We start from the raw sequence: 72,089 nt of genomic DNA on the forward strand, positions 1-72,089 counted from the left end.
TTCTCCATGACTCCCAGGGATTGAACTCAGGCCATCAGAATTGGGCTGCAAAAGGCTTTACTTGCTGATCATCGATCACCTTGCCTATGCAGCTATGGAAACTGAGGTTCTCTGGAGCAAAGCTAAAGATCTTATGTATATCAGAAAAGTGTTAAAAAAAAAGTATTGTCCAAACTGAGGTTTCATAGGGACTTTCCTTTCTTCTCTATCACTGAGACTGACTTTAAAGAACATGTGGATTTTGTTGTGCTGCAACTCAGTTGATTGCCTGAGTAGCTGCTCAGCATCTCTTCCATGTTTGGGCTTGCATTTTGTAGTGAGACACAAAGATGCAGGGATGAGTAAGTGCCTCTCCACTCCTCACTGAGCTGCTATGCATGCAGAGGCTAAGGGTTGACTCCAGGCTGAACAAACAGACCAATTCTCTCTGGTGGGAGGTTACAGCAGCCTGTCATCAAATCCTGGTGGGAGAATGTGCCTCTTTCTCCCTCATCCTTCACACCTACGCCCTGAGGGCAGGACAGACCCCTAGGAATCACATCCTCTGAACAGATAAACAGATTTTGTCTTAAAAGTGATCCTTTGGAAAATATCAGTCCACAGCCAAAGACAACTTGAGAATTTACTTGCATTTGAACAAAACAGAAGAAGGAGCTATTTAAAAATTTGAAAATAGTGTGTTGTTCTTGATATTCCAATATAAAACAGACTGTTTTTTTAATATGACTGTCCTTATGCATATACTATTTTGGAAAGCATGTTTTAAATTAAAATGGCTTCATAAATATAATACATATGTACTGTTTGAAAAAGGATATATAGAACTTCAAATTAAAACTCTCTGATATTTGAACCTTAGACATCATTTCTTTTTTCCTGTTACTAAAATCATTAGAGCATGCCTCAGCTCCCACTCAACTTCACACATGAATCCTATGTTTCTTCGGGAACAGATAATTCTTGCCAAGAAAAAAAAATATTAAACCTCTTATTATGTCACTTGCTTCCTTGCTCAAAATCAAACCGAAAGAGGACAGGAGGGAAGCTGACATAGTTAAGGACTTTTATCTCTAAAAAATGCTTCAGTACACACTGAAGCAATTCCAATATTTCCACTAGCATTCTATTAAGTCATTCAAAAGCAAACACTGAAGAGCAAACAGAGTTTTAACACTCTTGTAACAAAGGACTAGTGTTTGGCTGTATAGGGAATTATAAAAGGGGATTTCCTAAACACAGAAATGTTTTTGGAAGATTATATAGATACTGTATGCATTTCTTTAAGCAACCCACTGAATGAAATATCTTAAAAACCAGCATCACCCAATTACAATTGGACCATTATTTTAACATCTGTACTACAGGTTAGTATTGTGGTAGCTGCTGATTAGGCTTGATACCTTATGCACAGGAGGGAATTTCATGTGTGGTACTGCAATTTTGGCCAATAGTCCATGACGGGTGCAGTCTTAGACCCTAGGGTCGAACCTAGTATCTATACTGTCAAGTTTTTCTCTAAATATCTCTCTAAATATCCACAGACCTGTGTTGTTCTCAACCCCTTTTTAAAAGGAATCTTCTCTTTTGGTGGATGGAAGCTGCAATGGACAGATCACCTTTGGCCAACATGCTAAGAATTGAGACTACAGCTCAACACCAAACAAGATACCTGTCTTAATCCCCCTCCCCCCCCATTGCTGAAGTTGTTCAATGTGCTGACATTAAAACACTAAAGATTCAACTCCGAAAGAGATACTTGTATTACCCCACGCAATCACTAAGACTTAAGGATACTACCAAAGAAGAGGCAGGAAAAATAAAGGAATCAGAGGATGGAGAGGAATGATGGGAAACGCTCTATTCTAGACATGCAATGGTTCTTGCAGCCATGAACTCACAGCAGCCTTGTTTCCTATATAAGAAAAACCGTCTGCAATTCCAGCTGTGATGGGGTGAACTTTCCCTAGGCCTTATCCCATACAGAAAGTACTTGTAGTGGATAAATCCTTGGGAGAAAGTATCAATCTTTACTGAGGGTATAACCACTCTTAAGGTCCCCTTGTTCCTATGGCTGGGCCACACTCACATGCATAGAGAGAGCATTATACTCAGTGGGATATTTTTTAAAAAGGTGTGAAGTTTGGAGGTTTATGCTGGGAAGGTATGGTTGAATTAGTGTGGGTGGGTGGGCACTGGGAAATAGATTTTTTTTCACTGTATACATGTGTGAAAACTTCAAAATTAAACAAAGAAATGCAAAAGAGATATCTGAACCCAAACATCCATAGGTTAAGGGAAATTAAAAATAAAAATAAGAGAAACTGAGAATCCCCTATTCTCAGGAAAGGGGCTGACCAACAATTGAGAGGGACAGTATTGAGCTCCTGAAGGCTTCCCTTTGCCTTTCTCCACTCCACACGCATAATACTTATACAGACCTCTTCCTGCATGGAGAGATGAGCTAGGCAGACATTTAGGAGATCGATCCATTGTTTTCTCAGATTGCCAGCTCTCTGAATAAAGTGCAGCTTAGAGATTTCTTTAAAATATCATCAGAACTCCCTTGCATAATGATTATCTAGAAATGCAGTTGAGACGAAATTGCTACATTTGTACAGTCCGGGTTCTCATCTCTCCCGTGAAATAGCTGTTCAATTGCCTGACTGGGGACCCACACACAAGGTTTTTTTCTAGTCAAATCCATCTTATACACTCTCACACATAGAATAAATGTCTTTAATGTATAAACTATCATACACACGTCTAGTTTAAACAAATAGACATCCATGTCTGTGTATGCCCTGGATATTAATTCTCATTTAAGCAGGGCTTTAAGGCCTTTTGCCACTATTAAGCACATTCGAGTTCATTTTTACTACCTCTCTTTCTTGTTTGTTTGTTTGTTTTGTTTTTTGAGACAAGGTTTCTCTGTAGCTTTGTTGCCTGTCCTGGAACTAGCTCTTGTAGACCAGGATGGCCTCGATCTCACAGAGATCCGCCTGTCTGTGCCTCCCTAGTGCTGAGATTAAAGGTGTGTGCCACCACCGCCCGACATCTCTTATCATTCTTTCACTAGATTTCTGGTATGTAAAATTTGCAATCTCAATGTTTATTATTCACCCGAAATTAGTTCTATATGATTTCAAAACCAATGATGTCTTTCTGTACACCTGGAGTGTTCTTTTAGTGTATATAACAAACCACTATTTCTTTGAGCATATGTTACTAGAAAGCAAGATAGTGAGAAAGGTCACATTGTCAAGTGTCTTTTCAAGTAAGGACATAACTTTATGCTCTATACCTGCAACATCTGTTCATACATCTGTAAGTCATTATAAGGTGCAGTGTAATTAATTTTCAATTGTCTCTTTTATTTCTTAGCAGAGGTTAGAAACAGCCATGGTATATGTACTGCTGTATTTCCAGTTTTGTGTTTATGGAATGTGGCACTGGGCGTACAGTTGGTTCTCAATAACTAATTGCTCAGGGGACAATCAATAAATGAGTCTAATCAGATTAGAAAAGTGCATCTATAATACTAGGCAGTTTACTCTTTTCCAATTCATTAGGAAGAACCTTGTATCTGAAATTATACTTAAAAGTTTTTTTATTTAAAGGCACTACATTTGAAGTTATTAGAAGTTTCTTAAATGTGTTGCTTTTATTTCTCCTTTTAAATGAAAAAGAGTCCTATTAAAATGCTCTCTCCACTTATATCTTATTAAACCATCAATAGGAATTATTATGCTATTACCTAATAAATATATGTAGTTCTCATTCATGTATCTCTTATAGCTATGTACTTTATTTGAGATAATTTATATTAATTTAACCATCAGTATCATGAAATTCCAATATGTTTTACATATAAAGCATACTTTTGAGTCATCACCTTGTAATGACTGCTTTGGAAACCACAAATTGAGCTGAGATTATGAATCTTTAACCTACTATTCTTATGTTGTTTTCATTACCATCTAATTTGAATTTCCTTTGCAAATGCTTGCTGATCTTGTAGTAAAGGGAGATGCTAAATCGTTGGTTCATGACATCACCATGGGTTCCATGAAAAGGAGACCGTCTCTATTTGTTTTCCTCCCTGAACTTTATGATTCACCCACGGGACATAACTTCTGTTTAAATATTCTTGCAAACCCTAAGGCCTCTACTCTTGTTGAAAGTTTTGTTGAAGGTCAACATCACCATGCCTGGCTGGTAAATTCCATTCCTTTTCAAAGTGGGTGGGCAGGTGCAGAACTTGAAAAACAAGTTGAAAGGATACCTTCCTGTCCCCCAGTATTGAAAGGTAGGGGTTCTCTATTAACATGTCACTAGAGATGACATAAGCTACAGTGTTTTATAGACTTGCAATTTAGTTTGTATCATGAATCAGTCCTAAAGTTTGTCAAAAGATGTTTTCCATATCTGCACTGCTACTGCAGGATAAGATGTGACTATGGTTCCTATTCAGTAAGAGATGTCCAGGTCTAAACACTGAGGCAGAGGTTTGGAAAAAGCCAAAACAGCATATACTCTGTTTTCTGTTCTAATTACTCCAAGTCAAATATGTGCCTCAGTTTAAAAAGTCTATATATCATGAGTGCCCTATTTCATCAACCTCACAAAAGATAGGAATCAATTGGAAGCTTTTTCAACTTGAAGACCTAAAAGGTTTGCACTGTAATTCTAAACCAGACTGTCCAAGGAAACTATATAATAGTAACAATAAGAAATATTGTTTGGGCTACCTACAGAATAAGAAATGATCTTCAACAATCCCACATCTGATCTCCAAAATATACAAAGAACTCAAGAAACTAGACACCAAAAAACCAAACAATTCAATTTAAAAATGGGATACAGACCTAAACAGTGAATTCTCAACAGAATGATCTCAAATGGCTAAAAGACATTTAAGGAATTGCTCAACATCCTTATTCATGAGGGAAATACAAATCAAAATAAGACTAAGATACCATCTTACACCACGCAGAATGGCTAAGGTAAAAAACATCGATGACAGATTATGTTGGAGAGGATGTGGAGTAAGTGGAACACTCCTCCATTGCTGGTGGGAGTTCAAATTTGTACAGCTACTTTGGAAATCAGTGTGGTGATTTCTTAGAAAATGGGGAATTAATCAACTCAATACCCAGCATTACTTCTCTTGGGAATATATCTAAAGTGTACAAAATCATACCACAAGGATACTTGCTTGACTATGTTCAGAGCAGCATTATTTTTAATAACCATAACCTGGAAACATCATGGATGCCATTCAATCAAAAAATAGATAAAGAAAACGTGATTCATTTATACAATGAAGTACTACTCAGTGGTTAAAAAAAATGACATCATGAAATTTGCAGGCAAATGGATAGAAAGAGAAAAAAAATATCCTAAGTGGGAAAACTCAGAGCCAGAAAGATAAACATGGTATGTACTAACTCATAAGCAGATATTAGATGTAAAGCAAAGGATAACCAGGTTATAATCAATAGTCCCAGAGAAGCTAGGTAACAAGGAGGACCCTAAGAGGTACACACATGGATCACCCTAGGAAGGGGAAATAGATACTATCTTCTGGGTAAGCTGGAGGCCAGGAAGAGAAGGGAGAGAAAGGGGGGGGTGAGAATATGAGGTGACAGGAGGGTCAAAATGGGGAAGGGACAGAGAAGGAGAACATTGAAGGAAATATCTTGATAGAGGGAGCCATATGGAGTTTATGGAGAAATATGGTGCTAGGGAAACACCCAGAAACCCATAAGGATGACCCCAGCTAAGATTCCTAGCAACAGTGGAGAGGGTGCCTTAACTGGCCTTCCCTGTAGTAATCAGACTGGTGACTACCCTAATTGTCATCATTGAAGCTTCATCCAGCAGCTGATGAAAGCAGAAGCAAAGATCCAAAGCTAGAACTGTGCCAAGCTCCTGGAGTCCAGTAGAAAAGATTGAGGAGTGATAATATGAGGAACGGGCTCAAGACCATCCTGGGGGAACCCACAGAAACAGCTGACCTGAGCTAGTGGGAGCTCACTAACTCCAGACTGAAAGCAGGGGAACCCACATAGGAGCAAACTAGCCCCTCTGAAAGTGGGTGACAGGTGTGTTTGTGGGGTGCCTGGCAGTGGTACTAGGATTTATCCCTGGTGGATGAATTGGCCTTTTGTATCCCTTTCCCCATGGTGGGATTCCTTGCTCAGCCTTGATGCAGAGGTGATGGACATTGTCCTGCCTCAATTTAATATGCCTGACTTTGATGATTCCCTATAGGTTTTACTATCTCTGAGGACAAGATTGAGGAGAGGGAAGTGGGAATGAGATGAGGAGAGAGAGGGGGAACTATGGTTGGTATGCAAAATAAATAAAAAAGCTTAAATCTTAAAATTTATTTATATTAAAAAATATAAATATTGTTTATAAATAGCATTTGTCTTTTGTTCCTGATCCCCTTAAACACACTCCCATGTATACATATATGTATGTCAACTACACATATAAACTAGAATATAATGTATCCATTGAGAGCCCAATGATATTAATATCTGCATGTAGAAATTGTAAATCTATGAGTGCCATTTTACTTGAAAATATTTTTAAAATAATATTTATACTAATCATCTAATTCAGTTGTTCCCTGAAGAAATGTACTATGTGGTTTTTTTATCTTTAAGGACAATGTGGTGATAAAAAGATATGGAAAATATTCTTAACTCAAGAAAACATAGCAAATACATACTCTGTTCTTCCAAGAAGCAGCCGAGCCTCTTATCAGCTTCATACTGATAAAAGTGTGTCACCATTTTAAAACACAATTCCTTATGTCATGATAGACATTGGAAGGAGGATTTTGATGTGGAATCCATTAGTCAACCAATACTCTGTTTTAAAGGGATATAGTCATAACAACATTGTATACATGTTTTGTTTACATTTTGTTACCTGTTATTAACATGATTTGTGTGGTTTTATAATGTCACATTCAGATAAAAAGTTGAATTAAAATTGCCTCGAAACAACCAAGGGAAGGAATTCGGTTCAAAGTAGAATTTAGCTATTAACTTGGTCATGCTACAATTTTAAAGGTGTACTCATTTTTAAAGTGTCTACTTTTTGGCATATTTTGAAAAATAAGGAAATATAAATACTGTGTTTAGAGAGTATGGGTTTCAAATATGCATTTGTTGCTGACTTTCCATCAGTGTGTACCAGTGGTAATAATGGCTCAGAAAAGAAGTTGAGAACTGAAAAGAAAAGGAACTACCTGTTGAGGATTAAACCTTGGTTAGTCTTGAAATATTTGGTGTACTTTGGATTGAAAATATCTTCGTTAATGGACAGACATCTCAGGCTTGTTTCAATAGTAATGCTTTGAACTTGGCAAAATATCAAGTCTCCAGGCAGTACTAACATTATACTAGAGACTGAATTTTTAGAACATTATGCATAATATATTGTTTATTGTTGTTTCTTATATTTAAAATTATATTCTATTGTGAATAGAAACAAATTTTCAGATATAACTATAAGCATATGGATAATGTTTCCTGGTTGAAAACCATTCTAAATTTTTAACAGAATAGTCTTCAAAGATTTCATCAATCAGAAAAAAAGGTGTTATCTGTCGTTCATTATTGGCATGAAGACACCTCTTTAAATTCTTTTAGGTTCCTTTATATTTGTAGGAGAGACAGTTGAAACCAAATGATAGAAACACTACTAAAATACTAATTCTATATGTTATGAAACTGAAGACTAAATGTTAACTAACTTATTTAACAATAGGATAAAATAGGTTTTTAGAGATTTCCAAATTAATCAAAAATACTTTAATTCATATCATTGTTATCAAAATATATACTGTATGCATATAAACCAAATACAAATTATTAAGTACAAAATAAGCTGATATGTATTTATTATACAGAATGATTTATATGAACTGAGGCCAGACGCAATGGAGCCAGCCACCAGGTCAGACATGCTGAATCTTTCGCAGTAAGCTACCACTTCATGGTGCTACACAGATTATTAGAAATGGGTTAGTCAAGATGTGAGAGTTAGCCAAGAAGAGGCTGAAACTAATGGGTCTGGCAGTGTTTAAATAAATACAGTTTGTGTGTTGTTATTTCCGGGGCAAAACTAGTCATGCAGGAGCCAAGCAGGACAAAAAGTAGGCCTGCTCGCCTCATCACTACAATGAACATAAATATTAAATATGTAGTAATTAATTTGCAAATATTACTTAATTACATTATCTTAAGTTTTGATGTGTATACTTTATAATGATTAGAATAACAAGTCTTAATACCTACTATGAGATGGAGCTGTTAAATGACCAGATAATGTAAAGAGAGCCTATAAGGTTTCTAATTTGGCATAAGAATCAGAGATAGTAAAACTCTTCAGAGAAATATCCATTCATGTATTCTGTCTACAATGAAGAAATAATACTTAAATCAATGTTTTCCCTTTTGGAGGAGAAATACACAGATGTTTGAAGATAATACAGTTTTTTAAAGGAGACATTTTAAAAATTGATTCCTAATGCTATTCTTCTATACTCATAGACCTGTTGTCATAGATCAGTTGTCTCAAATGATCCTGTCATCTTCTGAGAGGCTTCCCTGACAGGAGATGAAGTCAGTTGCAGAGACCCATGGCCAGACACACAGAATGAGTGTCTAAATTGGAGGTATCCATTGTTCCCCTCTCTGCAGAGATCAGAAACTCCTACCTACGAGGAGATGGATGGATGTAAAAGTCAGAGGGGATGGAGGACACCAATAGAACATGGTCCTATGAATCAAGGTACATAGAAGTTCACAGAGACTGAAGCAGCAAGGCCAGTATCTATACCATGTCCTCTGTATATTTTATACTAATAGCTTAGTATTTTATTTTTATGGGACTTCAACTGTGAGATTGAGTGGATCTCTGACTCTTGTGCTTACTCTTGGGACTCCTGTTGGGTTACTGTGTCCAAATTCATTATGAAAGATTTGCTTCATCTTATTACATTTAATTTTGTCATGTTTGGTTGTTATCCTTAGAAGTCTGTTCTTTTCTAGTGAGAGACAGAAGGAGTGGATCCTGAGGGGAGAGGAGTTGGGGAGGAACCTGGAGGAGTGGGGGTAGGGGAAACTATAAACAGGATATATTGTATAAGAAAGGAATCTATTTTCAATTAAAGAAAAGCAACCTGAATTATAGGTGAGGAAGGCAGTGTGAAACAGAGGCCATACAGGCGTAGGTTCTAAAGCAAAAGGAAAGACTGCTACAGATAAGCAACAATTTGTTTGCCATTTAGGTCCAAACACATTAGGACTAGAGTCAAGAGTATAATCTACTTGCATATCTTTGCATTTCCGCTGGATGAATTGGACAACTCAGGTTCATGGCAATAACCTCCTGGCTGATTTTGGCCCAGAATCTTTCCAGTTCATTACCTCCCTCAAGATTGCAGTTCTGGGAAAACCAATTGCAATTCTATTAAAGAAATCCTTGCCATTATGCCTCTTTCCCTTTCTCATGCTTGTACTCTTTTTAATTCAAGATTATTCTCTTTCATATTATTCAAATATCTCTTAAAACATCACTGTTATTTCTTTGATATCTTAATAATCTGAAGTTGATTGCATTTATACTGTGATGTTATAAATTAAGTGACAACAAAATTTCTAAAATACGATGCTCTTCACAGTTTAATGCTATTTGCCCCCAAATGTCTTCTGATAATTATTTACATGCACATCTTACAGAAATATTAATGTGACTAGAAATCATTCTTTCCTACAATGGTAAAATTGATTATCTCACATTTTTGTGCCTACATTATAGAGAATCAAAGTCAGGGCATTTGCGAAGCAATGCCCGTCACCCAGTGCTTTCTACATAGCCTGCATTCTTGTCAGTTATTAAATCAGTGTGCTTCATTTTCCCAGTGTAGCCTCCTGCTCCCGCTGAAGTGATGTGCAGAGTATAAGCAGCGCCTTGAATTTTGCCTGAGTTTCTCAAATAATCCAAGCAGAAATAGAAAGTTTGCTTGAAGCACTATTGTTATTCCTCTCTTCACAAGTTGAGTCATCCTCAAGCCTGTCAATCAAATGTCTTCCCTGTTAGGTGGTTCCACTCTCTTAACCACAGTTGCTCAAAATGTCTAGACCTCATGCATTTTCTAATCTTATTCCTGGAAACATTCTTTAGTTATATAGCCCTCATTTCAGATATAGAATAAATATATACCTTGGAAACATACTCTGGCACACACTTCTTTTATAAATAAAATATTTTCTTAAGCCTTTCTGCATAAAATTCTAACCCTTCATCCTAACTATAAAATTGGTCATGAAAATATATACATTATTTGTGTTTATATGGTATTGTGCCTTTCTAAATAAATTTCAGACTATACACATTTAAATATCACTAAACCTGTGAAGTAGTCTCTTTTGAAGGCTGCATGTTTATTCAGAAATGGTACTATATTTCAAGAAATACTGAAGATACCTCTAATAGAATTACTCTGAATGTCTATGATTGGTACCTCAAATTTCTATAATTTTGTCCCCATACTGTGCTTGAATATATGTATATATATGCTTACATATGTATATATGCTTATATATAATATGTATATATATATATATATCAATACTGATTTACTGTTCCATTAAATATTCTGTATTAAGAAAAGAAGCCTGAGCATGCCATCTTTGAACACTTCATGTTCTCCCTCCCTGTTATAATCTTTATGCTTCCAAAATAAGCAATATTCTCAATTTTATGGTCAGAAATGCCCTTGCATATTTTTTAGGATTTTATGGTTCAAGAAGTCATCATCAGTGCTATCTGTCTTGAAGCTTTTTTTAAAAAAAAGTGGTATGTATTTTAAATCTATGAAGACAGTTTCCATTTTTTATTTTCCTAGTTTTTAATTACTGTTAATATATTACACTTCTTCAGTCCGTGTACTGCTCATAAAATATGTGTTGTATAAAGCAGAATGCATTGTCTTCTACATCTCCACAATGTACTGGTTTCATTCAACCAGATGCACATGGAACCATCTTGGCAAGACCAAGGGTAGTGATTAGCATGGGGGATTGTGTTATCTTGTCAGAAGACAGTTCTCATCTGCTTGACAATCGCTTTATTGTTTGCATCTTGCAAATGTAGCTTCTTTCTGTCACTTCAGGTTTCCCTACAAACTGATTTCTTATAAAAGCATAACCTCCTCCTTGGATTTCACTGAACTATAATAGATAAGTCAGGTTACATATTATATTACTTATATAAATTTGCCAAAATATCTAGCCAGTTTGTCTACTGACCTCTTCGTGTACTTAGACTAATTGAGAACTTACATATAGACAACTGCCTAGTGAAGGCTAGCTCAGGAGTTACTTTTCTATTACCATAAGACAGCATAATCAAGGCGTTTCATAAAAAAAGAGTGTTTAATTTTGATTTCACAGTTTCAGAGGGAAAGCATCCATAATCAACATTTCTGGAGAAAAAAAAAAACAGGAAGGTGGCATGATGCTGCAGGAGCTGATGAGCATTTACATCTTGATCCACAAGCACCAGGCAGAGAGACCTATCATGGAATGGCATGGCCTTTGGTAACTTGAAAGCCCATCCCAGTGACACACCTCCTCCAACAATGCCAGGCCTCCCAATTCTTCCCAAACAGTTCTGCTAGTTGGGGGTGAAGCATTCATACATAAGAGCCTATGGTGTTCAGTCTTGTTCAAACCATCATACTTACCCCATGATTAAAACATAGGTGGTATATTACATGTCAGTAGACACTTCTGCATGACAAAAGTAGAATGATCATAATGGCATCTCAAATAAAAAACAGATCCTTGCAGTTATAGTCTTTAATATGTTTATGCTTTTTTGGAGAAGCTTGATTATGATGGAGGCAGAACACATTCATCATTTATTTTATTGCTACAGCAACATATCTAGTAGAAACAACTTAAAGGAGGAGAATTTTGTCTGGCTTGTGATACATATATTTACAAAATAGATGTGTATGCATTTTTATTTGGCTTTTTGAGACATGGTTTCTCTGTAGCTTTGGAGTGTGTCCTGAAACTAGTTCTTGTAGACCAGGCTGACCTTGAATTCACAGAGATCCACTTATTCCTGCCTCCCAATTGTTGGGATTAAAGGCATGTGCCATCACTGCTCAGCATGTATGCATTTTTAAAGAAACAAAAAAATACGTTTTCCAATAATTTTGTAACCATCTGTAGTGTTATTTATTCCCTGCCAGCTCTGTGTTGCCTTCCCTCCCACTCTCAAGTTAAATCACCAACCTTCTTGGTTTCTTTTCCCATTTTCTCCTTCATTGCACATGTGTCCCAGTTTTCCCTCTCTACAGCTCCATCCCCTACACCAATGTGGTAGTACTGGAAGAAAAGTTTTCATGTTTTATAGTCTATATCTTACATTGCATATATTCCTCATGAAAAACAATGGTGGTACGATGCAGCTTAGTGTCAATTGAATTCCCAGTGTAAACCAACTTCTATTGTATATGAATCCATTGTTATTTTCAAAAAGACTTGATGAACTTAATAACTTAATTTTTCAGAGTCTCATTCAGGTTTACAATGTGCATTTATCCTTGGACTAATCAAATAGCCAATAGATTCTTGTTCACTGTCTTTCAAAGTCATCTTTAGTCATTGCAATCTAAAAGAAGGGAAGTTCTTGTGTTTTCTTAAGGAATACTGTTGTAACATAAGAGCCTGCTTGTTGGGGTTTCTGTCCTGCGTAGTTCCCACTGTCATTATGTCCCAAAGAAAAATCACACAGAGTTTTCCATAATTTATAAACTTTTTGGCCCATTAGCTCAGGCTTCTTATTAACTCTTATTACTTATATTAACCCATTTTCCTTATCTATTTTAGCCACATGGCTCAGTACCTTTTTCAGTGGGGCAGGTCACATCCTGCTTCTTCAGTGTCTGTACAGGACTGGGGAAGAGCTTCCTTCTTCCCAGAATACTCCTGTCCTCATTACTCCACCTCTACTTTCTGTCTGGTTGTCCCGCCTATACTTCCTGCCTGGCTACTGGCCAATCAGTGTTTATTTAAAACATAATAGACAGAATACAGAATTGTCCCACACCATACTGTGCAAAATTTTCCTATGACATAAGTTGCTTACAAAATTACAAAATCTTTTTGAACACTTAGTTTGATCTTTGCTCTGTGAGGCTGGACAGTAGTGTTGTTAATAGGCTAAGGCTCACTTTGGTTGGATTTTTTTAAATATTCTTTTATCTGGGGACGTTTTAAGATTAATTTTAATTAATAGCATTTAACTTGTGATAAAATTCTGAAAAACAAAAATGTTTCTGTCCTTAAATGGGTGCTCATCAAACTTCTATAATCCTAAAAATTACTAAAATTAATGTGTGGTATAGATTACATGTGATAATACTGAATAAAGACAAATCAATATTATGTGAAAATTAAGTCTTTACAAATCATGCTCTGATGGAATGTGATTTATTATCACACAGTTTTATGGATACACGGTTTACTTGTGCCATTTGCACTTACTGCTCAAATGGTAAAATACAGAAGTACATATAATGAGCTCAACACTGAAGCTCTATTTTTGATAGAACATAATTAAGACAATTTGGGGTGACTGGTATTTTTAAGGACTTAGAAAATCTGAAACTCTAAGTTGTAGCTTAAAATTGTGTTTTCTAAACAGGAGCTCTGATGGCACACACATGGAAGAATATTCAGCTGTATGTAATGTGTACATATAACTGAAGAAAGTTACCATGCACTGGTTACCATGTTGCCTAAGTTCAGTGAGGCAGAATATACATATGACTGCTTCCACCATGTAAATTCATTATTTTCCGATAGTCAAAGGGGAAAAACAGAAGCCTAGACTTCATTACTAGCTGGTCTCTCAAGGCACTGAATACAATGCAGGAAAGATGAAGTCTTCATAGTGCATCCTTCATTTGTACCATAGACCATGGCTTGTCTTGTATTCTACCCACGGTCATATGACATACAAACTATAACATTAAAAGAAAGCCTGCTTTTTAGGAGGATTATATGGAACCTTAGCTGCTCTAGCTGACTCTTCCTGATCTCAAGATCCTGCAAATCCAAACAACTCCGAGATTCCATCTTACACTTGTAAGAAAGAAGGCATGTTTAAGATTTGGATATATTTTATAACTTAAACTTTAAGGCTATCAACAGAAAGAAAGGAAGGAAGAAAGGAAGGAAGGAAGGAAGGAAGGAAGGAAGGAAGGAAGGAAGGAAGGAAGGAAGGAAGGAAGGAAGGACTATTATATGAAACATTTCTGAACAGTGACAAGAGATAAGGTATGGAGGAAAGACAACTTAGTATCAAAGTCTAGCTTGCTGAACCAGTTTATTGGTGTTACTGACAGGAGTAGAGCTGACTTAGGCAGCTGCATTACTGAGAAGTCCACCCTGTTACAGGTGCTTGCTCTGGAAATATAGAATCCTACAGTTTTTTTTTTCACAATGTGTGGGCAGCTAGACAAGCTAGACAGTATCTTTTCTTTAAATTCTTACTGCTTCTGTTCTAATTCCAGGGACTTCTGGAAACTTGTGTGTTGTTTACATCATAACTCTTCATCAGGCTCCCTCCAGGATCGATTGCTTCAACCTAGAGGGAACTACCTCATGATTGGAATTTCATAGAAATTTAGGACAGCGCTTTTGAGCACATTTTAATGGTTTTAGTATTTTTTTTTTGTATAATTACCTAGAATCTTTAACAAAAATGGCACAAGTTTATCTTCTCTGAGAAGCTTAATAATCATAGACACCTTCATGTTTAGATTTAAGTTTCCAGTTTTGGTGGCGGGGGAGGCTAGAGCGAGAGTCACAAACAGAAGTGGAGGATAATTATAAAAGAAGATGATTGGTGGGTGTTTGGGATGTTTCCTCTTTCAGTTCTAATAGTCAGCCACAGTGACAGTTCTGTTCAGACTTCTTACAGCCTTTAGAAACATCCTGGTATGCATCTTTCCACAATTCAATCACTAAAGACAGGCATGATTTCATGCACAAAACCCAGTTAATTACCTACCAAGTTTAAGATTACAAAGTCATTTATCTCTGCGATTATTCTTCATTTATTCTGTCTGTAGGAATATCAGTGTCCCCTGAGTGTCAAATCAGTTCCCTCTCTATACTGTGCTCCCCAAAATTACTGTGAATGTTTAAATCACCCATTCTATAACCTCAAAACTGTTTGTTCCCTCAAACTTGGGCACAGTACTTGTTGTAGTTTCTTAAGCTCATATTTTTTTTATAATTTCCCCTAATGTTCTATCATTTTATGTAATAGGAAGACAGATCTCTTCTTTAATATACTGCTTCTTTCTAACCCATTTAAACATTGTGCTCTCTTCAAGTTTTGGGAGAACCTACTAGGGTGCAAATCAGGGAGGCCTACAATTAGACCTCATTATAGATCATGAATTATTATGATCTCTTAATTCTCTACTTCTCTGAAGTTCATGTCTTTAAACTATACTGGCTAATAATCTCCCTTGTTGAGTAAAAAACATACCTAAAAGGGTCTAGTTCATCTCTGCTGTACTTAATATGTCATTCTTTTCTATTTTTAGAAGAGTTTCTTTTCTATTTTTTTATTTTGTTTTTATTGAGCTATGTTTTTATCTGCTCCCTCTTCCTTCCCCTTCCCTTCTACCATCTCCCATGACCCCAACGCTCCCAATTTACTAAAGGGATCTTGTCTTTTTTTCCATCCTGTGAATCTAGAAGAGTTTCTAAATGTTTTCAATAGGTTTTAAATATTCTTTTAGAATTGTGGACATCACTTTTTGAATACCACGACTTTAGGCGTTTTCTTCTCAAATGCACTTCAGCCACTCCTTTTTGCAGCATGTACTAGATTATATTTTTAGCAATACATAAAGGTTCTTAGATTTCATTTCTATTATTATTGCAGTTTCCTTAAAGAACTCTCATAGTTTCGCCTCTTGATCTCTGACATGTTTCTTGTTAAACTTTATATCATGTTAAATTCAAATCAACCTACTCCATAATGATCACACACACAAAATAACAGTAGCATATCCTTGGATATATTGAACATTGGTAATTGGAATATGAACTTTAGCATAATTTTACAAGCCTTGTTCATTAATGTAAGCAGTTACTATCTTTCTCCTTTTGCTCTTCTGTTTTGAAATGTGTACAGTCTCTTCTTAATTCTTAATGCTTAAATAAAGTGCTTGTATTTTCCTTACACTGGTGCTGAAAAATAAAACCTTAGGAATGCTTTTCTTCTTGTTTATCACTGAGAAAGAAACTATGAGAATAGAAACTTCTACCAAGGAAGGAATTGATCTTTTACCTGCTTCCTGTACACTGACTGGGATATCTAAGATCTTGACTTTGCTCCCTTGGAATAATACTTGTTGTTCACTTAAGAACATAAGTTACAAAAGTGTTGCATTCATATTTGCCTTAACTTTACTCCTATTGCTTTATTCATTATAATATGATCACTATAATTCCAGTTTTCATAAAGTGAATTTGAAATGATTGTCTTAATTTTCCCCAATACTACATTGGCATGAATTTTATACATTGTTTTATTTGATGACAGTCATGTTACTACTGATTTATGAACAAAACCTATACATGAATCAAATTTTCTTCTTTGCTTAGCTTGATGTATTAATTTTTTTCCTCAGGTCTGTCTATTTACAACAAAACCTCCATTCAACATTTGAACCTCCTACATCACACCTTATTGTGTATCCATTTGGTTCCCATTAGTTCACTAAAATCATTCTTGTCCAATTCTTCAATACTATTCATATTGTCACATTCAATCGTATTTTTTTTCAGAAACCCATTTAATCTTTTTATTGAAAACATTTTAATAACTATTCTCCCACAAAATACTTTAGTTAGTTAAATTTAAAATACTGTTATCACTTGAGTTTTCGGCTAGTAGTCTGACATTATAAAATTTGAAATATTATCTCTAATTCTAATATTGGGGAGACTATTAATGAATCCATGAATCATTGCATCTCATATATACATTTATTTTTCACTTTACCAAATTGAACATTACCTTAAGTCTTTTCTTGAAAACAAACTCAATTTTGTATCCCTCCCTGTAACATAAATGTCACTCAAATACTAAACTCTCTATATGATAATTGAGATATTAATTACTCCTAAGTTAATTTGCTCTAGACAGCTGAGCTTGTATACTCCTATGTCTCAGCTACTATGTATGCATAGGTAGGAGAATAGATCAAACATAGGAATTTGAGGCCAGTCATGTACACGTAGGGCAATCTCATTATTTACTAGTTAATTAAAAGACATAACATGATTTGCTTCTAGAATTTACTCACTCCTGAGGCTTTCTTGACTTACTGTATGTTTGTCTTATAAAGCACAGTGGAAATCAAATATTTGACCATCATTTTTGACTTCTTTCTGTCAAATATCTCTTGGAAATTCAGCATCAAAGGACACCTCTTCACCACTCAAGTTGATATATTTGTTCATCTATGCTACTATAATATTACAATTGCTTCCCAATCATTTTCTAACTTCCAGTTTTGTTCCATTGTGAATGAAGGGAATTTTGCAAATTTAATGAATATCTTGCCATTATAAGCATCCAACTAACAAAATTCACAGTCATTCTCTTGGAATCCCAGCTATGGACCTGGTTACAGACAATGTTTCTGGCCAGTATTTGATACATCTTGCTCCAAATTTGACTCAACAACAACAACAACAACAAAAGAAGTGGAAGTTGCCTGACAAGATTCTCCAAACTGGTAAGCACTTAGGATGGAGGATGATCTCAAGGGGAATTCTTTGCATTATATTTTATTATGATTGAAGTCACACAAACAAATGATTCAGGTGAGTTTTACTGTAAGATGGCAGCCTTAAGGTGAAAAAAAGTAAACAATGCTTTTGACCTTTTGATGCCCAGAATGGAGAAACAAGCCATTTTATATAGAAGCTGTGATATACATAATTTGGACTGCTAAATATAATTTTTTCTAATAATTACTTTTTTCTATTTTTCTTTTATTGAATATAGTCTCTTTTATGTAGTATATTCTAATTATTGTTTCCCTTCTTCAATTCCTCTGAGTTCCTCTCTATATCTTCTCCCATCCAGACCCATAACCTTTCTGTCTCTCTTTAGGAAAAAATCAGGCTAGTATTCATTTATGAGTCAGTATGTACCTCATTTTTCTGGGTCTGGGTTATCTCACTCAGGATTATTTTTTTCTAGTTTCATCCATTTGCATGCAGACTTGTAGATGTCATTATTTTTTTTACCACTTAGTAATACTCCATTGTATAAAAGTATCACATTTCTTTATCTGTTCTTTGGTTGCATGGCATCTAGGTTGTTTCCAGGTTCTGGTTATTAAAAATAATGCTGGTATGAAAGTAGTTGAGCAAATGACCCTATGGTATGATTGAGCATCTAATGGGTATATGTCTAACAGTGGTATTGCTGGGTCCTGAGGTATGTTGATTTCCAACTGTATGAGAAACTGCCATACTGATTTTCACAATGGTTGTACAAGTTTGCATTCCCACCAGCAATTGAAAAGTGTTCCTGTTACTCCACATCCTCTCCAGCATAAGCTATCATTGGTGTTTTTTATTTTAGCCATTCTGACTAGTAAAAAATGGTATCTCAGAGTTGTTTTTATTTGCATTTCCCTGATGGCTAAGGAAGTTGAACATTTCCTTAAGTGTCTTTTGGTTATTGGAAATGCTTCTGTTGAGAATTGCTTGTTTAATTTTATACCCCATTTTTAAATTGGATTATTTGGAATTTTGAGGTCTAATTTCTTGAGTTCTTTATATATTTTGGAGTTCAGTTCTCTGGCTGATGTGTGATTGGTGAAGATCTTTTCCCATTCACTAGGCTGCCTTTTTGTTGTGGATACTAGCTGTAAAACAAAGGATAAAGAGCCTATAGTTCATGAACCTAGGTACTGACTGAGCATTTTGTCTTGCCTGGTTCCCACAGTTGTTACGTCACAAAAAAATCACCCAGAGGTCTATATTAGTTATAAACTGATTAGCCCATTAGCTCATGTCTCTTATTAACTCTTATAACATATTAGTCCATTTATTCTGGTGTATACTAGCCACGTGGCTCTGTACCTTATTAAGCAAGGCAGTCACATCTTACTTCTTCTATGGCTGGGTCACTACTGTAGACAATGAGCTGTCCTCTTCCCAGAATTTTTCCTCCTCGGTGATTGGATGTTAGGGTCCAACAATACCAATTCTAGTATATGTGCTATTTAAGCAGAAAGTCAGTTTTAAATTTAAAAGCATTATAGGCTGTTAGCACTGTGTTGGTTGAGGATAGAGGTATTTAAAGAACCATGTATATTCCCAAGAGAAAGTAGTATGACAAAATCAAGACATGTGTAAGTTTTTTTCATAGTCACTGTGGGATCATTGATAAGTAGAGAAACTGAGCACATATTGTCTGTAATAAGTCTATTTTGTGAAGAACTTGGAAACAGAAAACCATACCTTAGTCATTTAAATGACAAGCCCAGGCAGGAAGAGATGAAAGAATGTTTTATCTCAATGATAATTCAAAAAACCATTAGTCACACAATATGTTGCCATTTAATCACATCTTGTTTGACTTTCTCCTGAATGTTTTTCTTTATACAATTAAAACTGTAATTCTCAAGTAAATATTTACATATCAAACAACTTGAACATGTCTTGACAACTGAAGTCCAAGATTCTTAGAAGTACTCTAGTTCTCATTTTATTAATCTTAATAATCCTGGTGTTTGGCTGAAGTGTTTTATGTCTTCTACAATTACAACCATCTTATTTTAAGTATGGTGTTCTTAAATGAGTTGTTGAGCTTCTTGTACTGAATTTGGCAGTCTCCAAAAAGAAGTCAAACATGTATATGAGAATAAGCTCTATTATTAGATAAAACAAATTGAAATATGTGGCAAATACAATTTCCTGCAACATGTCTTCAGAGGAAACTACTTACAACGTTATGAAATACTCTTCTACAGTGATTTATTCTGTTTTTTTTCTCTATCAATATTTTGGTTTCCATTTATAAATGTAGTTAAAATGTCCAGTGAATCCTGCTGTCTGATTTCCATCATACTAAAGCTATGTTTGACTAATGACTACTTGCATAACTTCTTGTTTTACAATATCCTTCCTAATCCTAAATCACTCGGAAAGCCACTAATAGGTTCTGAGGTATCATGCCGCTCAGCATAAAGCTCCTCATGTATTTTTGATATCGTTCTGACTGCAGCAAGATCATTCCCAACATAAAATTGTTTCTATGAACTTTTAAGAAAGCAGAGATTTATAGCAATAATTTTATAGGAAATACTTTAACCCATGCTGATTTCTGATAAACAATACCAATCCTAACCCCAATAACACCACCATTCAGTAAAGACGGTTTATTACAAGCTCATGCACATCAATTCTAACAATATTTGAGTCTTTGAATTCTCTAACCTCTTTATTCCATGAATATATTTTTATATAATTACATTTAAATAAATTTGGATGCTATCTTTTTAATATAATTAATTATGCTCTGCCCTGTTAGAAAATTAAATATTTTCCGAAGAAAATGCATGCTCTGGTAATTTATTTTCAACTACCTTAGAGGTCTAATATGATCAGTACTTAGTGGACATGGAACATTTGTTGAAATAGGCTTCTTTAGTTGTAAAGTATATAAAATACACTTATCGAACATAGAAAATACCACGATTCAGTAGAATATTCAACAATATCATAAAAATAAAACTTTATAATATCTATTTGTGGATCTACTATGTTCTCAAGAGAGTCAATATGATTTTATTATTATAAGATATATGGCATATATGTTTCTCCAGAATGGACAAATTACTGAACAAGCTCTCCTTTCACTAGGCTTTACATTTACGGCTTAGTTTAGTGATAAGAATTGCTTAGGAATATATAGGCTAATGGAATCATCCCAGTGCCCTATCAAAGGAATGTGACAGTTTTCAAAATCTTTGAATTTGCAGCATTCAGAAATATTCATCTTCAGAAACACACTTCAGGTTTCTCAAGCAACTAAAAACTGTCTGAGTAACTAAATATTGAGCCTTGCATGTTTTAAAGAGTTATTAGAATGAAAATATCCAAGTGTTAAAGTTTCTATAAATTGTTTCTTTAGAAAAGAGTATTACTAAAAGTTCCGGGCTGGAGAGATGGCTCAGAGGTTCAGAGCACTGACTGCTCTTCCAGAGGTCCTGAGTTCAATTCCCAGCACCCACATGGTGGTTCACAACCATCTGTAATGAGATCTGATGCCCTCTTCTGGCCTGCAGGCATATATGCAGGCAGAACACTGTATGTACATAATAATAAATAATAAAAATCTTTCAAAAAAGAAATATAACAAATATGAGATAAGCTGTGGGAGACGACACTGTAGAACTACATCACAACATCACTCTCTTAGGCCGGGCGATGGTGGCGCACGCCTTTAATCCCAGCACTCGGGAGGCAGAGGCAGGTGGATCTCTGTGAGTTCGAGACCAGGCTGGTCTACAGAGGTAGTTCCAGGACAGGCTCCAAAGCCACAGAGAAACCCTGTCTCGAAAAAACAAAACAAAACAAAACAAAAAAAGATTTTAAAAGTTCCAATAACTTAACTATATATTTTTTCTAAATGTATATTTGATAATTACCTAAATGAATACTATGTCTTTAGAACATATCCACTGTTATCCACTTTCCCAACAAACTCCACATGTCTCCACACTCTTCTCCAGCTTTCCATCTTTTTCAATAAAAAAACAGACAAACAAAACAAAACCTACTTTATTCACTTAATTCAATCAAATCATGCCTGTGTTCACAGGTGCTGGGAGTCATCTGCTGAAGCATGAGAAACATATCATTGCACACTGTCTCTTCTCCCAGAACTGCCATCAACCGCCAATAATTCCTCACCTAGCTGTGATGTCCTCTGAGTCTCTTCTTTCTTCACATTGGAGTGTTGACTGTGTTGATTTTGTAACAGTCATCTAACATCAAATCATTGCTTTTGTAATTGCACAGCAATGACTGTCATATATAGAAAATGTTATTATTTAGCAAACATCCCTCACTTCTCCTCCTTACAATCTTTCTTCTTTTTCTTTTGAGTTGTTTCCTGAGCCTTAATAGCAAAAGTATGTGATATAGATGTGTCATTAGGGCTTAGGGCTCCTTACTCAACTTCTAAACACTTTGACCTGTTGTGAATCTCTATATTAGCCGACAAACACTACACAAAGATACCCAAAGGACACTCAAGCCTACCACAAGGACATGTGTTCAACTATGTTCATAGCAGCATTGTTTGTCATAGCCAATACGTGGAAACAACTTAATTCCCCTCTACTGAAGAATAGATAAGGAAAATGTGGTCAATGGAGTAGATTTACTAATGGAGTACTACATAGCAGAAAAAAATAATGACATCTTGAAATTTGCAGGCAAATGGATGGATCTAGAAAACATCATATTGAGTGAGGTAATCCAAACCCAGAAAGACAATTTCATATATACTCAGTCATAAGTGGTTTTTAAACATAAATCAAAGAAAACCAGCCTACAAATTACAATCCCAAGGAATCTAGACCATAACAAGGACCCTAAGAGAGACATACATGGACCTAATCTACATGGGAAGTAGAAAAAGATAAGATCCCCTGTGTAAATTGTTGGCATGGGGACCATGGAAAGGGATGAAGGGGAGGGGAGAGGATGGGGGGTGCAGAGAAAAATGTATAACTCAATAAAATCAATAAAAAAGAAACTTCTCATGAGGGATATGCATTACAGTAGTCTGTGATTATATGAATACATATTCATGAGACTGACATAGTATCTACTGCACTGATAAGGCACACAAAGATTAAGTATTTAAATGTCTCTTTAGTAAAATAATAGTCATCAGACCTATGAACTCCCCGATCTTGTCTTTCTGACCAGGTTTACAATTCTAGGTATGAGTTCACTTCTATATAGTACTCTGAGCAATTCTGAGTAGAAAATCATTGATCACCCCCACAATGTTTATACCACCATTTTACTTATAGTCCAGTTTTTACTGTAGTTTTGGTGTTCCTATTAAAGTGAAAGTTGGCCATGAGAGAGGATACTTCCAAGCCAGTACCGGCTTGATTTCTCCATGTCTTGTTACTAATGCATATAATTTCTTAAGCAATGGTTTACCAAAATCCAGTGGGCCCCTAAGAAAAATGGTAATAGCCTGCATTGTTTTTAAAGTTCTCTGGAATTTCCTTGACCAGCATCTAAACTGAGCTTTTTGTTTGTTTTCCTGTGGCTTCTGGGTGGAGCATTTTCTATATCCCCCATCCACATAGAATAAATCCAATTAAACTTCTGACTATATAATATGTATATATGAATGTGTATATATGTGTATACATCTTTAAATAGTAGTCTTCATGTGACTATTCAAATATTTTAGTTTTATTTATATCTAAATATATTTGATTTACTTAGAATAATTATAAGAATATGATTTCAAAATATAATTTTCAAAATTATATAGGGCAAATTTTATAAAGTCATATGCTTAACTGCATAAAAATAAATAAGCTGTAAAAATAATCTGAATTTTTCTTTTAATTAAACAAAGTAAAAAAAACTAATAAGATGTATTTATTATTAACATTGCAGAGTAAAGTAAGGATGACTCATGAAAATTAAATATTTGTAGGAAGGCATTATTTCAATCTGAAACATTTTTTGTTGATAAGAGGTAAAATTTTGTGTATTTTAAACATATAGTTGGATATATTTATGGGAAACCCTGTCATGTTTTAAACCATGTAAACATCATTGTGGGATATTTGTTTAATTAGCAAAGATGTATTACATTTGTTTACGCTGAATTTGTTTAACTATGTTAAAATGTGTTGATACGCATTAATTAAGTAAAATTATCCTGGGCTCAGAAAGGCAGGGCTAGCAACTATTAGGTAGGAAGTAGCGGAGAGGATCATAGGTGGATTCATAAGTTGGGGCAGGATCAAGAAGAGAGGCTTCCAGGGACACCAGCTAAGGGAGAAAGTTAGTCAGTGGCTACTCTAACTCCCTGAGTTCTCAGGTTTTTCATAAATAAATAAATAAGAAACCAACAACAAAATACAGTTACAGCAAAATACAGATACAGATGCAGCTTTTTAAAAAGGCACCGTTGAAGAGCAAACACCTCAGCAGCTGGCACTTTAAGGAGAAACACAAGCTGAGTAAAAAAACCTGCCACAGTGCATGGGGCAGGGCAGCATTCTGGAGCTGGGGCAGTTAAATGCAGCTCCCAGCCAGGCTTGCTGGCCTAAAGTTTAGTACTCACAGACCCAAGCAGAGCATAGTCAGACAGCAGTTCAAAGTCACACAGTCAGAGAGCACTACAGGTGCACAATAAAACAGGTCCAGACTGGATAGAAGCTCTGAACAGGTTACTGTGTGTTTAAAAATGTACGTCGGCACCTCAGTAAGGAAAGAAAATGGGTATAGACTGTCAGAGGAAAAAAAATGGTTTATAAATAATGTAAAGTCTTTAAGGAGAGAGTAAAGTAATATAAAAAAATAAAAGCCATATAAACATGGGAAACACACAGCAAATCTGGATCCTGTATGGTGTTATATTGACTTTGGACTTTTTCAGATGCTGATGAGTGAAGGACAGCTGCTGTAACACACTCGATCACAAAAGGGGCTACTGAATTCAACCAGCCTAAATGATTTAGGAATTTCCTAACGAAAATGGACTTTAGAAAATGTATCACATTGGAAGAAAGGTTTTGCTTTTGTTTCCACAGGAAAGGCTCTGGATTCCAAGATTAATAGAGACTGGGGCTGAGTGGGGTAGACCTCCTAAAAATCTAGGCATCAAAGAACCTTCTCCTGGAGCTTGCTTTCAATTTGGCAAAGCTATCCATTTGGGCAAGAAACTGTTCATGGATTGACTGCCGACAGTATACCATTGAAACTGGACATACAGGATACAAAGGAAAGAGAGTGCCAAATTTTACCAAAACAAGGCAGGACAGTTGTTCAAAATTCCTGCTTCATAGAAGTCTGTCAGATATTCTAGGAGTATAGGACAAAGATGGATGCCCTAAAAGAGGAATTTTGGGTGACTGTCCAGGTTGCCAGATGTCTCTTTCATTTCTATAGGTTTGGAAATTGCTTGCTCTGCACTTTCTGTTTGTTCAGTAATGTTATATCCTTCTGGGGTGTCTTTGATGAAGCTGAATGATGGAGGACTTACTTTCATTGGTTAATAAAAAAACTGCCTTGGGCCATTTGATAGGACAGCCCTTAGGTGGGTGGAGTAGACAGAACAGAATGCTGGGAAGAAGGGAAGTGAGGTCAGATGCCATGGAGCCAGACGCGATGAAGTTCCAGCCCAAGATGGATGTACACTAGAATATTCCTGGTAAGCCACCACCCCGTGGTGCTACACAGATTATTAGATATGGGTTAAAGCAAGATATGAGAGTTAGCCAGTAAGAGACTAGAGCTAATGGGCCAGGCAGTGTTTAAATGAATACAATTTGTGTGTTGTTATTTCTGGGGCTAAGCTAGCCAAGCGGGAGCCTGGTGGGACAAAAAGCAGGCCTGCCTGCAGCTCCTTCTACAGCTGAAGACTAGATAGTTATAGTTACAGCTTTCCTTAGTAATGATAGGAGGTAAATTAGGAAAAGAGCTTTGGACTCATCAGGATAAGATGGAGAGTAGAGTGATTTCTACAAATTTGCCAAATGCAAAGGGACTGGATATTAAAACTATAATCCTTACTTTATAACTGTTCTTATTGTATATAGTTTTATTATGTTAAAGCTAAAAACTTTCTTCAACATCAATTGCCAATGGAGAGGTTACACACTGTAACTCATTAAGTGAGTTAGCATTGCATTAATTGGAGTGGTTGCCATATCAGTTCTTAGACAAAATCAATGCAGAGACAGAAAAAATCTCTGTATTTCCTGGCTCATTTTATATTAACTTGACAAAAGCTATAGTTATCAGAGAGGAGGGAACTTCAATTTAAAAAAAAATGCTTCTATAAGATGCAGATGTAGGCAAGCCTTTAGGACATTCTTTTAATTACTGAATGATAACAGAGGGCCCTACCCATCCAGAGTGGTGCCATCACTAACTTGATCCCTTTCTATTCCTCTCTGTGTTCTCTATAAAAGCAGGGTGTGCAAACCAACAAAGCAATCCTCTACCATCCTTCCTCCCGGTTCCTGGCCTCTTTGAGTTCCTGCCTTGGTTTCCTGCAATGGACTATGTCTCAGCCAAATAAACCTTTTCCTCCCAAGATGTTTTGGTTTGGTGTCTCATCACAGTGTACTAGCCCTAATAAGATACTTAGTAAGTGGAAAATACTCACCAAAGCAAGTTACCCTTTCAGAATGTCATACATTACAATCAAAAAGCAGCATTTCTTTCTGATCTCTCTGATTAGCTCCATCAGCTTGAAGAATTTAGTTTCTGTGTTTAAAATTCTTCCTTGATCTCTTTTTTCTTATTACATTCTCACGTGCTCACAGCCAGGCTTGCATGCATGATTAGACCTGTGTGCTGTGAAATACTTGTATAGCTCCCCTCTAAACACTCAAATTTCTTCATATCTTCTTCATATAATACATGTAATATTAGATGTGGCCTTCAGGACCTCAGACTAAGCTTCAGATGCCACTGATCAGATAAATTTGGGTTATTTGCCCTGTACTTTTCATTAACCCATGTTATTATTGTTTATAGTTTTAATATTTTAAATCCTTTATAAGAGATTGACTCCAGAAATATCTACGCATGCTCTTTAGCACAATATAAATGTGTACCTATGTGATTCTCACTCAGATTTGTATTATCTATATATCAGCATATAACTTGAACCATCTCAAGATTGTTGGCATATCTAATGCCATATGATTAATGCTGGCCACACTGTTGTTTAGGAAATGACTCCAAGAAAAATAGTTTATATCTGTGCAAAAGTTTTTTAAAATCTCCTCAATCTGTGTTGGTCAAATGCATGAATGCCATGTTAGTGACTATAGAGCACAAAGTATATATGGTATACAAAATGATGTCTGTTGGGTTTTATTCACATTTTAAAAGGTGGAGGGAAAAATGATGGCATTGTCATGTAAACAAGTAAAATAGCACTAAAATCTTTCTAATTCTCTGAAACTCAAACTAAAATAAAATGTTGAGTGATATTTTACTCTTTTGAATTTTTGAGTGGCCCACCACCCAGTTCCCAGATAAATCACACACAGAGGCTTATTCTTAGTTATGAATGTCCAGCCTTAACTTGACTTGTTTCTTGCCAGCTCTTCTCAACTTAAAATATCCAGACTACCTTCTGCCTCCGGACTTTTATCTTTCCCTATTTCTGTATCCCTTTCTTTACTTCTTTCTCTGTGACTTGCCATGGAGCTGGGTGGCTGGCCCCTGATGTCCTCCTTTCCTTGTTCTATCTTGCTCCCCGCTTCTTTGGCTTTCCTTCGATTTATACTCTGCCTGTGAGCCCTGCCTAGCCTTGCTTTTTCCTCACCGTTGATTGTTCATCTCTTTATTAGACCATCAGGTGTTTTAGACAGGCAAGAGTCACAGTTTCACAGAGTTAACAAATGAAGCACAAACAAAAGCAACACACATTAAAATGTTATTCCCCAACAATAAAGTACCATAATTGAAAGAATGATCAATGGAACACAAATATTAGTGGTAGATAAAAAGAGGGAAAATGAGCAATGAAAATAGTGCAATGAGAACAGCTTTCTGAAATGTTTACAAATAGCTGCATACAAATTGTTAATGTAATTTTAATATGTAGCAAGTCTAACCTAATGAAAAAATATGATGGATTTCAAAAAAATATTTTGAAAGGTAAAATGATGCTGATCTTTGAATATCAACTATTTTAAGAGTATCACCAAATAGGCACACAATTAACCTTCTTTGACATTATTGCCAAGCATTTTCTGAGCTCTGAGGCATGAAATCAGAGATTATAATTCAGTATTGACCCTAAGCTAAGTAAATTAGATAGTTTATTTTAATGACATTTAAAAAGAATGGTGCTGTTGTGACATTTTCTTCTCATTACAAAAGATAATACAAGGTGTGGACACGTTTCCTATATTTACATCTAAAATATTGAAAGAAGAATTGTTCTTTGATTCCAATTTATTTGGGAGATTTATTTATTTGTTTATTTATGTATGTATTCTTGCTTTTCAAGACAGGATATTTTTGTAGTCCTTGTTAATCTAGAACTCACCTTCTAGACCTGACTAGCCTCAAACTTAGTGATCTGTCTGCCTCTGTCTCTAAAGTGTTGGGACATTTTTTCAAGAAATCTTACATTCTATTTATTCATGACCAATTAAATGTTCATATATTTTCTTATCTACTTAATGTTTTAAATATTAGTAGGATATACTATTATTATTTTACTATATAGTTTATGCTTTCAATATGTACTTTATTAAATGAAAAAGCTATAGAGTTGAGGTAAAGCAGCATAATACAGTTTGAAAACGCAAAGCAATCTTGATATTCTGAATGACCTTAGTTTTCTAAACAATTGCCTATTAACGTTCCTTAGGAAAGAAATGGTGGCTAAAAAAATATATACAAAATGTGAACATAACCTATTAAACAGCTCACAAATTCTGTTATTTTGTTTGGATAAAACCTAAATTTGATGTTTAGGAAATAAATTTGTGTCAAATCAAAGGAATATTTTCTGTATAATTAGTTAGTATATATTTAATTATTCTTTAAACATATTCTGTTATCTTACTAACCCCACTTCATACTTTGAAATGTGTTGGCAAAGGAAAATTTCATACAACTTGTTCACTATTTCTTTGTCTCATTTTAGAATGCTGTATCCTACCTAATTCAGTGTTAATTTAGAAGATCTGAGAACTGAGAATGTTAAATGAATTTCCCATATGTCCTACACCTAGATTTTGGATGAGTCATGTCTATAATTTGGAGGCACCTAGACTGGCATTTGTTATCAAGTAGACTCCCATAAAATTCTGAGCAGAATTTAAATGAGCAATGAAGTATGAAACTATATAAATACAAATAAAGTTTAGAGTGGTGATCAAATAAAATTTTTAACAAAGGTTATTTAGCACATCCTTAATGATATGTACCATCCATTCTCAGTGCAAGGTAATTGGGTATAAATAGTAAGCAGAGGTCATAAAATGCCCACAATTAGTCTTTTTAATGGACAATTACATTGCTTTAGTCTTTAATTTTTCAGTGCCTAGGCCATTAGGTATTTTTGATTCTTTCTATATAATATATTCAAAAGTACTATTATATCAAAACAAACCCACGAAAAACCAAGAGAATGTATTACATCATGTGGGAAACTTGTCAAGAGTTTATAAAAGTAAACTGTTGTCACTAAGAGCTTGCTTAATGGGTCTTTCCTTAACATTACAATGCTGTTGGAAGTTTACTAAGACATAACCATCTGGGACACCTACACTCGAGGCCTGGCAAAAGTACAATTGTCCAATGCAGTTCTTGCTATGGATTGCCATTCCTTGATGTTCTCCAATGCGTGACTTTAGCACAATAGATGGGAAGCAACAGGAAAACTGCTGTCTAAAATTCTCTGTCCTTTGTTTTACTGGATCCTGAAGGACATCATACTCTGCTGTTTTTATTCAAGGAAACTCAACTTCTTTCTGCGACTGATTCTGTGGGATCCAGATGGATATAAGCAGTAATTTGCCTGGTTGATAGCGTATGCTATTGTTTAAGAAAAAGTTTGTCTCAGTAGAAGAAGAAGCAGAAAAATAAACTATAATTGTATATTTGACATCCAACTATTATGAACTTCACTGAAGAAGAACAGTTTATATTGGCAGCTACTAGCTGTTCAGTAATCAGATCAAAAAGGAGGGGAATTATTGAGGATTACGATAAACATTTCTGCACAATTATTTGAATTTATCAAACTCTATGGCAGTGTTTTTGTGTTTGCAAACTATTAACAAGACACAAAAGTCAATTTAATGGCTTATAATCCGCATTTAAAAGATAGATAAATGGAATAAAATATGATAGAGGCTACCAGTTCATGATTAATAGTAAGATTTGATGGGACTTCTGCTTCAGTTATATGTATGGGTGTCCCAGTTCACTGTTCTATTCCAAATGCTTTGAGGCCCTAACTCCCACTGCTGTCATAAATAGAGCTGAGGCCCTTGAAGAGGAAATAGATTAGATGAGGTTGTGAAGCTGGAGCTTCTGTCACAAGGTTAGTGTCTACAGGAAGAGAAGAGGATACAGTAGAATCTCTCTTCTGTATGTACATGATTGGGTTATGTAATCACAGCACCAGGAAAAGGACAGGCTCAAATGAAGCTGATTGGTACCCTGATTGCAAACACTTGCTTCAGAACACCAAGAAATCACTGTTGCTCTAGCCACAGGGTTATGGAAATTAGATTTAGCAGACTGTGGTAGCTTGAAAGAAAATGACCCTCAATGGAGTAGCATTATTAGGAGGTCCGGCTTTGTTGGAGTAGGTGTGGCCTTGTTGTCACTTTGGGAGCTGCTCAGTCACATCCACTGTCTCAGATCAATTTCTATTGCCTACATGATGGAGAAGTCTCAACTCTCTCTCCACATCCATGTCTGCCTGCATGCTGCTGTGTTCCCAGTTGCCCGGCTTGCCACTATGATGATAAAGGACTAAACTTCTGAAATTGTAAGCTACCACCTCAATTAAATGTTTTCCTTGGTCATGGTGCTTCTTAACAGCAATAAAAATGCAAACTAAAACACAGGCAAACTAATTGGGCATTGGTTATATTTATTTGTTTCTGAGTTAAAGAAAAAAATTGGTTATGAATGTCTCAAAATTTTTTTCCCAGTTGAAAATTTACTACCCCTCTCTTACATGGACCCACTTATTTGTTAACTGGTATGAACGTCAATACAATGTCCCATGAATATACAGTCATCCCAGTGAAGAAGCCACAGTTGTGGAACAAATTCTTCCTTCCCAATTTCACTTTGTTCTGTTTTTCAAAAGCCCCCTTTCTAACTTGATTTATATTTTTATGATCTCTCAAATGAGAAAAAGCACCCACTCATTCAAGCTTACTGAGAGAATCCTACTCTATGTTATGACTGAAAATTCTATTTAGCACATATGCTAACATCTTGGTTTTTTTCCTCATAGTTTTTTTAAATTTGCATGTGCTGTTTTTCTCTGAAATGAGAATCTATTAAACAGAGAGTTGCCCGCCTTTCACACATCTCCTTGTCTTTAGGTATTTTCTAAGTGACTTTTGTATTTTAGTCTAAATATATCTATATCAAGTTCACACACCGTGCACAGAAACAGCAGGAAACTTTGGAAAACCAGTATAATCAAAAGACGTCAGGACCATTCTCCTACCTATTTTTTATTCATATATAAATGGACAAAATAGCAGCATTCCATCTGGTTTATTCCACTGGGCTTAAAATACGCCATCTGGCCTATTTCCTATGGTCCTTCATGTCTTCTAAGTACTCTGCAAAAGATATCCTGAGTCCACCAGATGTCAGAATGACTTGTTGGATGGAGACTCATTAAGAGATTTTTGTTGTTGCTTGTGCTTTTGTTATTTGCAAACTTTTCTCCAGACACAGAAGTATTTTCAGATGTTCTTACCTCTGAGTGTGGCCACATCAGATGAGAATTTCCACTGTTTCACATGAAATCATGGGCTGTCTCCCACTCAGTGTGTGTGTGTGTGTGTGTGTGTGTGTGTGTGTGTGTGTGTGTGTGCGTTAAAAAAAAAGGTTAGTACTCCTGGAGTTTGGAAATTTTTTCAGTAGTTCAAGGGCAATAGTAAGCACAATGCCTAACTAGAGCCACAAAGCTTTTGAAATTAACTCACACCACAAATATTTCTGTAACAGCAATAAAAACGAAAAGTTTTTCCTCTTTTACAATGAAAATTTCTGAAACGCAATAAACAATGGCTTTACAAAGTATGAGCATCAGTTTGGTTAGAGTTATTGAATTCTTTGTGTCCTTGCTTATTGAATAAAAGGCAGACTAAAATTTAGAGCTTTGAGTCAAAATGTTCTACGTCTAAACAACTTAGGGGGCAACAAATTGTGCCATGTAAAGGAAGTGGCCAGTGTTAAAAGTCTAAGAATGTGGCTCAGAGAACTGCAAGCGATTCTGTGTGATGTAGATGGATGTAGGCAATAATGTGGGTTAAGGGGCAGGTACGGTGGCAAAGAGGGCAATAGGTTTGGTTAATGGAATGTCTTTCTCTTCTATTACTAATGAAACATAAGGCTGTTTATCTGCTAGTACAAACTTAACCTCATATGCTTTTTTGTTTCTTTATTCACAGAACTGCAGTTTTCTAGAAAGAGTAAAATTACTAAGACTAACTTTTTTTACTGATATGGAAGGTCCAGTTTGCTTTTTAGGTGTTTATGCACAGAATTGTGTTGAAAGATAAATATAACAAGGTCATATACTCTTTCACTACTTCATACCATAATTAATATGGATGTATGTATGTGATTAATGTATTTGCATGTGCATATGTATACCTCTATTATCCATCTATATTTTCAGTAAACTACTTACTTTTATGCTATATATTTATATATAATAAGAAAATTAATAGTATTAACAAAACCAAGTATTCACACTTTGCAAAGACACTTTATTCACTGAGCAAACTTATACTGAAAAACTTATAAAAATCAGTTTTTCCTGCTTTATAGAAAATGTAGTCTAAGTTATTTAGATAGATTGTTACATTATATATATGAAATGTACACTATTTCTCTGGGTAGATGTATGTGTGTATGTGTGTGTGCATGCATAAAATTTTCAGTGTTACCCATTTTTGTATGTGAAGTTTATGGCTATAAGACATAAAAAACACTGAATATTCATCATTCATCACTGTCACCCAGGACAAGAACTTTACCTTTCCCATCTGAACTCTATAGTTGTGAGACAGTGCCCCCAACCTCTCCAGAAGGTGTCCTTTATCCTTACTCTATCCTTTATCATACAGACATTTTTAGTCTCTCTGAACGTGACTACTCCTCTGGCCTCATTTTAAGTAAAATTGTGGAGTATTTGTTTGTTTGTTTGGTTGGTTGGTTTTTTTTTTTTTTTGGTGATTGGCTTATCCCTTTTGGTGTCGTTGGGGTTTGTTCATGTTACAGCATATTGCAAATTTTACTTATTTTAAGGTTGCCTTGATATTCCACTATATGCAGGTACCATATTTTCTGGTAATATATTTCTATTGATGGACACTTGCTCCCTTTTTTACTATTGTAAATAATTCTTCTCTGTCCATGAGTATACAAACGTTTCTTAAAGTTTCAATTTAATACTGGGGAGTAGACACCTGAAAGCACAATTTCTAGTTTATGCTGGAATAATATTTTTACAGAATTAAGCAAAAGGAAAAGCCTAACTCCCACGTTTAATAATTTGTCAAATTTGAGTATACATGAACAATTACTCCAACTCCAAATTTATTAGCAAATTTTTTCAACCATGGAAAAATAGTTTTTCTACTAGAGTATATTGTTTATGCATATTTCTTTTGTCCTTAAGCATGTAGATTCCTTTAATTCCCAGGCATACTTAGATTGTTATTTTTATCCCTCATACTCTTAAGATATATATATGTGTGTGTGTGTGTGCGCGCGCGCGTGCACTGCACTATATGTTTGTAACACAGTTAAATCATTATTTTTAATTTGTAAATTAAAATATGACACCATTTCCCACTTTTCTTTCCCCCTTTTAGTCCCCCATGACATGTTCCCCTTGCTCCCTCTTCATTGCATGCCCTCTTTTTTCTTTGTGATTGTTGCGTATTTGTTACCACATAAATGTATAAATGTAAGCTTGTGCGCCCACTCAGTGTCTGTCTCATGCTTCTGATTTCAAGGCTGACCATTTGGTCTGTGGATGGGACCATGTACTTCCCTTCTATATTAGCAGGTCTGCTGCTGTTGTAACGTGTTTGGACAATCATACAGTTGAGTTATCATGTGAAGTTCCCTGTCGTTTCTAGGAGACACACTGACCGAGAAGATCCCCTGCTTCCTTGGCTCTACTAATCTTTATGCCAACTTTTCTGAGATGTTCCCAGAGCTTTGGTGCAGGTGTTTTTTCGGAGTATTTATTGGAGCTGTGTGACCCTCGGTAAGTTGTTCTCTGCAGATAAAACGGCATATTAACCCCCTGGAGCTTTCTGTATAGACTCAGTCAGTTGCAAAGATAGGTTTCTTTGATGAGGAGTGAGAGCTTCAAATATCTCTGAGTTTGAGGATAAGTACAACCCTTAGGTAAAGAGTTCGCAGACTTTAGAGGAAAACCTACTAAGCCGCTCCACTAAACCTGCATTCTTCCTAACCACAGTTACACCATTTTTCTCATTTCTATCCTGAGAGTTCCAAATATTTTACTTAAATTTAAACGTGTATACTTTTTGATTCCTTTTAGTGTACTTGGAGATATCTATTCAACATATGTTCTGAAATCACTTGGATATATATAAAAAATAATATAGTTAAATCACATGATATTATGTTACACTTCACAAGAATTTACCTGGCTTCCACAATGGGCATACTAATGAATATTTTCAACATCAATGACTTAGAATTTTTATAGGTTTAATTTTTAACCAGTAATTTGGCAAACTTCAGAGAAAACTGGAAAATGAAAAAAAAATGTTGCATTTAAATCACATGTTTAGCATCGTCAGTGGTTCCTGTGTGTGATATAATATCTTGTTATGCTGTGCAACAAAGAGGACAATCTTCCAGAGAATACTCTCCCAATCCACATCACGACTTCTAAACTGTGCAATCTCAGCTTAGGGATGATATATGGGATTTTAATTTTTACCTGTGAAAAAATAACAAAATAGCTTGTGCCTTAAGATATCAAAATGCAAAAATAATTATTCTTGCTCACAGGTAATCATGACAGTTTATTCTCACTAAAAGCATGGACACCCACCTCTGCTTATGGCTAAGTTTCTAGTATGTTCCTCAATACAAAGATTTCTAATAAATTTGTGCCAATTTTGTATGTGAAAAGGAGTTTTTCTTTGTAAATGATTATTACTGTAATGATGAGTCTTGGTTATCAACTTGAAGGCATCTGTAACTGACTGAGAGATTCACCTCTGGGTGTGTCTCTGAGGATTTCCATGCAGAATTACCTTTGAGACTGTCCCCAAGAGAGATTAGTGTTTTATTTGATGAGGTTCCATTCTGCTTGCTTGTGGGCTTTGAATCTTTAAATCTTGCCTGTGAGTCAATCTACCATATTACTGCCACTCTTTAGTGACACCACAACCCAGGTTCTTTAGATTCCAAAGGGAACCAAAAATAATTGGACTCTCAGGAGTCCTCTAGGCCTTCAGTTCCAGACTGTGGCTGCTGTGACCTCTGGGCTCATGGCTCATGTAGCTACTGAATTCTCAGCCTCTGCTGTGTGCGCAGAACCGTTATAGTACTCCTTGGCATGTATCATGTATGCTGATCTCATCGATCCCCTTTTATATTAGATATTCATTCTCTTAATTCTGGTTATCTAGAAAAATATTATAAAAGGAATAAAGATATTAATCAATAGGCACTGGAAGAGATTAGACTAGACATACTTTGAATTTACCATTAAAACCTACTCAGCTGGCCAAACTGCTTTTAGTCAGTTCAGTCATCATTTCTGTCTGGGAAGATTTTAGATATTTTCAAATTATCACTTTCTTGTATCTTCTGTAATAATTCACAGTCATGTTTACTAGAGTATAATCCACAACAGCTTCAAATTCATCATTGAGTCTCATTTGTCTGTACTCCAAACTGTGTTTTCATCTCATCAGACCTTTCTGGGCTTCTGGAGTGTGTGGCTGGTGTGTTCTCCCCCAGTATCCTCAGGACCATTTTGGCTGGTTGCTTTTTTGCTGAGCAGGGGACTTGGACACATTATATTTTAACTAGATATCTCACTCTATCATTTATTCATATGTAGTCTTCTTATTTAGTGTGAAAGATTGGAAAATATATTATGATTGAACGGAACTAACTGTGTATATTTGGGGGTGCATCTGTGTGCTTGCACATGTGCCCACGCTCTCAGCAGGATCTTGTAGAAAAACTTCTCTTCTGAGGGTCAGGCCTCTATTATTTTAGAAAGTACATTTGCTTTTCTTCTGCATATTCCTTCCTGGCAAAGTTGTGTCTAAAATTAAGAATTTCTGTTTCCAATCTTTAGCTTGCTATCTCAAACTTATGAGTAATTAAGTATGTGAAATTCCATGTTATATTTTGTTCAAAGTAATTTACTGAGAGCCTAAGATTTCCCAGAAAAAAAAAATAGTTGGCACATTTAATTGCAGTTATCTTCATTCAGTCCTATTACCAATACTGTTATCACTAGACCTTCATCATCATCCTTTAAATATTTATTAATTACAGGTATTACAGGAGTTATTATATATATGAATGTGTGTATTATAAATGGTTGTGTCTTTCTACAATTTATGTAGTCAGAATAAAAAGAGTAGATTGTAGTTTTTAGATATGTTCAATATTGTACTTAAATATTTTGTTTTTGTTGCACGACATTAAAATTGAGATTATTATGTACTTAATCTTTTCTGTCATCCAATCTCATAATCAAAATGACATGTGCTCATTTAACCAGCTGCTTGAAAAGTAAGTCTTATTGAACCAAACATTAGCTCAGATGTGTCAACCTCAGGGAGGGTATATTCACAGGTTGGATATTTGTGTATTATAAAAGCTGTACCTGTGACAGGGAATTTATTTGCTTGCACACATCCACACATGTAAACACACACTGTGCCAGTACTTAGTCCTAGAAAACAGGACCGCTGGAATTCAAAGTGTATATTGCTGTTTGTGGTCCAATGGATCAAACTACCCCAGGGGAAATTGCAGGTGAGGTAAATATAGGGAGGAGAAAGTTAAAGACTAACAGCTAAGGAAAATATGGAATTGACAGAATAAGCTAATGCGTAAGACTTATGGAGCACATTAGAGCTAGACTAGATGTTAGGACATTATAAACAGGAAGAAAATTTCGAGGACAAGAGAGTTCTTAAACATGATTAAGATACAAGAATAGAAAACTGAAAGAAAAGTCCATAGCAGGAGTTAATGGTGACCTACAAGTAGTCTCCTAGAGCTGGAATTGATTTCTGTGCTTCAAGAGTAACTATAACTTAGCTACTCTCTTTTTTCAAGTTCTCCACCCTCTTCTGTTCTTTCTTTCTTTGATATTTTGAGACTAATCAATTATGTTTAACTTGCATTCTGAAACAAAAACTTCTGTGAGTTAAAAAAAAGCTAGAAACACATACTTAACATTTAGAGTGTTATTTCACACCTATGGTGTGGCCTTCAACCCTTGAAGGTCTTTGCATGTTTTATTTTTTGTATGTCTGATTTTCTGTGGTAAGCAAAGTACAATTTTGTATATACCCATACTTTTTGAAGATTCTGAGCACAGAATGAGAAGGTAGTTCACTGGAGTCTCCTGAAGTGACTAAGGAAATTGTATTCCCACTCTCCATGGGCCATTTTTTTCATAAAACATCTTTATCAATCATTTGTAATATTTTTCAATGAATGCATTTATAGAAAAATGTCCTGAGTTTGACAAAGTAGATAAACCTAGGGAGAGTAGTTATTTTATCTTCACTCTGAGGAAACAAAATCCTAAGCTAACCTAAAATCATTGCATCTCCAGATAGAGTAGCTCCTGGAAGCCGTTCGGAAACATGAATGAAATGATTATTTCACTCCCTCTGCATATTTGATGCAATGTCCTGAATGTCTTTTAGCTTAATGAATGTTTCACATTGTAAAATAAATGCACAGACAGTGTCGACACAGAATCAGCATCTTTTATCCTTTAAATATTTCCAGAGACATGTAGCAATGATCTCATCTTTGAAAAACTGAAAATGTCACGTGATTACTTTTCCATCTCCTTTTGCATCTATAAAATGAGGATGCAGCCTGAAATTTTAAGTCAGAGACATTCTACAGATTTAGTGCTAAGATAATACAGAAAGTAGGTCACTGACGAAAGAGATTCAGTTGAGGATAAGTTCCCAGAGTCACTTGTGGCTATGAAGCAGACATGAGAGCTTCTGGGACAAAGTTGCCTTGTTCATAGGAGCATTCTGTATTGTTCACAAAAGACGTATCTTTCAAAACCCAGTATTAAAATCCAGCTTCTTTTTCTGTGACATAATTTTGGCTGATATTCTACTTTATATCCTAACTGCCATCGTTTGATCTACTCATGCTGAAAACCCACTCTCTGTTATGTCTGTCCAGTCAGGCTCTATCATCTACATTTAGGAACTGTTATGTTTGTAATTGTGACCTACATGAAAATGCAGAAGCAGCTCCCCCAAATTTTTTCAAACTTAATTCTGAATGCAAGCTATGCATGCTTTGAGAATCCAGACATAATGAGTCTGTGTGCACATAGTCTGTTTACTCTTTAGATTTGTTAAGGAGGATAAACTGCCATTTGGTTAGAAAGGGTAAGGATTTGGGGACTGAGCTCAAAGAGGCCAACTCCTGATACCATGTGTGCAATCTTCTCTGGCTTGTTACACGAACCCAAGCTCCACGGGACACTTTATGATGGGTTTCTTCCCAACCTGTCAGCAACGATATCGGTGATATTTAAAAAACCTTTTACTCAGTATTTGTCCAAGTCATCATCTGTGTTTCTGAACTTTCAGGACCATTTTGAAACAGAGACTCTTACCTATATATTCACTTTCAAATATCTGCCCCTAAAATCTTTTCTGAGGGACTGTTGTGACAATATAGCATCTCAATCTGCAAAGTAAAAACTTCATAATAGATTAGGTATTTAACTCAAAATGTATACCAGGTTCTTCTTACGTCAAATCCAGGATTCCCTGAAGTTGGAATTACAGAGAGTTATAAGCTACCATATGGATCTGGGAAATGAACTTGGGTCCTTTGGAAGACCAGGAAGTTCTTTTAACCCCTGAGCCATCTCTCCAGTCACTATTATTTGTATTCTTGAAAGTGACTTTTTCTATGGATTAATCAATCATGTGTTTATTAGAAGAAGTATAAAAAACTTCCCTTTTGTTGTTATGTTCTAAAGTTTTATGTATTTGTGCCACATAATGACTACTGAATTTGTCTTTTCTTAGTATTTATTTTTAAGAAATATACTTAATTCTAACCTGAACTTTTACACATTATACATAACAAGACAACACAATAGTTCACCATCAATATTTCAAATATTTCATGTGTTCACAACTTAGTGTGAACATTATTCTTTTTCCAAAAAATGTTAGGCAAAAATCTTAATTCTTCAAGGTTCTCAATTTAGTGCAAAACATTAAACTGAAAATAGTTTCAGAACTTGAACTAGTACAGAAAGAAAAGAGGTAAGAGAAGCAGCCACTGCCATCTCCCAATTTTATTAGAGCTCAGATGAGGAGTCTTTGAAAATATTATCCTAAGACCAGCAAGTACACCAAAGAGAACTATCACGTGCATTCAGATGTCAGATGTGCAAATTGGATTGTGCTTAAGCCACTTTTAGCATCCTGCCTGCAATGAATTCACTAGAAAACTTGTAAAACTTTGCCTTTGTAATTAGTATGTTTAAGATAGCAATGTGTCTCTTAAGATTCTTAAGAATGAACTATTGAGGCTTGGTACACCATCAAAACTGATGACTCCCATAGTTCATTCTTAAGAAACACTTTGTTATCCTGAATACTTACAAATATTCTGGCTAACTCATTGAGGACACTTGCAACCCATGCTGTTTGGACAAAGGGCTACACTGCATGCTACACAGCAGCTCCCAATGCCACTAACAACATGAATGAAAAGTTGATGGACATGTGGGAAAGATGGAGAAGTCAAATGTTTTTCTTTCCTTTTACTTTTTTTTAAGAAAAAAGCCACTATCATTGCTTATTTATTCTAGTTTTATCTTTTTAGCTTTCCTTTGGGGAGAGACACTACAAGAGTTAGGGGTGGACCGGAAGGGCAGGGGAAATGAGTGGTCTTGGGGTACATGATGCAAAATTCCCAAAGAATCAATGAAAACAGAATGAGCGATTGAGGCGATAAATGTTGACATTGGTGGGAACCCAAAAATTAACTCTGCAATTACCCACTATATCTCAAGGATACTGCCTGTGCCCCAAGTCACTGACAGAAATTAACAAGGAAGACTTGAAAGACCTTGAAAAAGTAAATAATTTTGTTAGGAAATATTCTACTGGCACAGTCCAATTCAAGATAACCATCCAGTTGAAAATAAATATTTTTCAATGTTAAAAATAGCATCTGCTTAATAGGCAGCGAAATTAGAAGATCCCTGGGGATAATTAGACAGAATCACACTGTGGAAGCAGGGAGGCACATCAAGAAGACAATTTCTAATATATATTTAAGCAGGAGGCTCTCCACTTTTGCCCTGTAATTATTTCTCACACAATATGATCCATCCCAGGGCAGAATTTTGAATATAAACATAACTTTCTGTGGGAACCTCTAATGAAGGAGCAATGCTTAGCACTATCTAGCACAAGGACATGCATAAATCATCACCACAAAATGCAAAAACAGAAGGAACTGCTCTATTATTCAGGAGTTACAGTGCTCTGTACATTACTATCTCCAAAACTAATGTAATCAACTAGGCTTTTATTCTAGTTAAAAGTTTCTAACATATGCAAGCAATATGAATAAATGTATTATTTCCAAATTTCCTTGAGATATTTTTTAATTAGCTGTATAATGTGGGACAATACACTCATATCATTTCTATTAAACAAAGCCCGTATTTACACTCAAGCTAAAATTTTCAAGAAATGTATGCACTGAATACTTTTATAATTTAATCTAATATTTTACATAATTTTTATAATTCTATACTTCTCCACATACATTTATCTAGCATAATGTTGATGAAGTCTAATGGATAATTAATAATAGAGAAGATATACCTTTTTTTTTAGACTCCAGCTAGAACCAAAAGGACCAGCTTAAGAAAGTAAGCATCTTATTGCCTTCTATCCTCCCACCCCCATGTTTACTAAATTAAGGATTTAAATAATTCTGCCTGTCTTTTTTAGGTGAGGAGTAAGTAGTTTGTTTGGGCAGAGTAAAGTCAGTTTTGGAGCTAATATTTTGCAAGTTTTAGGCTCAGGAGTTGTCGTAGTTCCCATGTGTGTGCTTGTCGTGGTAACATCACATAACAAGCCAGGAGGATTCGGAGAACACTGTAAAGGAAAATGCTAACTAGGAATTCTTCATTCCTTAGGACCAGTTCCTTGATTTTTGGCTTCCAGTTCTTTTCCTTACTTTCCTTCTAGCCTATTAATTTAAAGCAACTTTGTGTCTTAACTTCATATTTTATTTAATATTTTTGTGTTCTGAGCTGGGAGCATCTATTCTCATATCTTGTTAACATAATTCAAAAATCTCCTTTGATATTATGCTGTGTGGGTTACAAGAGTTTTTGCATACATTATGCTTTTCCCTTTATAAAACCTTCAATGAAGCAAAACATATCTTGTATCTGTTTACTATCGCTATCTACACATGTACACTTTCACAGCCTGTAATCCGTCTCGTTCCCAAACACAGACAGAACCAAATAACTTTTAGAGCTATCTTTTTGTTGTATTGCTCTGTTCAGATCTTTCAATTAGAATGATGACTGAACTTTAAGAGTTTGTAATTGTAAACTTTGTCAGTATTGGGAGGGTCTACGGCAGGATGACTGAACTTTAAGAGTTTGCAATTGTAAACTTTGTCAGTATTGGGAGGGTCTACGGCAGGATGACTGAACTTTAAGAGTTTACAATTGTGAACTTTGTCAGTATTGGGAGGATCTAGGGCAGTATTTAGTCATGAACTCTTTAAGTAGATCTGCACTGGAAAATAAAGCAATGAAAGACAAACTGAAAATTCAAGACTTCTGACAAATCTACCCCCGAGGAAAAGATCAATTTTTAATGCCGGGCAGTGGTGGTGCACACCTTTAATCCCAGCACTCGGGAGGCTGATGCGGTTGGATCTCTGTGAGTTTGAGGCCAGCCTAGTCTACAAGAGCAATTCTAGGACAGACTCCAAAGCTACAGAGAAACCCTGACTTAAGAAAAAAAAAAGAGAAAGAGACACAGAGAGAGAGAGAGAGAGAGAGAGAGAGAGAGAGAGAGAGAGAGAAAGAAAGAAAGAAAGAAAGAAAGAAAGAAAGAAAGAAAATGTTATTTTGCCAACAAAAGCATACAAAACAACAATGATCACACAATAGGTGTTGTGTATAGCATGACTTGTGTCTTTAAAGTGCAATATGCTACATGTGCATGCTGTACACATGTATGTTGTGTTGTGTTCTGTGTGTGTATGCTACATGTGCATGCTGTACACATGTATGTTGTATTGTGTTAGGTGTGTGTATGCCCATGTGCACTCATGTCTCTAAAGAATTTCAAGAAGGAAATCTAATTTCAGCAATATTATATATATGTATAGGTCTCATTAGTTTGAAAATCACATGCAACTGCACTGTATTTACAGAGCAAGAGATTGGTTGAGAAATAGAAACACGAATGTTCACTGCCATTGTTTCCCCGAAACTAATCTTACTACACAGTGCATCTCTTGTAATATGAAAGAAAACCACCTTCCTAGGCTATTATGATTGAAGATTTGGCCCCTGCTTTGAGGAAGTAAATGACTTAGGAATGCAGCAGGAGGTAATCCTTGATGTTGTACAACCCTGCCTAGCTTCCTGTACACAGAGAAAATCGTGACCCATTACCTCACTTTACACTCCTATTGTCAAGCCTTTCCCACCACATCCCCGCAGAAGAAACTTTCTTCATCATACCTCTTCTTGTCAGGTATTTGTCACAGAAAGAAAGAAAATGTGACTTTACGTAGCTAAATCCCTCTTAAATTCACCAACAAATAAGAAAAGCAAATGATCCACTGCGTTTGACTGAAGGACAGAGGATTTGCAATGCTGTTAAATTTAACTTCCATGAAGAAGAAATCTTTTCCTAAGCATGGTGAGCACTGTGTCACTTCACCCTTCCTATCTCTGCCCATGAAGTGAGGGGCTCCTCTACAAGTTCACAGAGATCGGCTGAACGTGACATGGACAGCCTTTTCATCTTCGTGAATTTCCAGACATCACAACTTGTCTTTCTAGTTCTTTTCCGTTGATTCTATGCTTTAGTCTGCCCCGATACCTGTCTGCAACCTCATAGGTCAAATGCTAAATTTTAAATGCAGTCAAATTGCCAAACTTTCAAACCAAGTTTTTTACCTATTTAATCTTTACTACAGATAATATATTCCAATCTATTTTTGTTCTTATTTCTTAATCTATGATAGGAGATCACCTAAAAGTTATTAATGACAGGCACATTTTCCTCTATATAGTTTTTCATTAAATGTAAGCACTTGATTGATTCATGCAATTTATCATATAATTAATGTCAAGTCTATCACTATTAGGCTCATACATGTTGCAAAATTTAAAATAATTAATAAATCCGCTTACAAGGAAAACTTTGGCAAAGGCTACAATGTAGAGTGCTTGGACAAACCCTGCCGAGTGGTGGCTGAGCTCCTCCAAACCTGCAAAGAGGTTCTGTTGTCAGGTATTCAAATTTCCAATATGCCCAAATATATTCACTTTCTACCAGGACAGTTCACATACTATCTATCATTTCTCTTAGAAACTTTTATTTTCTTTGAGGAAATAAATGGTTAAAAACAATCTGCTCTTATGAGTGCCATTTTTCTTTTTCTTTTTCAGTAGGAATCATGCTGCAGTGGCATTGTATCATCTCTTCAGTATCACACACCTGAGCCAAGGACACACATAGCATTGTGTTGTGGGAAGAGAAACCATACTGCCAAAGGTTTACACAGAGAGAGTAGGTACTTTGACTGTAATAGCATGATAAAAACTGCATTTGTTGATCACCTATGGTATGTTATTGTCCACATCATTTGCATACAATATCATGTCATGTTCTATCAGAATTCTACAAATTATGCATATTCTTACACTCATTTTCTAGGTGGTAAAAATAGACTTAAAAAAATTAAAGGAACACACTGCCAAAAAATAAAAGGAACAAGTAATGGAGACCTTTTTTAAAAATTTTCAAATAGTCATGTATATTTCATTTTTAGGCAGAAAATAATTAAATATTATAATCTAAATATTACATATAATGAATGTAATCTGTCCAGACAGTTACATTTTTGCCTGTAACATATAAATAGATGTAAACAATGAAATTACAATTTTACCAATCACAACTCTGTATCATCTTTTCTTCACAATTTCACAAAATGTTTGAAAAAAGATCTATTAAAATATATAGATATATAATTGTTATAATAAAACACATAAAATGAATTTAAATTATATTACCATGTAACATATTCTTGTGCTAGTATTTCATAAATATGGTAAGATAAAAGTGACTTTATAAATATCAGCATGAAGAGGTGATAATATAATTCACAGCATAGTCATTTTGCAGATAAGGAAATTGAGGTGAATAAATGTTAAGTAAGTTGTCCAAGTTCATATGGGTAGAAAAATGGATTTGAATATGAGCAGCTGAGCCTCAGAGTTCCTGCTATTAATCATTACTCACTACGGCCTCTCAGCTCTGAGTCTTGTCACACTTAAATAAAGCGACGGAGGATGTTGAAGAGGTCAGCATTGCCTACTAGAACTAGCTGAATGTATTGCTTGAACTATATGCCAGCAAAAGACAAATGCACCACAAACTTGATTACATTTTAGGTACTACTTCTCAGGTAAATATTGTACATAGAGAAATTTTAATAAATATGCAACCATATTGTTCCTGAATCTTCAATGAACTCTGGGACCATCTGCAGTGATGGAATGCTGTATACAGTTGAGTATTGTAGTCATCAGTAATTACTGGACAATGTACATGCTCACAATGTGGTTAAAAGAGTAATTTTACAATCCATTTTTTAATTTTATTTTGAGATTTTGGTTTTGTTTTTCAAGACAGTGATCTCTGTATAAGAGTCCTAGCTGTCCTGGGACTTGCTTTATAGGCCAGGCTGGCCTCGAACTCATATAGATCTCCTGCCTGCCTCTGCCACGTGAGAGCAGGAATTAAAGGTGTGTGCCACCACACCTAGTAGTTTTTTTAGCTTAAAATATAACTCATCATCTTACCTTCCCTCTCCTCCACCCAAGCCCTCCCAAGTACCCCTCCTTGATCTTTTTCAAATTCATAGCTTTTTTACCATTATTTTCTATTACATGAATATATGATTATGTATATACACATACACTTGTAAATATAATATGCCCAGTCTGTAGAATGCCCTTTGTTTGTGCATATTTTCAGGATTGACCATTCGCTATTGGACAACCAACTAGTGTGCTCTTTCTGGAGAAGACTATTTCTCATATCTTCAGCATTTCTTAGTTGCCCATAGTTATTTGTACATGGATATTTTTAAATTGATTCACATTTAAGTAAAATTGTCACAAGAGACTAGGAACTACTATGTTGGAAAGCTCAGCCCTGCACAACACCCTCCTGTGCTGGTATTCAGTCTTTATTGAGTAGAAGGTCAATAAAAAATATATTTATAATCACAGTGTCATAAACCACAAGTGTATACATGAAATTTTCTTTTTAAAAATCTCTTTTTGGGGGTGCCTGGAGAGGTGGCTCTGAGGTTAGAGCACTTGCTGCTCTGGGTTCTATCCCCAGCAACTCCATGGTGCTCACACCATCTATAATGAGATCTGGTGTCCTCTTCTGGTGTGCAGACATATATGTCAGTATACTGTATGCATAATAAATAAATCTTTTTTAAAAAAAAAAACCTTTTTTTATTGAAAGTCTATTCTTTTATCACAATACCCCAGTTACACATTCTATATCATGATGATCTTTTATATGCTAGTGGTTTAAGTGAGGTGGTGTGTTAGCTTCTCCCAACTGAGATATTTCCCTCTGGAGGGAAAAGCGAGTCTTAAAAGACTCAGGTAACTCAGGTTTATAAGATTGGCCAGTACCAGCTTTATTTCTCTATACACTCTGTGCCAACTGTAATGTCTTTAATAATAAGATGACATCATGAAATTTTGGAAGGCAACCAAGAACAATGATAATAGCCTGTAATATGTACAGGTCTATGGGACCCCACTCACCAAAAACTCTAAAATACATAATGCATTCCTGGCACCGAACTCTTTGCTTGCTGGCCTGTGGTGTCTGGGGAAGGCATTGCTAGCCCCCATTTGCAAAGTGACTCGATTTAAACTCCTATTACATATGCTTATTTTTAAAAGTACCTATAAGAGCATGTTTCTTTACAGCTTTCAAAAGTCTTCACTATTCTATCGCCCCATACTTCCCACATTACCCTGCTCTCCCAGCCCACACTCCATTTAAGACTTTCTATCAGTTATCAATGCCCATTCACTACAGCTGTGTTCTAAGCCACCCACTGTCCAATGGGTATGTAAACAGAGAGAAATGTGTGTGTGTGTGTGTGTGTGTGTGTGTGTGTGTGTGTAACAATAATAATTAAGGAAAAAGAACACAAATGTGAGAGAAAATGGAAGGCACAGGAGAAGAAGGGGAAGAGACTTCAAATTATACAAATACAGTATTGGTTTATACAATCTTTTTAAAAGGGAAAGGTAAAACAAAAAAAAAAGGAAAACAAAGTTTCCCTCTTTTTTTAAATTTTTACCAAACAACTGAAATGTAAACTAAAGACTGGCTACTTGAGAGAAGGTTATAAAAGAAGGAATTCTCTGTTGTACAAATATCAACGGATTTGACCTTGATAAGTCTGTTACCCCCTGACTATATTTCTTCCCTACTTCTGAATACTAGCAGAGCATATTCAAATACATGCCTTTATAAAGAACTCTATGCTTCTTTATCTCTCTAGATATAGAGAATAAAATGGTACACTTTTCCTGTTTAAGGTACTCTATTTGTGCAAAATGCAGTGTTTAGGCTGAGAAGATGCGTTAAACAGGAGACATTGTTTTCAAATGATCTGGCAGAAGAAATAGCTATGATGGGCTTTAGCCTTGATATTGTTGTGAACGCTTTATGATAATGTGAGTCCTACCAAGTTTCCACATATGACAGCTCATCAACATTGAGAACAAAGGTGCCAGCAAAGACAGTTCCGATCAAGATCAGCTCCTGTGTGCAGTGCCCTGCTAGCATTGTATTTTGAAGCTTCTCTTATTATCATTTCATCTTTTATTTAATATTTCAACTGTATAGTTTCTACCATGCCCCTTTTATTACAAATATTAGCAAAAATTTATGCAACATCACATTTTAAAAACAATCTCTGTCACAACAACAACTGGGAAATTATTATCCTTTCCCAGAAATCTGGACAAGTAAGGCATTTCAAGTGTAAATATAAAAAGAAAAATAAATTAGACAAGATTTGCCTTGTTTATTATATATAATACGTCTTATAATCAAAAGTTGAAATCAAATAGGAATTGGCAAAATACTCAAACATAGAGCTTTACACAAAAGAAATACTATTTAGCCTATACTTTTCTCACTTTTTTAATTAGAAAAGTTACTTTTCATTTTACATACCAACCCCAGTTCCCCATCCCTATCCTTAACCCTTCCCCCACCCCATCTAGCCCTCCTCCCATTCCTGTCTATCACAAGAGGGGGTAAGGCCTTCCTTGAGGAATCAACAAGGTCTGGCATACCAACTTAAGGCAGGACCAAGTCCTCCTCCAATTCTCCCAGTGTATGAAGGCTCAACATTCGGTATGCACTTCATACCGAATAAAAAAAGAACACAAAAGAACATCTTTTCTTATTTTACATACCAATCCTACCCTGTGGGTCCCTGTGTTCAGTCTCAGGTAATCTGTTTGGTGGCGAGTACCTTTACCCATATAGCCGTCTTTCAGGCCTTCTACTCCCACTTTCTTATCCAGTGCCAAGGCCCATGTTCATTAAATGTTTTAAGGGGGTTCTCTGTTCTATACATGCCCCTCTCACTCTTCTGACTTCCCACCATCTCTGCCCTGATATTACTTCAGCCATGGCTCCCCCTTGCCTCTGCCCACAGTTAAGAAACAATGCTAGTCTGCTGTAGATAATTGGCGTGTACCCTGTCAATTGTATTTGAATAAAATGCTGATTGGTCAGTAGACAGGCATGAAGTATTTGCAGGACAACCAGGCAGGAAGTAAAGGCAGGTCAATGAGAACAGGAGAATTCTGGGAAGAAGGAACTCCCAGTCTGCAGTCTTACCCAGCCACAGAAGAAGCAAGATGTGACTGTCTTGCCCAATAAGGTACTGAGCCACATGGCTAGCATAGACAAGAGTAATGGGATAATATAATTTATAAGCATTAATAAGAAGTCTGAGCTACTAGGCATTTCAGTTTATAACTAATGTAGACCTATGTGTAATTTCTTTGAGGCTAAGTGGTTGTGGGACCTGTTGGGACAGAAAACCTCAGAAAACATTAGTCCCTGACCCTCAGGTGGTGTGGGGTGGGGGAAGCCAGAGGAAGGGAGGGAGAGGGAACTGGGATTGGTAGTCTATATTTTTAAAAGAACCTTTATTTAAAGGCAAGTGATATGAAGTCTCTCACTCACCTCACATTGTCTAGTTGTGGGTCTTTATGTTCACTACCATCTAAGGCAAGAAGAAGCTTCTTTGATAACAGCTAAGTGAAGAATTGATCTATGAGTGTAGCCATACATTGTTAGGAGTCGTTTTATTGATATGTCTATTTGTTTGGCTGTTTTGATTTTTTATTTTGTTTGAGAGAGAAGAAAAGAGAAAGAACATAAAGTTGGGGAGGTAGGGAGGATATAGGAGCAGCAGTGGGGGACTAATAAGAGAAAAATATTGTATGGAAAATTTAAATAACAATGAAAGGATTTTGTAAAACAGCCCCATATTAATCAATAGAAGAAAACTGAAATAATTCCACACCAGTACGTGCTTCTGACAGTATTAAAGATTCAGATGTAGTTAGAACTCTACATGAGAGATACAAAGATACAATCAGAGAGAGGAAGGAGAGGTCCAGAGAAAGGTAATGTCAGTAAATTATGTCTATATAGCTAACCAAATATGTAAGGAGCAAAGAGGAAATCATGCACTTCTATACACTGATATTTGCCTTTGTCACAGTTTAGTCTGGCAGACAAAGGAAACATTTCTAAATAAAAATTTCCAGATTGAAAGCTTAGGAAAATATTATTGATAGTATTCAATCTATCTAATGAAAATGATAATTTAACACATTATTCTATATATACCATATGCTAGTATTTTTAATAAAAAGCATATTAATACATATAAGCTATGCCTATTATATGTTAATGACAATGAAAACCTACTTTCAGTGATGTATTCAGATTTTGATCCCATAGCTAATTTTGTCAATTTCTACATCATAATGTGTTGAATGCTTTTAATGTTTCTTTTCTATATTTCTATTCTCGATTGCTATGTGTATTGTCCTAATTTGAAAAGAAAGGTGTTTTTGGCAGTGGTACTATATCATTTCCGATGTTTAGGTCTCTGTCTATGTGACTCTATTCTTTCTTTCCTCGCATTGCTTTAGAAAACAAGTCTTTAGTTCTAGAAGGTATTTTCCAATGTAAACTCATGACAACTATACCAATTATGTAAGTTGGCAAACTTTTAAATTTTGTAACTTATTTTTCAAAAAGTTTATTGAAAATTAACTAAATTAGATCAGCTTTATAATACAATTGGCCAACTTACAAAGCATAGAGACTAATTAAAAATTTTGGATGCTAACTTATTTAATATAATTAAAAAGTTTTGTACACTCTACCACATAGTTCAGGGATGATCTTCATATTTGTTCATTTAAATAAAATTTTATAGCAATTCATTTCTTGAGGCAAACGAAGAAGTCATCCAACAATTCCATCACATAATTTTCATGCATACACATACAAATCAAAAATAATGACTTATTATTTGCTTTCTTAAACAAATTATCATATTTAAAATTCATGAATAAACCCTATTCTTTGCTCTATTGAATTTAACATAAGCCCTATATAATAATTCTATCAAGTTGCATCTTGGGTATTTGGAGAAACTGATTTCAGATTCGTACACAGTCAATTATGAGTAAATCACTGTAGACAAGTCCCCATCCATAATGCCAGCTAGCAGGTCAACATGTTGGAGGAAGCTCACCTGAAATAAAGATTCTTTTCCAGAATTATAAAATTGCCCAAATGTCCTACAGACTTAAGAGATAGGGAGAATCATTTTTCTTTGTTTTGCTTTTAGTCACTTACGAGTAGATTGTTGCTTCAAACTGTCCAACTGATGAAGCTGCCATTCATAAAGCTTATTCTTCTGAACTCTAAACTGAAACTACTATAATGATGTTTCTTCTCAATATTTATTTAATATACTAAAATATATCGTATAACTTTTAGACATAGTTTTTACAGTTTTCCTTAAATAGTTTTCAGTATCTTAATGCAAGAGTAGTATGGGAAACCATTTCATATATGATAACACAGCCATTGTACAGCATTTGATGACTTATAATCCCAGGAAAAGGAAAAGTATTTGCATTATGAATTACAATAATATATAGGCAATTCTTCCATACTAAGAAATAAATCAAAGAAAATCAAAGCACAGAATGAACCTCTGATCGTAGCATCTTCCAAATGGTGTGAGGTAGGATTTAATATGAGGGACAAAGAACCAAAGCCTCTCTCCTTCAGCTCATTCCCTCCCTGCCTTGCTGATTGCTCTCATGTGTTCTCTCTTAGGACATGCCTTTGTAGGCATCCTACATCCAACATCTTCCAGATGTTCCCTGACCTTGAATATGTCTTCGGGTAATGTCTTTATTTTACAAAATTATTTTGACATTGGAAACATAGATTGATAGATAAACAATGAAACTATTTGGAGAATAATAGTTTGATATTAATATACATATTTTATTATGTATTATATATTATGTATAATTATATCTGTAAAATTTTATCTGTTGATACTTTAAAATATCCTTTAAAAGTTTGGTAATAGCCTAATTACATAACTATAAAGATTTTCAATATCTTAATGTGAAATCTATTGATTATATTGAGTGAAAACAAGTAGCCTTAAGTTCATTATTAAATCGGTCTTAAATTTAAAAAAATCAATTAGAAAGTCTCTGGATGAATGCTGACTTCCTTTTCTGTGAGTTTACTTCCTGGAAATGTGAGCGCCAAACAATAAGCTGGAGGAAGGCTATGAGGGGCTGATAGCTTTGGATAGCAGTGAGGCCTGTGTTTTACTGTGCTGGTAAATGGCCCATATATTTCTGTTCAAGATTTCCTAAGACAGCATTTAAGCCTCATAGTTTATCGTCTCGTGTGGTGAATCCTGTAGAAATTTATCTGGGTCAAAATGCTTAGTAAAAACGTATTAAAATGCAAATATATTACTTGAGAAAGGTAATGCGTTAAGTCACAGTACATATTAATAATTTAACATGTATTATGCTATTCGAAGGCTCTCATAATTGATCTGTTGACATAGCTCTTTGAAGATATATTGGCTTGAATTTTAGTAATAGACTTTTCAAACTCAAGACAATTCTGTTCAACTGTTGATCTCTGCATAAGTTTTTTATAAATGTTTCTAATATTTGCAACTGACATTAAAACATATAATTTTCCAGGGAAATAAACAGGGCTGTCCTTTCAATCTGATAATTTTCTGGATTGTACATTCAAGCCAATAGTGGCTTAACTGGATTGTTATTTTTTTATATTACTTTCCTAATGAAAACCTCCCAGTGGCATATACTCAGTAATACAATCTTAACTTTTCCCTCCACTTCTTTTTCCTTCTCTGAATCATCACTTCCATTCCTTTCTTTTTTCTCATATTTACATCACACTGACCTTTCTTTCTCTGCCCCACAGTCTTCATTTCTAAGAAGAGCTTCCATTCCCGCTATCCTGCCAGACAGGCTGTCTTTCCAAACTTCCCCTGATTTTCTTGCCCTTCATGCTTTTACACAAATCCTGATCTAGATGACCCCATGATCAGCCAGCTAATGGATCTCCCCAAACGAAAACTGACTCCCTCTGAGTTTCTTTCAGGGTAGTTAACTGTCTGAATCATTTGCATATTTTACTTGTTTGTATATATTATGTCTTCTTCCTTCTATAAAATATATGCAATAGAGCATCAATTTTGTTTATCTGTATCCCAAGATTCATTCCAATCTGTATATGTGAAATTTGACCCTATGAGTTGCTAAAGGAGCCATATTAAGAAACATTACTATGTCTAAAACTATCACAAAACCTATGTAAACATTTGTAACAAAATATGCATAAAACTCAATTCAAACACCTAATTCCAGTCCCGTGTAGAAACATGAGCAACTTAGCATATTAACAAAACATAACTCTACATTGCCAGAATTTTTTTCTTAAATTGGATTTTTAAATTGTAGAACATTCTTGGAATTTTGAATAGAAACAAGGAAATATAAATAAAACCCACATGAGAAAATTCAGCTGATATGTTTAAATTTTCAGTAAACTATGTTTATAAATGTAACTCAGAAGAATGTTAAAAGACAAACATATTCCTTTAAATATCCTCTATTTCTATATATAAATTAGTAAAATATAGTTTTTAAAATACTAGTTGCATGCTCATTCTTCTGTTTTTTTTTGTTTTGTTCATTCTTCACTAATATAATACATTCCAACTGCTGTTTCTCCTCCCTTCACTCCCTCCAACACACAGCACACACCCCCATCTTCTTTCTTTCCCCAGATTTTCTGCTCCTTCCTCTTCTCCAAAGGATATCAACTGAACAAGACAGAACAAGTTACAGTGAGGCTAGGCACAAACCCTCATATCAAGGCTGAGTAAGAAAGCACAGTAGGAAAAAACAGAGAACCAAGAGCAGGTGAAAGAGTCAGGTGTCCCAGTTTCCACTGTTAGGAGTCCCACAAGAACACCAAGATGACAACCGTAGCATATGTGCAGATGATCCAGCACAGACTCACGCTGGCTCCGTGACTGTCAACTCTGTCTCTGTGAGGCCCCAATGAGTCCTGTGCTTTAGTTCTGTCCTGTCATTGATCCTCTGGCTCCTACAATTCTTTCTCCTCCACTTCTTTTTTTCCCCCAATTTTTCTTTTAATAAAAATAGATGTTTTTACACAATATATTCTTTTTTATAAAATAATTACATAACTTTATGTTTACAAGAATCACAGAAATATTGAGTCATAAAAATATTAACACGATTATTACCAAGAAATAACTAACCACATCTTCTATACAATCAGAGACACTAAACTCCCTGGAAAACATTTCTCATTCATTGGTCATTCTGTCATTGACATTCTGAGGGGTTTCCCAAGCTTAAGCTGCCAAGTGAGGGACCAGAGGGAGATCTCTAATTTTTACTCCCTTACCATGACACAGTTTTTAAATGCACTGGGTTCTCTTCCAGAGGACCTCAGTTCAATATCCAGCACCCAAATGGCAGCTCACTCAATATATTCTTGAAAAAATAAATAAAAGGTATTAAATTCTATAAGTAGAAGAGAACAGGTATTTTTTTACAGCTGGAAAAAATGGAATTACATTTTAATCCTCAAGATAGTTAGTCTATGTTTACTACAAGTAGGGAAATAATAGACTACAAGAAGACAGAATAATAAGTAGAATCCAAGAGAATTATTTTCAAAGACAGATATGGAGAAACTTAGCACTTAGGACACAAGATGGGAAGATGCTCTGAATGTCTGCAAAGCTGTGAACAGATACAAGAGGTCATGGAATCTTCACTGGAGACTGGATTCTAAATGTTGAATCCTAAATGTTTACTACCAAGGCCAAAAACTGAGTGTTTCTATCTCTCAGGAGGAGGTTCGTGTACTCGACAAGAGTCAGAAAGGGAAGATAAGACTGGGGATATGGGATGTCTTGATGGAAAGACAGTCCTGAATGCTGTTGTGATCCGCAGTGCTACAGTATCCAAGCAGGTCAGTAAGCTATGTCAGCACTCTAAATTCTAAGCTACACAACAAATGTAAAATGACCCATTTTCCTCAGTAACACTAAGGCTAAGAGTAGTTCCCAGGCTTATAGTAGAGATGTCCCTACTTTGCTTTAACCTGCTCCCTGCAGTTTCTCTTAGTGTTTTTCAAAAGTGTATTTATTGGTAACTTTTGTTCTGTTTTTATTGTTACCACATTGCAACATGGTTTGAGGATGATCTGAATTCATGGTCCTGTGCTGCAGTCATTCAACTATCTCTCCAAAATAGCTCTTATTTGCTCGGGGTAGGGGATTAGCCATGAACTGGAAAGGCAGGTGGAAACTGGGGTAGATGAGCTGTCTTATTTTCATGTTTTCTTTGTCCATGCATCATCTACTACTCCCTCAGAAAACATTTGAATTGTTCGTATGACTACACAACGAGCTTCAGAATGGAGAACTTGGAGTCTGTGCTGACTGTGGAAACATTGATTTCATTTACATTTTCATTTTAAGATATACAATTCTTTGTATGTATTTTTATGTAGAAAATAACGAGTCTTCCGGCATTGGGGTTGTTAAGAATCAATTTTAAAAAATGCTAATAGTCTGCATTAGGGTGGTGTTAATATAGCAAACAAGACAGATTTAAGAAGTATGTTTAAGATAAAACATTAGCAGCGTCACAAGTGAGAAGAAAATAATTTTCAGTAGCATATAATGAGCAAGGGAGTTTATTAACCTTTATCTTTTATCAACCACTTAATAGTTTGAAAGACAAAAGGTTCTATAAAATTTCATGGTCTGTCAAGTTTAGGTGCATCCAAAGTACTCCCAAAAGGGAAAAAAGGCCCTCTCCTCAAACCTTTTTACTTTTGCCCTTGTATAGGGACCTTGGGCCTCTTCCTCTAGGAGGAGATAATTTGAGGACCCATGTTGATGTGATGCTAACATTTGAAGGAGAGAGAGAATCCCGTTGTCAGTACATTCATGGTTCTGTACTCCTTTCTCACCAAAGCCATCTGTGAAGACAAGCTTTCTTTCAAAAGATATTTACTATTTGATTTGATTTTGTTGGCATCTGATTCCCTGGAACTAGAATTACAGGTGCTCTTAAGCCGCCAGGTTGCTGCTTGGACCAGAACCCAGGTCCTCCACAAGGGCTGTCAGAACTGTCTTCCCAGACTAATAGAACAAACTTTATATGTACGGGTAAATATAAACTCTTTTAATCTGTTACATGAAGTTGTTTTTAAAAGTAACTGTATGCCAGATGGTGGTGCATGCCTTTAATCCAAGCACTTGGGAGGCAGAGGCAGGCAGATTTCTGTGAGTTCGATGCCAGTCTGATCTACAAGTGCTAGTTCCAGGACAGGCACCAAAGCTACAGAGAAACCCTGTCTCAAAAACAAAACAAAAAGTAACCGTATTTACTCAGAAAAATGTTCACAATTTTAATATATAAGGTTTCACTAACTGTCCTAACGGTTATATAATTTTCTCCTTATTGAATAGGTTGATTCACTTTTTTTTTAAATTTGAGTACAAAGTATCTTGATAATTGATCGATCAATATAGTATTAACCCAATGGATTACTTTTACATGGCATTTGTTTATTTGTGTGTGGGTGAGTATGGGTGTGAATATGAGTACATACTGGCCATGACAATGTATAGAGGTCAGAAGGGAATTCTCAGGGGTTTATTTTTGTCTTCCACGATGTGGGCTCAGGGCTCAGACTCATGTCCTCAGGTTTAGTGTCCGGCACACTTACCCGCTGGGAAATCTCACTAGTCCAGTACAACGAATACGTTTCTAGCTATAGATTGGGGGAAATCAATGGATTGTTCACATTCAAATCATGTGCAATTACTGCATTACACTTCTTTTCTACTTTGATAACATTGTATTATTTCACTCACTTGAGAACACTCTGGGAAAGTATCTTCTTTAATTTAATTAACTTTCTATCAGACACAAACTTAATTTAGATAATTTCAAAATGTGAAAATGACAGTGCACAGACTCAGTAGTTTAATATTACATCAAAACTTAGGATTGATATTTCTTATCAGTTAGCTACTAACTATCTTTTCTCATAATACATTTAATCACATATCTGAGACCCAACTTATAATATCTGCAAGTATAATACATTTATATTCTTATTTTTACATGCTGTATAACTATGCTTTATTATTAAACAGAATGGTAAAGCAATAAAAATAAAAAATGTTAAAATTGGGATCACAAGATATTAAATATGGATAAGTCATTTCATTTTAAAAGTTTTGAATATGCATATATAATATACATTGATTTATATCCTCTTCAGAAATTTTACATAATTTCCACATGAAATGGGTAAAGTATTTTTTGAGGTATTTGTTTGCGTAATGAGTATATTTTTATTAAGGGCATTCTTTTAAGGAGTGAACTCTGTGTCATATAAAGCTAATATTTACATGCCAAACCCCATCCTTTACGAATAGAGGAAGAAGCTGGTATTCACAGTTTTCTGTGTTCTGATATTTAAATTCACATCGCCACACAAACACACACACAACACATACATACAAACCATACATACAGATAGACATGTATACACCACACATATATCACACACATACACACAACACACATATATACCAAACACATAGCATATACACACTCATCATACACACACCATACACACATATATACATACCACCCACATATACACACATACACACATACATATATATGTTTGTGTGTAAGTACATATTTGTAGATAGATTAGATAGATAGATGATAGATAGATAGATATATAGATAGATAGATAGATAGATAGATAGATAGATAGATAGATAGATAGATGATAGACAGACAGATAGATAGATATAGATATCCACAAATGATCCCAGCCTGCCCAAAGTCTGAAAGTCTAACTTTAGAACATTATGCCTTGTCATTTTTAATATTACTATATTAATTGAGATGTGTAAGATGAATACCAATTATATGTATCTGCTAAGGTAAGCTTTTAGAAACCCAACATCGTAGACTGACACGGATTGTTTTAGACTTTTTTTCAGAAAATAGAAATTTAAGTGAAAAATCTCTAAATACTTCAACTATGAATTGTGAAAAATAAAAGTTCTGCTTTAAAGAATTAAACCTCTAATAATTAATGCACCACACAAGTATAAGTAAAATAGACGTTGTAAAACTCATTATAAGCATCATGAAATAACAGGTGGCACATAATTTTACAAATATTTCTATGAAAATATCAGAACATTGAAAGTGGATTCAGTTGAGAGAATGTTAAGGCTCTAAAATTTATTTGCATTTTCCTCTGTGTTTTACTTGTGAGTGCCACACCACTGTGCTGGGTTTATTTACTCTGCTATCACCTTGCTAATTAAATACATTCAGCAATCATAGGTTCTCAGATTCCTATGCAGGATTTCTGTGTAGAGGGCCATTGACAATGCTTTCCAGAATTCTTCAGTAGAAAATGAACAAAGGAAATTCCATCATCACCTCATGGGTATTGTACAATGCAAATTTTATCATTTCTTTTTTTAGGCAAAACACAAACCTCTCACCTATTAAACATGATAAATTAACATACAAGATACACTGGAGTACAAAGACAAAATAGAAGAGATAGCATTACACCCTGGGAAATGCACACACAATAGAATAACTTGAGGAATCCTCTGTTGTTTCTCTGTAACAACAGACCCACAACAGACACTGCAAATTCATGACGCAGTCTCTGTATTTGTATTGTCTTTCTTCTGAATAAAATGTACTCTTCTGATGAATCGGATAGATTTATTTTCCTCTCTAATAGAGAATCCATTATTATTATTAAATACAAATATGTGGTATCCATTATTATTATTAAATACAAATGTATGGGATTTTTGTTTCAGAAAAAAATGTTTTAAAATTTAAGAGAAAATTGTGTTGAAATCACCAAATAAGGTCCAGAATGACAATTAAAATATGTTTCTTTCCATAGCAAGGAGAGAGAAAACCTCTTCTGACAATGCAGCCGTCAGAATAGGAGTGGTGCATGAGAGGACAATGCAGACAAATGAGCTTATAATTTGTTTTTGGCTGGCCCGTTTCAGCTGGGATGTGGTATGTCATCATCTCTGACCTTCAACCTGGACTTGGAACTTCCCAGCAAATTTCAGATTTCATCTTCGAATTTGAGTTAGACTATATATAACATTGGACTTCCTGGATCTCCAGCTTATGTCTTGGGTTACTTAGTCATAGTAAATATTTCTCACTATCTTTCTGTGCTGCCCTCTCTCCCCTTCTCTTCTCCCCCCGGTCATTCTCTTATTCTGTTTTTCCTGAGATCTCTATTTTTTCTGTACATGTACATGCACAAACTCATGTCTTGAGAAAAAGCCCAATTAATGGAAGACAAAAATTCATAAATGTCACATATAGCAATTTATTTTAAAATTTATTCAATTCATTATTATTGAATTGTATGTGTATGTTACTTGTGTGTTTGCTATGTGTGAAGTGGAAACACATATATGTATGCAGTACAGTTTTGTGGGGTTGATTCTGTTCGTCAACACACAGACGGGGTTTGAGATCAGACTCATATGGTTAGGCCTGTGAGGTAAGTGCTTTAACTGGCTGAGCCATCCTTCCTGTCTAATATTTATTTTAATATGTATGAATATCCACAAGAGGAAACAGTGATAAAAATATCACAGTGACCTAGAAAACCATATCAGAAAGGTCTTTTATAATTAGAATAGAGTGGCTGTAGTGGACATTATATAGATCAAATGTACAACTCAACGAAAAATACTATAATACCATCAGTAAATTGTAAGAAATGTCTATAAACAGAGATAATTTTACACATAAAAATTGCTGAGGAATAGAAGATCGATTCTAGAGTCTGAATCTTCATTTTATTAGAAAGAATACACGGAAAAGAAAGAAGAAATTAGAAAAAAAGTCATATGTAAATGTGATAGGAAACCCCTTCAGAATCGATGATATTTGTCAGAGTATAAAATCAAGGAGCACAACTGAGTCTGAGAAAGACAAAGAAATAAAAGAAATTCACAAGTGAAAGTGATAATATTACTAAAAGCCAACAACAATGAACGGCACATTGCTAAAACAAAACAGGTTGGTGATAGACAAGAAATTCTTTAGAAACAACCTTTAAAATAAGTAAGTTAGATGGAATACTTGTTTCTCAGAAATAAAAATTGAAGTTTAAAACTCAATACAATGTTAAAAAATAATTATACCAGCCTACAATCCACAATCCCAGAGAAGTTGGACAACAATGAGGACACTTAAGAGAGACGTACATAGGTCTAATCTCCACGGGAAGTAGAAAATGACAAGATCTCCTGAGTAAATTGAGAGCATGGGGACCTTGGGGGAGGGCTGAATGAGGGAGGAAAGAGGCAGGGAGAGGAGCAAAGAAAAATGTAGAGCTCAATAAAAATCAATTAAAAAAAAAGAATGGAGACTCTGCATTGCAAGGAAAATCTCAAAGGAAAAATAATTTTAAGCTAAAAAAAGACAAAGAAATTTCAATCAGTGTTGTGAATGCAGAACTATAGTCTAGTGGAATTATTGGAAAATAAAAACTGATTTCTTAGGTATTCTTGTAAAAATTTCAGTTAAAGAAAGATATATTAAGAATGGCATTAGAACTTTATGTTCATAAAAAGAGGAGAGAAAAGAAAACTAATGTTCATGCTATTGACATTATGAGTGTAGCTTTCGAGATTACTAGGAGACAAAAATCTCACAGCAAACTGTGTTGGCTCTTATCATATTCCTATCTGCTATTTCAAAGGTCCCCGAGCCTTAGGTGAACGACTTGTGTTGTAGCTGTGTCTCCTGGGACTGGGCGATACAGTTCACAGGGACAACACCAATGGACATGCTAAAGTGGGCATCTAAGGAATACTGAGAGTCACAGAAACACACACACACACATGCATGCACACACAAACAGGCATCAATAAAGAAAAAGAGACCATGAATTTGAAATAGAGAAGTGGGTATATATAGGAGAATTTGGAAGGAGCAGAAATGACGAAAATATATTATAATCTAAAAACTTATTTGTAGTGGTATTTCATTTGTATGTTAATAAATAAAACTTGCCTGAAGTTCAGAGAGTAAAAACCACAACTCTGTTCAGGTTTACAAACCAGGCAGTGGTTGCACACACCTTTAGTCCCAGTAGCCATGTGAATTTGCTGTAAATACCGGGTGGTAGTGGTGTACGCCTCTAATCCCAACCCTTAAGAAGAATATAAGACAGGAAGAGACAGCTCTCAGACACGGTTTTATTCTGAGATTCCTGGAAGTAGGATCTCCATTTTGGACTGAGGTAGATATTAGGAATATTTCCTAACGTGAGCTCCCTGCCGACACAAATATTCCCAATCAAGTCAAATCAAAATAAGCCAATTTAAAAAATATCCAGGTTTAATGGGAGTTCTGCACTCTTGGGTGGCCCCGAGGAGGGGAAACTGGGAAGCCACTGGAACTTGAGCCCCAGGAGGAAGAAAGGGAGATCACCTGTTCCTTTTTGGGGAACTTATTTAAATATTCTGGGGAGTGGTCCTGACCCCACCCCGGGTCAGGACCTGGCCTGCTGGGATTTGGAGTCTAGACCAGACCTGGGGGCTGGGATAGATGCAAGGGGTTGGGGCCTATGCTCCCAACTTGACAGTAGAGATAAGAGCCAATGCCTGTTTTTTGTTGTTGTTGTTGTTGTTGTTTTTCTTGTTTTTTTTTTCTTTTTTTTCTTTTTTTTTTTTTTTTTTTGCTTTTCTGATCTTCAGGTTGAATCCCAATTTCTGTCTCTGGGCTTTTATTAATTGTGCTACATGTATTGTCTTAGTTAGGGTTCTTATTGCTATAACAAAACACCATGACCAAAAAAACAAACAAACAAAAAACAAAACAAAAAAAAAAAGTTGGGGAGAAAAGGATTTATGGGGCTTACACTTCTCCATTGTAGTACATCAACGAAGGAAGCCAGGATAGGAACTCAAACAGGAAAGGAACATGGAGGCAGGAGCTGACAGAGAGGCTTTGAATGGATGCTGCTTCTCAGCCTGCTTTCTTAGAGGATCATCTAGGACTTCCAGCCCAGGAATGCCAGCATCCACAATGGGCTGTGCTCTCCCCTTTCAATCAATAATTCCAAAAATGCCTTACAGCTGAATCTTGAGGCATTTATTCAGTTGATATTTCCTCCTTTCAGATAACTCTAGCATGTGTCAAGTCCACATAAGACTAGCCAACATGAATATAAAAATATTCAAAAGCTAATCTTCAGAAAGGAAGTCAATAGGCTGGAGAGAAGGCTCAGTGATTAGGAAGACTTGTTGCTCTTTCTGAGAACCTGGAATCTGTTCCCAGCATACACATTGTTCACAATATCCATAACTCTGCTTTCAGGGGATCTGGTGGCCTCTTCTGACTTTTGGGTGATCCAGGTATGCAAAAGATGCAATGCATGGACACAGGGAAAACACTCTCACACATACAGTAACCATAAGTAAATATAAAGTAAAAGGAAAAATTCTACAGAAAGCCAAATTTATTTAAGGGGCAATGGTCATGAACAAACAGCTTTGAAAATGCAGAACCCCGGGGTTATTATTTCATAAGCACATCTCTAATCCAAGGTACAGGACCTTTGTACTTTTCATGATGTCTCTTGTGTCATAAGGATATACAGCCTTGTCAGTTCTGGAATTCCAATTTTATCCTTCTAAGCTTAAATACTATTTAAAATTTCTCCTAAATTCCAAGCTAGACCCCTGAAAGCTTAAGTGTTTATTTCCTTCAAAGATGGCAACACTGAAATTTATTTCTTTGAAAGTTATACATGTTGAATCTACATATATATTCATATATATATATTCATATATATATGCAAGAATGTATGTATGTGCTTTCAAATCATGTGATTTTAAAAATTTTCAAATTTTATTTCAATTTGTGGTTTTGTTCAGGTTACTAAATGCACTGATTCAATAAAAAAGAATTCTAATATTATTTTGAACAAAAAACAATGGGTTATAATATTCCACTACTGTTACAATTAATATTTTATTTAACTAAAGTTTTTTTAATGGCATTTCAATTGTATTTTAATAAATAAAAACTGTCTGAAGATCTGAGAGTAAAACCGTCCCACTGGTCAGCCTTACAGACCAGGTAATGGTGACACACACCTTTAATCCCAGTAGCCACATTAGTTGCCATAGAAACCGGGCAGTGCAGGATTTTAATCCCACTGGCTCACGTCTTTAATCCCAGCCCAAGAGAGGATTATAAAATGAGAGGAGACAGCTCTCAGACACAGTCTCATTCTGAGATTCCTGGAGGCAGGGTCGCCATTTCGGACTGAGGTCAGAGCCAGCAACTGACTGCTTTACTTTTCAGACCATCAGGCTGAACCCCAATTCCAGTCTCTGAGTTTTTTAGTCTATAGGGTGAAAATTGTCTGTAATCTTTGTAAGTTAGTTGGCTTTTATTGCTCCATGGGTATCCAAATAAGATTGCTGCTAATAAAAATTGATGATTCGGTTGAAATACGAACAAATTCTACCAAATTTAACCATTGACATTGTTAGCCAGGTCTACTGATTGGTTTCTACAGAAAAAATGTATGTTCCAACATCTTCTGCTGACCTCTTCATTTTCTTAAAAACCAATTTACTTGCAGATAGGGAGAGAAAGGCAGGGTGTGCATAGTGGTGAGAATTATGAAACAAAGATTAATGAATGGTGCTTGTCAAAGATTTGCTGAAGTCAAGGATTTTGTGCAGGCTGCCTGATACGGCAGTCATGCATTCATTCAGTCTCTAGTGTTTAGGACATAAAAATGGAATCATGCCAATGGAGTGGGCCAAGGAAACGTGAGTATCTGAACGGTAGTGATGTGCCCTGCACACTTCAGCTTAATAAAGTCTGGCAAGTCACCCTTCTCAGACCTCATTTCTCCCTCTGTCAGCTGAATATGAGCGGGAGCGTTGCTGAGATATGAAAGTGTGGAGTAGTATGCCGAATACTACTTTAATTTGCTCAGTTTCTATTTAACGTTCTGGGCAAGTTTGCCATGGTGCCAGCATGTGGCTTAAGATGAATTAATCTGTGTTTAAAAGGTGATTAACCAAAGGTGAAAATAAAATGGAAACATAAATTGTGGCTACAATTCAGAGAACCAGTATAAAAGCATTCTAATATCTATAGAGATTATACCATGAGTGTTCATTGTGTTCGTTCTGTGTATTACATACATGAAAACAACTACATATTGGCTAGTATCCAACTACAACATTACTGGTCCAGTTTGGGTATCAAATCCTATGTACCATTGCAGTCAAATACTGCTTAATTTTCAAATGTTTGAAATAATCACAAAACACACGGTGATATTATTGACCTTTATCCACCAAAGTAATATCAAGGATGGAAATTTACAATTTTTCTAATGGAAAAATATCCTTTTTTTTACTTAATAGGCAAATATTAGAGTAATTTAAAATATTCACCTTTCATGTATGGTATTTATATTAAATGTATTATTATATTTAATGAAAATAATCCTATTTTTCCTAGAGTAAAGACACAGTTAATAAAGTACTTCCCTTGTACACATGAGGATTTTATTTTCAGTTCCAGAATCCAGTATCAAAGTCAGAGGTGATGTCACATGATTGTAGTTCCAGCATTGTGAAGCTAAAGACATTGTATCCCTAGGCTGGCCAGTAATCCTAGCCTAAAGATAAGCGACAAGCCAATGAAGAGATCATATGTCCCAAAATAGAGATTGATGGCTCACGAACAACACCCCAGGTTATTTTATGGCTTTGATATTCATATATGTGTACCACAATGTACAAACAGTTATAAACACATACATACGCAAATATAAAATTCTTAAATCATACTATACTATCAATTTTTTAATAAATTAAAATTCCATTTGTCTCAGTCTCAGTAAACATCTAAGCGTGCAAAATATATTTAATTAAAACTGGATATCTTGTGATTAAGTGAGGAAATAACTGTTGACACTCACAGAAGCTAATTAAAAATATTATGTACAGACTTTTGATGATATAGAAAAATCCAGTGATTGCATAATCAGGGGACTTTTAAAAATATAGTAGCATTATTTGAAGAGCATAAAATATTTTTTTCTTTTCCTCTTTCATATGAAGTAAGAAACATTGTATCAATGATATCTAGACCATTAAAAAATGACAAATTTAGAGAAAATACTCCATATATATCCTGTGTTGGTGAATGCAAAAGTTGTACCTACTTCACTTTCTATTCTAACTTACTTGCATTAGCAAGACTATCTTTTTATGTCTCTCAACCTTATATACTTTGCATTTCTTTAGTAAATTTTTTTCTGAATGTGGTAAAAGGGAAACTATAACTATAAAATCTTCAACTCTATCAGAGAACAGAGAAGGAAATAATATTACCTAAGGAAGCATAAAGTAAAGCAAACTGTTTGCAAAAAACTATGACAAAACCAGCCGACTAACTGGATAGTCATGCAAATTTTTTTTCTACAATGTTGAGCCATCCTTCTTTGGCCTATAGACCTTAGCATATCTGACATACTTTTCTGTGAAACAGAATGTTCTGAAAAGCTGTTCTTTGCCTTGTCTTGGAGAAGTTCAACAGTCCTTTCTTTTGTATCCTTTTTGTCCAACTGGGACAGCATACTATCAGCAGTCAAGGTAAGAGCACTTTTTTGCCCAGTGGCTAACCTCTCCCACAAAGAAAGCAAACTCCATATGGAGTTTCTTTGCTGTCCATCATCTTCTCTGAAGTAGATTGGTGCTGCCAGTAGTATACATGTCCCATAGTCATAAAAAATGATCTATGTTATTAAAATATTTTAAGTGCCATATTCTGTAGGTCTCTGAATATATTTTAGATAGATATGTCACCCCACTTCTTGGGAATGTGGGCATCATATTCTTAAATTTACCTCCTGCTATCTGGGGGCTACAGCACTATTAGGAAATTTTGAAAAGAAAAAGTTGGATTAATTTTCAAATCCTAGGAGAGCTGTATCATTTTTTTGTCCAGTCTCTGCATAATGGGAAAGTGCGGGAATTGTCTTATGTCCTGGCTAGAGTAGTCTGTAAGACTGGATCATCGGAGCTAGCTACCACAAAGTTCATCTGAGCAGTTTGTAGTCCAAAGCCTATCTTTAGGGGAAATTTTTTTTAGCTTAGTGGTGTTATCATAGTCCTGGTGCAGTCGTCATTGTGGAACCCTTTAGAGGCTGCTGTTAGGTGTGCTCATAGTCCATGGCAGAAGCTTAAACATTTTAAATGTCATGTGCAGCAGATCTCAAAGAGGTTAAAGAAGAGCTTCATTCGGAGGCCAGCCTGGTCTACAAGAGCTAGTTACCAGGACAGGCTAGAAAACCCTGTCTTGAAAAAAGAAAAAAAGTAAAACTTCAAAAACTCAAAATAGAACCAAAACATTATGAGACTAGTGGCAATAAAATAGTCCTTTAATTTTGTTTTTCTTCTTTCCCATATCAGGTGACTATTCTAACATGAAAAATAGACTTTGGATTTTACTTTAATAAGTATGTTTTTAATTAGAGAGCCACACTCAAATTCCAAAGCCAGCTTTAAGTTTAGTTAGACTGGGACTACAAAAGGACTATTTCATTGTATATCTGAAGAGAATAGCAGAAACAAACATTTGGGAAGATCAGAGGGCAGGGCTAGCCACTAGATAGCCATAGAGGTCTGGAGGTCTGTACAGACAGACAGGAAGTGATATGGCTGAGTGGAGAGAGGAAGTGATAAGGGGGTAGAAAGCAAGAACTCAGGCTTTTTTTGGTTGACTTTCAAGGTGATGTGTGTTTAGCGCTTGCTCCTTAGTCTCTCTGATCTCTCATTTCCCCCTATATCTGACTCTCAGTTTTTATTATTAAGAACTATTAGAATTCATGCTGCAGCAAATAATAAGTTAAATAAGTTTAAATACATAGCACATTGCTGTAGGTGGAGTTTTCCTGTACTAAGAGCCTGCTCCAAAATAAGTGGCAGTCACTTCCCAAATAACTAACTCAGAGACTTAACAGAAATTAAAGATGTTTGACCAATAACTCAGGCTTGTTCTAACTTGCTTTTATATTTAAATTAACCCATATTTCTTATTTAAGTTCTATCATATGGCTCATGTCTTGTCACCTTATTTTCTACAAGTCCTGCTTCCTAGGCAGCTGGGTTGCATCAGTTTGACTCCACCCCTTCCTCATTCCATTATTCTCAGTTTGACATTATCCTGTAAGCCAATTCCCTTGTTTATTAAACCAATCATAGTGACACAACATAAAGAAGGATTATTCCACAATACATTGCTATCTATCTTTGTATTATTAGCTTCTAGGTTTTGAATTCTGTAAAGTTCAATATATATATATATATATATATATATATATATATATATAGTTGTTAAGCAAATAAATACATTTACTTACAAAAATGTGGTGTATTGAAAGTCAGATTCCGTCTGTATTATTCTATATATCAGATTCTATATGTTGGCTATAATATTACATACCTCCATGGAGAATCACCTCCATGAAGAATTGTCCAGCTTGCCTTGACTGATGTGGAAAGGCCCACATAGACCGTGGGTGGCACCTGCAGGTAGCAACCCAAAAAGAATAGGTTTTTCAGAAGGAAGTCTATCATGTCATTCACCCTTTTCCCATCTAACTGGTTTCCCCTGTTACTACCACTGTTGATTCATTCCCTGATAACAAAACTAGGGTTTCCAAGCTTTCACCCTGGAATACAGAGGGACCAGCAGCTGTCTAAGGACTATCCAGCTTCCTGGCACCAGAATAGGTCTTGCAAGGTGCCTTAGTCTCTGTTCTACCACTGTGAAGAGACACGTGCCCACAGCACCACTCATAAAATAAAGAATTTTACTGGGACTTAGTTATGATTTCAGAGGTGATGTTAGTCCATTATCATTATGGCAGGGAACATGGAGGCATGGAGGAAGGCAGGCAGACATGGTGGTAAAGAAGTGTCTCAGAGTTCTACATCTTAATCCATAGGCAAAGTGGGAGGAGGAGAATCTGAACTGCTAGGTGTGGGCTATACTTCCTTCAACAAAGTCACACTTCCTAATCCCTCAAATCATTTGTAAATCGCACTACTCCCTGACAACAATATATGCTAAAATATATGAGCCTATGAGGCCAAGCTTATTTAAACTACCACAGGAGGCCTAGTGGATAGTGTGACTGAGGTCTTCCCCTCTCATCCCCTGCCCATGAGAAAGATTCCAGGGAAAAATCTTATTGTTGAGGCACCTAGTCTCAAGGACTGAGTAACTACTCAGCTTCTTTGGTGTGTTTTTTTCTGCCCTTACTATTTTTAAATCTCAGTAAATCCATCTTGTTGATTCTCTGCCTCTAAAGAACACCGGCTAAAACATCACACAAATTATAGATATCATGTTTGTAACTTGTTTGCTAATCCATCACATTTCATTACCTAATGTTACCTTCAGTTACAAGGGTAAAAGAGTAAAATTTCTGAATAAAATTTATTGTCATATATTTTCTTAACTATTTATATAGAATTCTGACTTCTGAAATTAAATATTTTTGTTGTTCCTACCAATTGTGATTTGTTATCTCTTAGTGTGCCTGCAGAAGTGCAAGGATTAAATATATGATATATTCTTACCCTAAGAGACAGTAATTGAAAAAAAATCTATGATGTTCTTCTACGAAAACCTCTACAAAGCATCAAATAAATCCAGAAATGGCTAAAATATGGCAATTTCTCATATGCTTTTGCTAACAAGCCCTTCAAACTTTAGAAACTTCTGTAATTAGAAACTTTTTTATGGCTTTTGCTTTTTATTTTATGTAATAAAGATGAGAGCTTGGATTTCTCTGCTTTTGGGATACTTAGATGTACGTGCTTAATATTACTAGAAAACTTCATAATTTAGTCGACCGTCTAGGAAAGTCATTTTATTAGTTCCTGTATTCTCCAGCAAAGTTTAAAAAAAATCATTGCAACCATTTAATTTATTTTCAGCTCTCTGATTATGAATATTCATACGGAAGACAAGAAATGGAGAACAGAATATAAACCATCTTCGCTACTTGACAAAGAGTTTCTTCCTAGCCAGATGCTCTGAATTATGGAACTATGGACAGAACAGAGGGAAGATGGAACAGTGAGTTTCAATACAATATTGAAGTTTATAGATTCACTTTATTGTGTGGGGAGGGAGAGAGAGGGAGAGAAAGGTAGAGAAGAGAGAAACTCTCATGTCATGACAGGTATGCAGTGTCCACAAAGTAACCTTGCTTGTCGTTCCTCAACTTCCCTGTGTTGTTTCAAGACAAAGTTTTGTGTTCACAACTGTTGATGTGGTTCATAGACCAAATATTTACTTGTAGCTTTCTTTTTTCACTCAATTTTCTAGATGAAAATAGATCTATCTTTGGGAAGCTGGTGCTGTATAGAACACAAAAACACACATAAGAAGTAAAAAAAATCTAAAATTTTGCACTTTTCTATCAAATGCTACTAAATAGACAGGTTCACAAATTTCTAGTAGCTATAAAAAGCCTCTGCACATTAATAGGCATTTTCAAAAAATTACTAAAAATAATATAGTAGCATTAGATGAAGCTCTTATGAAAAACTTATAATTTAAAACTCAGTGGATTACTATCAGTGGAACAATGATGGCCAGGTTTATATGATTCTTTATATCCTTACACATGTATATACATTGTCATGAGTAAAATTATGCTGCAAATATTGACTGCATCATTTAGTATTGCATTTCCTAATCTTTCTATTTTATATGTCTTTTGTTTGATTTTGTAATCACTCTTTAAACTCATTTTGTGTCTTCTAATAGTAAAGATAATGCTTCACAACTGCATATTAAAAATGCCCTGTTTTAGAATTCCTAAGGAAAGTTATCCTGGTTCTGAAAAAAAAAAATGGATTTCACATTTTTTTTATTTTTAAACATACAAACTAAAGCCCATTTAGGAACATCTATTCCTTCTGACTCACAATATTTCCACCCATTACCTGGAGATCTATATTCACTTGCACAAAGAAAGTGCGAACCCACACAAAGGTTGTTTTGATACCCCTTGTGACCTGTTGAAACTCTGGAATGCTTTGGTATCGTTACATCGTCAATGTAAAATTTTCCACTTTGCTGTTGGTTTGTTTTGAAAATTAGCTTTGTGAAGTGAAATGGCACTCCTGTATTTTTTACTAAATAATAAAGGATTAGGAAACTTAGAAGCAGTTAAAAAATAAAACACGTTTATGCAAAAATGATTTGTGCTTTCTTTTTAAAATTCAGTATTTCCGGCTTGGCTGCAACTTCCTTTACCCAGTGAGTCTCCTTTCCTGTGCAATCACATTTTTTTGTTTCTGTTTCAACAGGAGCATGACTGCACAGAGGTACATATTAGATCTAAGAATTGTATTATGAATAAGGCCAGTTCTTCAGATTATGTTGGGATTGGGATGTCAGAATTTAGGATAGGAGATGATTTCCAACTTTCATTGAAGAGAATGGCTGTGTATATCTAAGCTGTTTGCATGATATTACTTATACTGAATACCTTTTCTTGTGGGAGTCTGTACTACTTACTTTTCTGCTGCTGTGGTAAAACACCAAAACTAACAGCAACCTAAGGAGGAGAGAGTTTATTGGCTTCTTGTTCCCAAGGGTTATGAGTCCATCATGTTGGGTGGAGGTGTGGTGGCAACATGATGCATCTACTTCATGTGTAATAAAGTAATGACAATAATAACAAATGCCTAATTGAGGAAAACAACAAATACTTTCTCATTGGCCTTTACCTGCTTTTTAAGCTCTATTGATAAAAAAAAAATTGCTTCTGTTTGTTGAGTGTTTCATCTTCAGTTTTTGGCATTTCCAGCTTGTAAATTCTTTTGCACAAAGTTTGGAAAAATGAGAGAAAAAGAAAAAAACGAAATCACCACATTTTCACCCCATGAGTTTTAAGTCTCCTTTTGTTCTGCCTTCCCCTCTCTCTACCTCTTGGAAGATTCATATCAGGAATTTATTCACAATCTTGGGAGATTGATGTGATACTTACAGAAAAAATTTAATAAACTGCTTATATTCTATCTTTCCAGAAGGGAAGATTTGGAAAAGGTACATCATATAATTTAATCAAGAGTTTAAAACAGTGACTATTATTTGAGTGTAAATAATAATTATTACCATCCTACTCTAAGAACCAGAAAATATTCTAAAGTTAATTAAAAGAGATATACACATAAAATAAGGAATTAAGTTTTTATCGATGCTAAGATATGAACTTTATATATTAATCATACTCTATCAATAGCATGCATGGAGTTTGCTGGAAATTGATTTTTGGGATAGCATCTATTAAATGAAACTCATATTTCTTGTGCACAGCACATGCATGAATTTAATTATTTTGAAATCTGTGGTACAAGCTCCAATTGATATTTCTTAGAGATAATTACTAAAAAGGAATTGCACCAAGTAGTTTCACTTCCTATTTCTTTTCCATCGGTCCTTGACATTCAAAAGGATTTTCAGTCCAGGGGATGGGAGATATATATATATAAATGATAGCAGTACAAAAAGAAAGGGGTCAAACTTGAGATTGTCTCTCCTGCCTGCTGTTTGCATCCTCATATTGGCCATAGTCACAGACATGCAAACTAGCCTGTTCCATGTCAAGCTGTACTGATAATAGTGCAAAATAAAAAACTCTGTGATGATAAAGCATGGTCAAGATAACTGAGACTTTGTGTTGTTTATGTTGACTGTGGACACTCACAGTCTAGAATTTCTTCTGTATGTTGAGGGTAGGCACAACTGCCATTGGCTCAGGGTTTGCACATTTGCTGTTACCTCGATTTGCTACTGTTTTTCCTCACCCTCCTGCCTACACACCATCTTTTCAGTTTTATTTTTGTGTTTTCTCAACTTTGTCTTATTAAACACTGCCATTTTCAAAGACTCTGCAAAGAACTCAGTGTTTTTAGAAGAAAAGTAAAATACAAGTCTAATAAGGAAAGCTATGATTGAAATTGAATAAATGAGGAAGAAATTGGTAAAGACTCCTCAAACAGAGGTGTTTACCTTCAAAAACCTAGGGTCTTATCTTTTATTCAAAGGAATAAAACAAATTGATATATTTAAATGAAATTTATATAAGTTCATTTAGAACAGTGGAAGAATGATTTTGTGCTTTGACACAGTATACATTGAGCTTTAAAAATAATTTCAAAGGTATTAGAACTTTTATTTTAATGAATATGTTTTCGACAGAAAAGGCATATCCCCATTAGGGTTAATCATTGCTTGAGTCTTTCTCCCAGAGCCAGGCAGGTAGATATCAATCAAGTAATGGTCCCCTTCTTCTACCATTAACTGTCTACAATTCATCTACTGTTCTATCACAGTGTCTAAAGTGCAGCCAGCTGTCCATAAGCATGTACTTGCTTAGCGTCAACTGTTACAGAGTAGATGAGAAAAAGATGAATTTGCATCAAGATGTAAAAGCTTTGGAACTGTCATGTTCTGTTCCTTCCGTGTATGCTTTTTTATATCTTAAGTCCTAGTGTCAAAAAATTCGATATTTTCTCTTA

This window comes from Microtus pennsylvanicus, chromosome 1 (genome assembly GCF_037038515.1).
Source record: "Microtus pennsylvanicus isolate mMicPen1 chromosome 1, mMicPen1.hap1, whole genome shotgun sequence".
Classification (NCBI taxonomy): Eukaryota; Metazoa; Chordata; class Mammalia; order Rodentia; family Cricetidae; genus Microtus; species Microtus pennsylvanicus.